Genomic DNA, 72,089 nt, shown 5'->3' on the forward strand with positions numbered 1-72,089 from the left:
TCGATTTCTATCAGTGGAACTCGAGTTCCCTACCAGCGAGTATGCCAGGCAGAGAGTTCAAAAATATTTACGGGCAATTGCCACTGGAATAATTCCCAGTGGAAATCGAGTCTCTGACACTCGATTTCTAACTCAGTGGTATTTTCGTAAATAAGTCGTATACAAATCGAGTTTTTGTAACTCGATTTGTACTACCAGTATTAGAAACTCGATTATTAGAAACTCGATTTCTATCAGTGGAACTCGAGTTCCCTACCAGCGAGTCCGCCAGGCAGAGAGTTCAGTATTATTACCATTATGCCATTTGATTGGAAGTCGACTATTAGAAACTCGATTTCTATCAGTGGAACTCGAGTTCCCTACCAGCGAGTATGCCAGGCAGAGAGTTCAAAAATATTTACGGGCAATTGCCACTGGAATAATTACACTCGATTTCTAACTCAGTGGTATTTTCGTAAATAAGTCGTATACAAATCGAGTTTTTGTAACTCGATTTGCACTAGAAATCGAGTTTTACAGACTCGATTTCTACTGGGTTGTTTTTTTTTCTGTTAGTCTTCCTAGGCAAGCAGCCAAGGCCAAGGCAGGGCCAAGGCACGCAGCCTTGGCATGCCCCGTACTAGAAATTTGTTTTCCTTCCCCCCGTAACACATCACATGGGCAATGTATACAAACATTAATTGAAGAGTACATTGAATGCAAGACATTTGATTAAAATAGTTACTATAGTTGCCCTCTTAGCTACGTACCATACAAATTTAACCGATACATCCGGCATACAATCTGATAACTAGCTATCGTTGCTTCAAACAACGCCCCTGTGGTTGAACTTGCTGAAGTAAGTGCTACTAATGCCAAAGTAGTACGGTTGCTGGCATTATAGGCAAAAGCTGCACAACGCAACTAATGTAACGAGTACAATGGATAGCTACTACTTCAATTACAACAACATTCAGTAATAAACAAAATAACAACTAAGTCGATACAACCCATGTTACATAGTTGCCTAACACTTGTCCATACTGATACAACATGGTCGCGTAGCACTTGTCCATACCGAAGATAACTACAACTCCCACGTACAATGCCATTCCAAAATCGAGCCTCTGCTCGCCTGAAAAACATTAAAATGCAGTTGTTAGTTCCTAAATGCGAAGAACAAAAACCAAATAAGATTCTGAGCATATTACATCAAAACAACAAAGGCACTTGCCTAGTTTGTAGCACTACCGCCTGTCGAAGCCCCACGGGAACCGCTTGTCGAACCCCCAAGGGAATTGGGACATCTTCTGTGATTATGCCCCTCTTCATGACACACTCCGCATCGCTGCCTCGGTTGAATCTCCCTCAACTCCGAATCTGGGTTCCATCCATTTCATTTCTTATTCTTGACTTCACAGGCGACCTTTGGCCCGCGGTCCGCGAACGTCCCTCCATAATGACTCTGACATTGGCACCACAAATTGATGTGAATATGTGTGAATGGCGTTCTCCAAACTGTAACATGGGTCAATATAGCTGGTCGCATTGAGATGCAATTGTTGCAAAACTTTAATTGCATGTGAACAAGGGATCTTAATGTTTTGCCACTTTCCACAACCACATGTTCTAGCAAATACACGCACTTCATGACTGTGGTTTCCCCCTCCACCTTTATGGTCGTTGTACGGGGTAACCACTTGATATACACCAGATTAAATTTATTTGTGTTATAGATCCCGATTGCATAATCACTTCACACCTTACCTTGAGAGCGATCAGAAGTAATTTATTTATGTCGATCATGGAAATATGCAACAAGTTTGCACCAAGTGAACTCAACCATTGCAGCAATGGGCAAACCGCGAGCACCTTTAAGTACCCCATTAAAGCACTCAGAGATATTGGTTGTCATCGCCCCGTAACGTCTTCCACCATCATGTGACTAGGTCCATTTCTCCACATCCTCACTCATTAGATATGTGTATGGCATATAGCGTTCAAGATGGGAATCATCAATTAATCTCGACATCCTTAATAGTTTGCATTATGGACTTAAATTTAGCGTCATGAGTTGCATATCCAGCTTTCAAGGCCAATGCCTTTAGAGTCGGTTCATCAAAGTGTGTGTTGAAGTTGCTAGCAACATGTCGAAGGCAATATCGGTGATGTACCTGTAACTTTCCATCATCACCTAAAGGCCACTCTGCAATGGCGCATTTGATACCTTTATGTCGGTCAGAAATAATGCAAATGCCCTCGTTAGGTATCACATGCCCTATCGAATTCCTGAGACACTCTAAAAACCACCCCCAACTAGCCCCTGACTCCTTGTCCACAACAGCAAAGGCGAGAGGCAAAACCTTTTGGTTAGCATCCGTTGCCATTGCAATCATCAACACCCCTCGATATTTACCATACAAATGAGTCCCATCAATACTGATCATTGGCCTGCAATATCTAAATGTAGCAATGCATGGAGCGAATGCCCAAAATACATAGCACAGTAACGTAGTACCATCTATAGGGCTAGGTATGGTCCAATAGTTGTACTGGGTACCCGAATCCTGATCCAAGTATGCCAACAACAACTTTCGCAACCTTTAGTAAGACTCCTCCCAATCTCCAAATATCTTAGCAATTGTCTTTTGTTTTGCATCTCATACCTTATAGTAAGAGAGCTTATGATTATACTTAGTATCTATGTGGCCCCGGAGCTCATCAATACGAGCAGTGTGATTTTGTCACAATTTCCCCACAATTTCTGATGCAACAAAATTAGAATCTATCATTTTACCGTCTCTTCGCAGGCCAAAGGGTATACAACTGTGTGGACCCACATAAGACGTGACCATCCACAGACCATTTAATTGAGCCTTCATGAATGCCCCAACGTACCGGCGCACAATTTAGTTTTGGTCGACCTCCGGATTATAAAATTTCTATTATCCTTTGCTGCGTATATTATCAATGCACGCTTCACCGCCTCTTTATTTGCAAAAGTCAACCCTTTATTAAAATGCATCCCATCTTCCCAAGTAGAAACAAATGGTATCTGAAGACGTGAAGGATCAACCATATTTTCCCAAGTATTTGCAGAGAATGACTCGGCAGGAGGTGTGTAGGCAGTGGTCGTATTTGTAACATGCTGGACACCAATATCATCGTCCGCATCACCTTCATCATGGCACTCCATATTTTCCTCTTCAAAATTGGAAGCAAGTTCATGGTCATCCACATCCTTCTCAAAGTCGCCTCGCTCAATCCTCTCTTCGTACTCATCCATATCATCGAGATTTTCATCATTATTCGCAAAATGATCTTCGTCCTCCACCCCTAAATATGTCTCTTGAGGTTGAAGTGTTTCACTAGTATTGGCAGCATAATCTTGAGATGGGAATGTGTAACCTCCCATTGTAGTGCATCCATCGTCTAATTGCAAAGATGTAGTTGTTTGTTGCTGCAACTCCTCGACATCAACTTCTGCGAGCGGCTCGGAACTTACATACAACTCAGCAGCATTTACTTGGGGCATTTTATGGATTCTATTAAACATGACATTTACATGTTTATCTTCTTTGATCGCCATGTACTTGTAATTTATCCGCTCATGAAGAACTTCTTGTGGGTAACGATAAATAATATTTATGTCATAACAAGTAGGGCTCAAACTCAGTTCTTTCATTATTTTCATCTTCAAATCATTCAATGTCTTCAACTTACGATGTAGCATCATGTAATAGCATTCGATATTCGGCCCTTGAAATGCGAATCCGTCAATCTGTTCAGGATTGAAAAGGGGACCACCGTAGTATACATTTACGTCAATATTCTTCAGAGATTGTGAACCTATTAGAGTCAAGGGTAATATGTTAATGACATATTTTAACACAATTACAAAACATTTTTATGTACTCAAAGTAGGAAAATTACAACTTCTTACATCCAACACACCCCACATTTGCATATACTCACTCCACATCACATACAAACACACTCAATCATTATTATTTCATACTCAAACAAATAAAAAAACTAAAGACAACACTTACCCCCACTACAAAATTTCAAATCATTCTAACAAAAAGATAATAACAAATATTAAACCAAACAACAACAAAAATAGCCATGATAAAAGCCTAACAATACAAATATATATCTTAAATATTTTTTACTTCTTATAAAAAAAAAATTTTAAAAAAGCCTAGCATATATACACTAACTTGTTACATCATATGCATCTACAAACCCCACATTAACATATGTACTCAATCATTACCATTTGTTTCTAAACAAAAAAAAAAAAAAAAAAATTCATTAATCATACTAAAAAAAAAAAAAAACTAAATGCACAAATATTCAAATCATTCAATAAAAAATATAAAGAAAAATTACAAACCAAACAAAAAAACTAATGATACATACCCATAAAAAACCTAACATTACATATATAACAACTACCCATAAAAAAAACCCTAACATTACATCTATGTAACTAACAACTATTCAAAAAAAAAAACTAACAACTAGAGAGAGTGTATAAAAACCTTACTTGACATGAGAATGTGTAAATGGAGGGTGAGTTTGATTTGAAGTTTTCTATGAGAGTGAGAGAGAGAGAGTGAGAGAGGAAGAGAGAGCTGCTGGGTTTTTAGGTGTGGCAAACGGCAGAACCCAGAAAATAGGTATAGTATGATAAAAAGAAGCTGCCCTAACCACGTGGCAGAAACGGGACCAACCATTAAAAATCGAGTCTCTGGGACTCGATTTTCCTTTATGAAAACCGAGTCTATGAGACTCGATTTCTACTTGGAGTTCCCGTTCATCCAACTGGCAGCATATAATAGTATTTAATTCTTCGCATATAAATCGACTCTCTAAGAGTCGATTTCCAGGTGGCCGCCACATGGAAAAGAGCCACATCAGATCTGATCAACCCACAAAAATCGAGTATCTAAGAGACGATTTATAGGCTTAAAATCGACTCTATAAGAGTCGAGATGTTAGTATTCCATTTACTTCCAAACAAGTGCTTACTAACTATATTCTTCAGGTGTTAGGGCTAATGGGCCATTTTCTCCCATGTTCCGTTGTTTCTAAAGTGAAAGTAAAATATTTTACACGTAAAAGTCAATCTTTTAACTAATTTAGAAAACACTTTTTTTTTTTTAAACAAACACACAAAGGAAAAAAGAAAGGGAATCTAAGTTCTTGTAAGGACACAATTCGAGCTCCTGGCCCACAATCAGAAGGGCAAGGGCTTGAAAGACCTTTTTACAATAAATTTGTAGATGGTGAGCTTGAAATCTAGATTCTAAAGGTGGTTTAAACAACAACAAAAAATGGGTTTTGGGCCCAATGGCACAAATAGGGAGTTGTTTATAAGAATATGAATAAAAATTCCTCCTCGGACACAATCCGAAGATAGTTTATAATACTACTTCTCAAGATAGATTACAATCGTGGACAGTCAGATTTATCATATACTATTCTTTCTTTTCTGTCCAAAGAAAGCCTCCCCTTTTTTCGAAGGTCCCTTCTCTCATTTATACTTCCTCCTTCCTCCCTTTCTCATCTTCCACTTCATAGTTAGAACGCTGATTTAGATACTTGTCCCATCCATTTTCCCTGAAGTCTTCTGGAGATAGGGGCCCAGTTTCAAACCTCATGCTCAGGTCTCGTTTCTCCATTAATACAGTCAGCATATCAGTTGCAGAGTCTTTAATGCAGGGCCGGTGGTAGCAGCTTTATCTTAAATATTCCACCGCCCTTTCTATTATCCTCTACGTGTACTGTGTCTTCCCGAAACCATAGGAATTTCTATAACATGGTCTGGGGATATTAAACCTTCCCTTCTATTTCCTCGGCTTCATTATCCGAGGACACAATATTTCTCGGACATATTTATTCAGACACCATCGCTTTTTTACCTAGTATTTTCTTTATAAGACACATTCACACACCCTTAGATCACTTGATGTCCTCGGATTGAGCTTTTAGCCCAAAAGATATTCTTGGGCCACCCTTCATAAATTACTGGGCCCAATGTCCCTACAGTTCTAATACAAAGACACACCACAACTTAACTCAAAAACTATGGTAAAACGTACTTTATTTGAGATGCCAATTTCCTACCATACCAAAAATTAATATTGACGAAATTTAACTACAAAATTGATTGTAGCATTAAGTTTATTTAGACTATTACTTTACTCAATAAAATAAACATTATCAAATATTTTGAAAATCTAGTCATTGAATTGCATGTTATTTATACTCTTAATACTAATATCAAATTTTGTATCAATCGGATATTATTTACTATATAATCTATAAGTTTATATTTTATGCATAATTTTATACTATAAAAACTTGAAATTTAATTAATTTATTGATGACATAAATATTGATCTTCAATTTTCTAGAAATATTGCAAGTATAGAGAATATAAAAAGAATATATCATCTAATGGTGGATTTGTCAAAATTCACCTCCAATAAAACGATATTGAGTATGGTTGTAACCTAAGGTTACAATCAATTTTGTTACTAAATTTGGTCTAATTAATAACCACATGGGAAGAGGCAAACTCACCCACTATGGATCTTGCACAGTTTTCCTTTTCTTTTTCTTTTTCTTTTTCTTTTTCTAGTATTTTTGTACATGTATTATAAAATGATAGGAATGGTCACATAGGGTCAACAAATTTTTTTTTATTTTTTAAATTTAAGGTTAATTATGTCATTAAATATTGAAAAGAAGCTGTGATTGTTTGATTTTTATTGGAGCATTAATGCTCCTAAAAAACTGAATTGTTAAATATTGATGCTTTTAGGCACTTGTTGACAAAAAACCTATGTTTTAATTATGCCATTATAAAAACAAAAATGAAGAAACTTTAGCGTGTATGACTTGGATGGAAGAATCTTCTCTTTGAAGAGTCCAGACTCTTAAGAGTCTTCCAGCCCAATTCACATCTTCTAGTGATTTAGGCTATTTTTTTTTAGTGAAAACAAAATAAGGAAAATATTTTCCACATGACAGCATGTTTGGGTGGATCAAAAAACACAATTAAACTGAAAATAATTTTCAGTTGACTATAAATGGAGTGTAAATTAATGAATTTACCTTTTGTTTTCCATTCAAATGATTTTACACTCCTCATAAATTTCAGCTAACACAAACACACACATAGAGAGAATTTTCTGCACGAGATTATGTGGATGCCCTAAGAATGTACTATCATACCATCACCACGTCTCAATGACTAAATTTGGCTCATATCTGCCTCCCATTGATTGTATTTGGTTATAGTCAACGTAAAATTTTAAAATAAATTTCATTTAGTGCTTTACAAATTTTGATTTCCAATAGCTTTAACATAAATAAATAAATTAAACACCATCTTTTCCCTCTTAAATTTAATGTTCCCAATTCCATAAAACAATTTCAAGGAAAGTGTTTCCTTGAAAGTCTTTGAAAAGTATCGTTGTTAGTCTAATTTTCTAAAAACTTCAAACTTAAATTATATTTATAAGTTGAAAAGTCATATGAGGGTACAGGTGTGCATGGGTTAAGTTGAGAGAATTTTTCTATTCAACCCACAATGGTCAGGTTGAAAAAAACTCAATCCAACACAGCCTATCATAGGAATTCAACCCAACGCACGTGGATAGGGTTGGACCTATGTGTTGGACGATTTTTTAAAAAAAAAAGATAAGTATAAGAACAACAAATTTATAAGATTATCAACATAAATAACAACAAACTTACTAATCGTACTTAAGCATAGCATCAAATTAATACAAAATTGTTTGATTTGGGTACATACTCATTTCTCAAAACACCACACATTATATAATTTATTTTACACTATATTACATTAAAATATCAATTCTTTTTATTGTTTATCTTTCTTTACTTAGAAAAACTATCATCCACGTTCTTCCTACATTATTGAGATACATAAAAAAAGAATAAAAAACTATAAATACAAAGTAAATAGTGTTAGTGTAAATTTACATAATTACTGTAGTAACTTTGCTAATCCAAACAAAAAATTCATAGGTACTTCTAGAGTATAGTGAAATGATGTTCACTCCTCTTACATTCATAGTAGACTCATCATGAATTTAATGAGTATAAAATGGCAAGGAAGAAACTAAAGGGAAAACATACCATTTCACTTAAGTAACAGTTGCAGCACTTAGTTACATTTTGTGCCAATTGTCATTAGCTCATTGGTTGTAGTTTTGAGAAGTTAGTTATGCATTTTGGGCGCCAATTCTTAGCCCCTGTTTCTTGTGTATATAAAAACTTGTAGATAATTATTTTGATAACTGCTTGTAACAATTTGATGAGTAAATACAGAGTTCATTTTTCTGTCAAAGCCATTTGCAAGCTCTTTGCGTTTTTGTTTTGCATTTTCTGATTTTACAACACATGATAGAATTGGAGATAGAGTAACACTTGAATTTAAGGACATGCTCAATATATGTCAACTGGTAAATCTAAAAATAATAAATGATGGCATAGAGCTAATGTGCCTTAACTAAAGCATAGCAATAATAAATGTTACACTTCAACTTTTAGATATACTCCTCGTGTATATATATATATATGTAGAGAGAGAGAGAGAGAGAGAGAGGTAGATATAGACGAGGAGTATCACATCACTATACTTATCATATACTATATCTAATTGCATTGGAGCAAGCAAAATGGATAGCCTCACCTTTTAATGTTTACAAGGTTAATTTTGATAGTGGTACGCAAAGGGTGTGCTCAGGTGGGTGGACTGGGTGTTGTGATTAGAGATCACCATGGAGATGTAGCTGCTGCATTGTTGCTGCGAGGATGGCATTGTCTTTTGGGTAAAGATTTGGGTCTTCAGCACATAATCATGGAGTGTGATCCTTGTTAATTGTTGCAAGAGAAATCTCCTCCTTGCATAGTCAAGCAATTCTTCTGCAACTTTGTTATTTCCACATTCCCTAATAATCTCAAGATTCTCAAGTGAAAATAAACTACAAGAAAAGATTGAAAAACGTATCTCCTTTGAGCAAACGTTCTAGGTCTTTGAGCCAATCTCCTTCCGTTTGTGATGCCACTTTTTTTTTTCATCCAACAATTAATGGAAACTTATTGACACACTTTTTTTTTTTTTTTAGAATTGACACAAATTAAGTTTTTTTTTTTTTTTTTTTTAATAAGTGTTCAATACCAATCAGTTTTTTTATATAGGCAAAAATTGAATTTCAGATCTCTTATTCAACTATCAGAAACTTTATCAGTTGAGCTAATTGGAACCCACTAAATCGACACAAAGTTAAAGTATAAAGAATAAAATAAACATTTGAAAATATTAAAGACTAGTAAAACAGAGGTAATTAAACTTTTTTCCCCCAAAATTTGAGATGTTTTACTTGATGAGTTAACAAGGCAATTTGGCCTAATCGAGAATGGCCCTTGATAAAAAAAAATTAAAAAAAAAACGATATTGATACCTACCACCAAATTGTCAAAAATATTGCTGGTAGTGAGGCACATAGTAGACATGTTATGGATGTCAGGACTCAGGGATGATTTATAGTAATTTGGAATTTGTCACATGCCCTTTACCTCTTTTCTTCTATTAAAAAATTGTAAACCTTCAAACAGTTTCACTAGCAGCTCCGGTGAGAGGAGATTAGAGAAAATGATGGTGGGCTAATGAAAGGGGGGGAAGAAAGTCAAGGAACCAAAAAGAGAAAGAGAAAGCATATGACTATCTGTCGGCTTTTACGATGCAATTACATATTGTTTCTTCATCAGTAAGTTTATGACCGCCTCATTTGACTAATGCTTAAATATAATTATAATATGATTATATACATTATACAGTATATATCAGCACAAGGAAATATTAGTAGTAGCTTGTAATATTAGCCCATATGGCTTCACATCTCAATGCTATAATATTAGCCGATAGGGCTCTTTCTTAATAATATTGCAGATTAATTATATATATATATATATATATAGAGAGAGAGAGAGAGAGAGAGAGAGAGAGAGAGAGAGAGAGAGAGAGAGAGAAATGGGTTCAAGTTACACATTTTATACTAGATTTCTAAGAAATCTAATGGTTAGAAAATCATTATAATCAATGTCATCTTTAAAATTAATTAATTTTCATATTAGCTAACCTAATTAATTTAATAGAATATTATTTTCTTTCTTTTCTTTTCTACTTTCTTTCTCTCTCCTAATTAATTCATCTCTAACCTTGCACAAATGCCTATTCTCAACCTTCTTAAGTTGCAGATTTTATTTTTCTTGCACAAGAAATATAGCTCCTCTTTTCGTCATTCTTTGTTATTGTTAACTAAGATGTATTAGATGCTTTTAGGAAAATTCTAGTGGTGGACATGTATTTGATGCTTCTAAGAAAATACTAGTGGTGGAGATGTCCACCGTGTTATTTTAGTGGTGGACATGTATTTGTGCATGCTCGTGTTTTTTATTTCTTGACCTTGAGAAAATTCTTCATATGTATGCCAGTCTAATGCCACAATTCTCTCTCTCTCTCTCTCCTTATCAATATTTGTCATCTTGGCAAAATTCTTAGAAGCATCTAATACATCTTAGTTAACAATAACAAAGAATGACAAAAAGAGGAGGCCATCTTTCTTGTGCAAGAAAAATAAAATCTGCAACTTAAGAATGTTGAGAATAGGCACTTGTCCAATATTAGGGATGAATTAATTAGGAGAGAATTAATTTTCTCTTAAATTAAGGATGAATTAAATAGTAGAAAAGAAAATAATATAATATAATATTCTCTTAAATTAATTAGGTTAGCTAATATGGAAAGCAATTAATTTTAAAAATGACATTGATTATAATGATTTTCTAACCATTAGATTTCTTAAAAATCTACGGTGTATAAAAAGTATAACTCTTGTGAAGTTACACCAAGTATAACTTGAACCCTTCTCTTAATTAATTTTCATATTAGTTAACCTAATTAATTTAATAAAATATTATATTATTTTCTTATCTACTTTCTTTCTCTCCCTAATTAATTCATATGTATGCCACAATTCTTCATATGTATGCCACAATTCTCTCTCTCTCTCCTTATCAACATTTGTCATCTTAACAAAATTCTTAAAAGTATCTAATACATCTTAGTTAATTTAATAAAATATTATATTATTTTCTTATCTACTTCCTTTCTCTCTCCTAATTAATTCATTCCTAACCTTACACAAATGTCTATTCTCAACCTTGCATGTTTTATTTTTCTTCCTGCACAAGAAAAAGCCTCCTCTTTTCGTCATTTTTTACGTTAACTAAGATGTATTAGATGCTGCACTGACCCACCACTTCAATGTTATTTGTTATTTTAAGATAGATGCGATAAGGTTCTGTCCAAGTCCAGCGTCATGGAATGAAAATTCTGCCAGCCTCCTTTGTTGAACTAGATCGAACATTTTCACTGAGTCAAATATCTCCAAATCTTCAACTTTATAAACCAAAGTAGCTATTCAAAACACAGCAGATTGAAGAGTCACTTTTCCTTTAGCCTCCTTGAAACAGTTCCGCAACCTATCTCTAATGTCTACTAATCCTCCAAAAGTCCGATACATCTCAGAGAGCTTTATCAAACCACAGTATGCTTTAGAAGAATCAAAGAGGCCCTTCTACCTGGCACCATGGGATCTTATCTTACTCTCTTTAAACTATATCCAAAAGGGCCTTCTTTTTACCAAACCGCCAACAGCAAATGCCCAAGAAGACTTCATCAAAACTCTCTTGGACAGGCTTCAGCATTCCCTCTCTGTTACTCTTGTCCATTTCTACCCACTTGCAGGCCGCCTTGTGACACAAAAAAATGAAAACCCACCTTCAAGCTTGATTTTTGTTGATTGCAGTAATAGCCCTGGAGCTAAATTCATCTATGCAGATCTAGACATGACAATATCTGATATCCTTTCTCCGATTGATGTACCATCAATCGTTCAATCCTTTTTTGATCATGACAGGGCGGTCAACTATGATGGTCATACCATGCCATTGCTATCCATTCAAGTAACAGAACTAAAAGATGGTATCTTTATAGGCTGTTCCATGAACCACTGCATTGGCGATGGAACCTCTTATTGGCATTTCCTTAACACTTGGTCTGAGATCTTTCAGGCACAGGGAAACAACATTTCTATCACACGCCCACCAATCCACAGGCGATGGTTTCCTGATGGTGTTAGTCCGATTATCAACCTCCCTTTCTCACACCAAGATGAGTTCATTTCCAGAGGTGAAGCACCAAAACTTAGAGAAAGAATGTTCCACTTCTCTTCCGAATCCATAGCAAAACTCAAAGCAAAAGCCAATACAGAATCCAATACCAACAAGATCTCTTCCTTTCAGTCCTTGTCTGCACTTGTCTGGAGGTGCATAACGCGTGCGCGTTGTCTACCACATGACCAGATAACACATTGCAATTTGGCCGCCAATAACAGGTCAAGAATGGAGCCATCCTTATCAGATGATTACTTTGGGAACATGGTTTACGTACTGGGAGGAGTAACGACAGCTGGTGAGTTGCTTGAACACAATCTTGGGTGGGCGGCATGGAAGTTGCATGCGACTGTGGTCAACCACACTGATAAAGTTGTGCGTGACTTGGTCGATACCTGGCTGCAGTCTCCAATTATTCCACAACCTGCTCGGGTTTTTGACCCATACGGTGTAATGATGGGGAGTTCACCCAGGTTCAATATGTATGGGAATAAATTTGGAATGGGGAAAGCGGTGGCACTTCGGAGTGGGTATGCAGACAAGCATGATGGGGAAGTGTCATCATACCCGGGTTACGAAGGAGGTGGAAGCATTGATTTGGAGGTGTGCCTTCAGCCAGATTCAATGAGCTCTCTTGAGTCTGATAAGGAGTTCATGGATGCTGTCTCTCTGTCCCACCAGCTGCACTAGTTTCCAATGCTCTACCATCCAGATGACCAAGTCAAATCTTTCTTTTGTGTGGAAGGAAAGCAATGCAAATTTTTTTTTTTTTATAGGATAATGCATATTTGTTAGCGAGTGTCTAAATGTTGCAGTTAATCTGTGCTATGATTCTAATGACTAATTTATTAGTAATATGTGAGCATAATTTACAAAGCATGTGATGTTGTCAAAAACAAACCTAAATAAAAATAGTATGTGATATTCATCTGCGGACCACATCATATATGTCATATAATATGCTACATTCTCATGCAATAGGTGCTATTTTAGCGTAAAATAGCAGCAACTCTTTCAGCAAAAAAAAAAAAAAAAAATAGCAGCAACTCATACCACATGGAAGATTTAAGTACCCCTTTGTCATTGTTGTAGGAAGTAGCAGGGCTTTGATTGTAGAGCTTTAGTAGCAGTTAATTTGTATTATGATTCTTATGACATCAGAAGTGCAGGAAATGAATGGGTATAATGATTTTTTGTTGTGCTATCAGAGATTAATTTGCAAAGTATATGATGTTATTAGAAAGATGCCACAATAAAAGGAGTATGTGATATTCATCTGCAGCCTGTATCAAATATGTTATATGACATGCTACATCCTCATGCAATAGGTATTGTTTGAGTGTAAAATAGTAGCTACTAATATAGCATATGGAAGATTAAAGCTCCACTCTTTAAAAATTAGGCCCTCAGATTAAATCACCCGTAGCACATAAAAGAAGGCTAAAAACAGTAGGCTTATTTGAGAATCTCAAGTGAAACTTAACTTCATACATTTTTTATTTCCAAAACCTGGGTCATGTTACTGCTCACTCATTTATCTTTAACCATTTAGACCCCCTTCTTATGAGCTCTTCCACTCTGAAAATGGCATATAACAAAATATGAACAATTCAGCATAAGCAATAAACGCAGCTTAAGCCCAACCCAGAAAAACGCAGCTGGAACACCAATAAAGGTGGCTACAGACCTGATCTTGGGCTGCGTTCGACGCATGCGGCTGAGGGTCTGGCGCTGTAGCTGCGTTTCAGTGAAATGCAGCTCAAACAGGGTCTTAGGCCGCATTTTTGCAAACGCGGCTGAAAAAAACACGGCCTAAGACCCGCGTGTTTTGTAGTGTCTGTATCATAGCATTGGCTTCTTTTAAGAATTGTGAACTGAATCCTAATTTTTTACATCCTGGATTTTAGAAAATCTTGTTCATATCAACATTGAGCAATTCAAAGTGTATCTTTAACCATGTGGCAGACTAACATAACACAAGCGTTGCGCCTTATACAGTATAGCATCCCCGTTTTGTACTGTTTTTGTTGGTTTGATACTTTTCAAATGGTGATGCATTTTGAGGAGCTTTTTGCTCTTGTACTTAAGCTTAATATGCTCCCACTTGTTGATTTTATACCATCGCATGTTACTTAATTTTCATTGATGCTCAACCAAAGTCTTGTAGTTGGGCGTAGGCCTGTCTTACCATTTCTCCCACTATATGTCTGCTAGCCTTTTTCGTGGTGATTAATATGCCCCAAAATGAACAATCTCTATCACAGCATTTCCTTGTGTTTGTTTTTCAACTAGTGGCCAGACAGGGGATCAAGAACCTATTGCATTAGCTATCATAATCTTGGGTATTGTTGTCACATAATTGAGAAGCAAATATAGTATATAATACAAATACTATCTCCACTTGTAGCAGAGCAATCAAAATGGACACAATGGGTATGTTAAGGTGAATGTGGGTGTGGGAGGGGTGATTAGAGATTACCATGGAAAATGTAGCACATAATTTTGGTAGGTGATACTCGTTTATTGTTGCAGGAGTTTTTGTCACAGGAACCTCTTCTAGTCTCTACTCCTGAGTCTTGAGTGGATCACTTGGTCGATGAACTAAAGCTGATGCATTTGGTTGTTGCTTTTTCAATTTCTGTCCAAAATATCAGTTTCTCGTTGTTGTTATTATTAGGATCTTCGTCACTAAACTTAACTTGATCCCTAAACCGGTACTCATGTTCTCATCTTTTTCATGGTGATCATGACTGAATTGGATAGTTTTAAAGAGTCTTGAACCTAATTGACATTAACCTAAACCTCATAGGTGTTAACTATATTTTATCCTTATCAATATCAATATATATATATATATATATATATATAAAAGCAAAGGCCTTATGTGAGAGTATATGAGGTCCTACCACGTGCCACTTTAATATTGTATTTAATATTTTTTATATTTTTTCATTAAGTTTTTTTAACCGTTATTTAGTAGATTATAGTAACTTATTTTTACTATTATATAAATTTAGCAATTTTTACCTCTTTTTATTAAGTATTTTTTACTGTTACCTAATAGATCATAGTAACTTCTTTTTATTGTCTTGCCACGTGACACTCTAATATTGCATTTAACTTTTTTTACCTTTTTCATTAAGTTTATTTTAACCGTTACCCAATAGATCATAGTAACTTATTTTTACTATTATATAAATTTAGCATTTTTTTTACCTCTTTTTAATATTGCATTTAACATTTTTTACCTTTTTTCATTAAGTTTTTTTAATCTTTACCCAATAGATTATAGTAACTTATTTTTACTATTATATAAATTTAGCAATTTTTACCTCTTTTTATTAAGTATTTTTTACTGTTACCCAATAGATCATAGTTACTTTTTTTACTGGTTTGCCACGTGGCATTTTAATATTACATTTAACTTTTTTTTACCTTTTTTCATTAAGTTTTTTTTAACCGTTATCCGATAGATCATAGTAACTTATTTTTACTATTATATAAATTTAACATTTTTAACCTCTTTTTATTATGTTTTTTTTACTGTTACCCAATATATAATAGTAATTTCTTTTTACTATTATATAAAATATGGGTTGTTCTTGACAATTAAACCCATTAGACCAAAATTAATTCACTATAAAATAAACTACCTTTTAAAAGTAGACCAAACCTTATGAAAAACTCAAGTCTGTTCTTACCTTACATATTATGACCCAAGTTTGACCGTTCTCACGTGTAAATCAAAGCAAAAACTCTTACCCTCTTACAAACTCTCTTCTTCCTCCCCTATGTATAGGTGATACTTCTGGAAAATCTCATCCTCATGAAATCAAGTCTTCATTTTTCCCCAATTTCAATTCAATATGCTTTTGTCTATTAATAATGTTCTATGCAATTTATGCAGACAAATTCTTTGTCATCGACCATGCAACAAAAATATATATAAATCTTAAGATCCCTAAGGTTGCTGAAATAATTGACAAGTGCATATTTCTAAAATTTATAATAAAAAAAAAGTCTAATAAATATCATATACTATCTCACAAAATGCCATCAACTTAATATTTTCTTCAAAAAAATTCAATAATATGAATGGTAAAAAACATGATCCTATACAAGAAATACCAAAAATACATGCAAAAAAATTTCATAGGAGGATTTATCTTTAAATATTATGAAGAAAATAGTAAAGATAAAATGCATTGAATGAGATCCTACGAAACAAGTTTATTAATCATTTCAATTTATACTCATCATTTATGAAAAAAAATAATCATACATCATATTATTTACATTAAAAAAAATAATACATATTAATTTCAAAGTTCATTACAAGATGTGAACTGCTAGGGTATTGCAATAATAAGTAATATTGATACAATAATAGGTTGGTATTACATTTTATGTGTACTTTGTGAAAGGAATGTCAAACCACAAGTAAAATCATTTTGGTATGCAAAATGTGAAACAAAAATAAATCTTTCTGTCCCAAACTTAAAGGCACTTACATTAACTACATACTCTCCAAATATTTATAATATATTTATCTCACTATAACTACTATATATATACAATTGTGAACTACTTCAAATACATGATTCAAATTGAAGTTTTTTATGTAACTATCAAAACAAATTTTGTGATATTAATTGAGATGTCAAGAAAATCCTAATTGAATTTACAAGATATTTTGCTGAAAAATAAACTGAAGTACAACTTATTTAAATTATTGTCAAATATTGATATAGGAGAACGAATTCCACATGATTTGAAAAAAAAAATTAGGAAAAAAATGGATTTCTCTACTTCATTTGAATGAATTCAATCTAAAGGATGGTCTTGAAAATTACATAGTTACTAAGATTTTCAATGCACCTTCAAATGATAAAAATGTATGGAAGAAAAAAAAAAGCACCATTCAATATGTTATATTAATTCTTTTTGCTGCACTATTCCAAAATTAACAAAAATAAAAAATAAAAATATTTACAAAAAACTGTAACATCATTGAAATTTAATATAAATGCAAATACTATGAAAAATCTTAGTGACAAAGTCCAAACTTTGTAAGATCCAATTAAGAATCTTTCAATGCAAATTCATTAGTGATTAACACAAATAATGCAACAAAAGGAAAAAAAAATGATGAAAGCTCAAAAATTAAATAAATATGGACGGACTAAACTTCAAACGTTAAAGATAGAAAAACTGATAATGATAACAAGCATTACCATACCTTAATAACAAAGATTGAAGAAACAAACAAAAAAAAAATTCGTAATGAAGCTTTTTATGACATCATATAATAAAAATCAATAATATAGAATGAATTAATATGTTTTCATCAACTTTTATTATACAGTATTACTCCAAATAGTTTTAATTATTGCTCATTACTTGAACAAAATAATTATAATAGATATATATGAGCAATTTATAATTGTTACTTTTTATGATGAACTCATTACTAACAAAGTTTTATAATAAATATGTTATAATATATGTCTAATATTTTTCAAAAACAAATTTGCATAAAACATTTAAATAGTATCAATGCATCGCACGAGAAACTAGTTATTATTAAGGAAAAAGTTAATGGATATCAATAGAAAAAAATAATTAATTTTTTGACAATTTTTTTTATTTTTCATTAAAAAAATATCAAAATTTTTCTAAACCCCTAGTATTATTTTTTATTTTTTATTTTTTATTTTATTTTTTATTTTTTATTTTTTAAGGAGCTTATAAATTTTGGGCCGAGGAATCTCCAACTGCATAGATAAGCACTATACTACCTCTTCCACCGTATCCAAACAAAGTTAACAACTTTGGTAATGACAGCTGAACGTTATTAACGTGGTCCTATGTCTTATTCTTTTTTTCATAGCTTATTAATGCGGTCCTTGGATTTCGTTTCTGGCACAAAGACTAAGAAGGAAATAATCCAATGAGACTTGTTAGTGGAAAACTGAGATACAGAGTACAGAGAGAGAGAGGGTGATGAAGGGGGATGTAGATAAGTTCTCTTCTTTCAAGAACATCTTAGCCATAATATTGTATAGAGATAAAAGTGTAGCAAAAAAAAAAAATTTTTTTTTTTTTCATAATCACCAAAAGTATTTTTTACAATGAATATATATATATATTTTTTTTTTTTTGAAAACATTACAATGAATAGTTAATTCATTGGATGAATATTTATAATTTATGATATGGTCTCATACTCCCATATTTAGCACCAAAATAAATAAAATAAAATATCTCTTAACTTTGGCTCCATTTATAGGCCTACAGTATATACATCTTATGCTTTCGGCACAACCGCACAAGTGGGCATATTAAATTATATTTCTAATAATGCTTTCACTACCAACGCCAATGGATTCAATTTTTTAATAAATAATTTGATAGTTAAAGAGGGGTTTGAGTTCTAAATGTCTTAGCTAATAAAATTTCTTATTATTGCAATAGGATGCAATAGGATTTAGATAAAGAGCAATATCTAAAAACAGTATTTTGTGTGTGTAGAGATATAAATATTTTTTTTTAAATCAGAATTTAATAATGCTTAGCTGGAAAACATCTGCTAATTCTCAAGTACATAAACGAGAGTAGCTATTCAAAATTCAGGAGTTTGAAGAGTATCAAGTATCAACTAGCACTTTAGCCTCCTTCAAAGTTCAAACAATTCTGAGATCAATTTCTGATGTCTACTAATCCTCCCAAAATCAGATACATCTCAGAGAGCTTTATCAAACCACAGTATGCTTTAGAAGAGTCAAAGAGGCCATTATACCTGACACCATGGGATCTTGCCATGCTCTCTGCAAACTATATCCAGAAGGGCCTTCTTTTTACCAAACCTCCAACAGAAAATTCCCAAGAAGACTTCATCAAAACTCTCTTGGACAGGCTTAAACATTCCCTCTCTGTCATCCTTGTCCATTTCTACCCACTTGCAGGCCGGCTTGTGACACAAAAAAATGAAAACCCATCTTCAAGCTTGATTTTTGTTGACTGCAGCAACAGCCCTGGAGCTAAATTCATCTATGCAGATCTAGACATGACAATATCTGATATTCTCTCTCCGATTGATGTACATCAATCGTTCAATCCTTTTTTGATCATGACAGGGCAGTCAACTATGATGGGCATACCATGCCTTTGCTTTCCATTCAAGTGACAGAACTAAAAGACGGTATCTTTATAGGCTGTTCCATGAACCACTGCCTTGGCGATGGAACCTCTTATTGGCATTTCTTTAACACTTGGTCTGAGATCTTTCAGGCACAGGGAAATAACATTTCTATCACACGCCCACCAATCCACAAGCGATGGTTTCCTGATGGCGTTAATCCAATCATCAATCTCCCTTTCACACACCAAGATGAGTTCATTTCCCGATTTGAAGCACCAAAACTTAGAGAAAGAATGTTCCACTTCTCATCTGAATCCATAGCAAAACTCAAAGCAAAAGCCAATGCAGAATCCAACACCAACAAAATCTCCTCCTTTCAGACCTTGTCTGCACTTGTTTGGAGGTGCATTACGCGTGCGCGTCGTCTGCCATGTGATCAGATAACAAATTGCAATTTGGCCGCCAATAACAGGTCAAGAATGGAGCCATCCTTGTCTAATGATTACTTTGGGAACTCGATTCACGCACTGAGAGGAGTAACCACAGCTGGTGAATTGCTCGAACATAATCTTGGGTGGGCAGCATGGAAGTTGCACGAGGCTGTGGTTAACCACACTGACCAGGTTGTGCGTGACTGGGTTGATACCTGGCTGCAGTCTCCCATTGTTTATCAACTTATTAAGATTTTTAATAAATACAGTGTAATGATGGGTAGTTCACCAAGGTTCAACATGTATGGGAATGAATTTGGAATGGGGAAAGCAGTGGCACTTCGCAGTGGGTATGCAAACAAGTTTGATGGGAAGGTGTCATCATACCCGGGTTATGAAGGAGGAGGAAGCATTGATTTGGAGGTGTGCCTTCAGCCGGATTCAATGAGTGCTCTTGAGTCTGATGAGGAGTTCATGGATGCTGTCTCCTTGCCCCACCAGCTCCACTAGTTTCTGAAGGTCTACCCTGCAGAAGACCAAGCCAAATCTGTCATTTGTGGGGAAAGAAAGCAATAGATATTTGTAAGTGTCTAAGCATTGCAGTTAACCTATGCTTTAATTCTAATGGCATCAAAATGCAAGAATATATTGGTAATATCAGCAATTAATTTGCAAAGCATATGATGTTATTAGAAAAATATCTAAATAAAAAGAGCACTTGATATTCATCTGCAGAACATGTTACATGCTCCTGTTTTGAGTGTAAAATAGCAGTTACATATTGAAGATTTGAGTGAGTTTGACATTGCTATTAATAGGTAGAGCTTTAGTAGCAGAATTTTTGCGATTTTAAATCTTTAACTGAAAAGTTCTTTAGCATTTTGGGTATTTACCAAATTACAGTGAATAGTGATTTAAAATTATGGATTTATAAAACATGAACCATGGGTTGTACATGCCATCTCTTTGTCCCACTAGTTTCCAGAACTCCACCCTGCAGATGACCAAACCAAATCTTTCTCTAGTGAGGAAGAAATAATAGCAGCTACCTAATTATATACCATGTGGAAGATTAAAGCCCCACCTTGTAAAATTAGGCCTTCAACTTATATCAACCGTAGCACAGAAGAAAAATCTGAAAACAACAAGCTTCTTTTGAGAATCTCTAAGTGAAACTTAAACTTCAAACATTCTGGATTTCAATACTTGGGTCACGTCGCCACTCACACACTTATCTTTAACCAATTAGACTCCCTTCTTATGAGCTCTTCCACTCTGAAATTGGCGTATAATAAAATATGAATATTTCAGCATTAGCAATAAACATACTCCATTTCTATCTTGTTCTGTATCATACAACAGGAAAAAAGAGAAGGAACAACTGGCTTCTTTTTTAAGAATTGTGAAGTGAATCCTAATTTCTTACATTATGGATTTTAGTAATCTTGTTCACATTAACATTCGGCAATTCAAAGTGTCTTTAACCATGTAGACCCTTCACACAAACTTTCCCACTTTGAAAATGGAATATAACAACATATAATAGCAGACTAACATAACATAAGCGCCTTATACAGTGTAGAATCCCCATTCTCTATATACGAGGTAATGAAGAATACAACATGTCAATTTAGTTTTTAATAACCAATCACTCCAAAATCCTAAGCTACTAAAAAATCATGCAACAATTATTGACTTGACGTAGTAATAATCACAATGCACCCAATTTGTGCTATCCCGTGGCATAAATAGCTATAGAGTAGGCAGTCGAGCCAACCTCAACCAAATTGAGTTGCTTATCAAAAAAGGATCTCGTTAACGGGTGTCTTAAGGGCATTTATTAATAAGAAAGTTTTTATATCATTTTAATTGGAAATATTTTTTTTTTTTTAAATGTTAGCTTCTTTTTCCATAATGGGTGCCCTCAGAGCATCTATTAATTTTTCCCATCAAAAATGGCCACAGGAATAATTTCATTATACATGGGATCACCCAAAAACCCAACTGCATCAACTATCATAATCATTGTAAAGCAGATGCGTTTGGTTGCTGCCTTCTCAATTTCTTTCCAAGATCTTGGTTTCTTGGAATTTTACCATGATGTGAGAGAAAAGGTAAGAAAGTAAAAAGTTAAATAAATTAATTAATTAAAAAAAATCCTTGAGGTCGGTAAGATTGAGATTCATGTTCCGTTATTTCTAAAGTAAAGGAAAAATATTTTACATGTAAAAGTCAATCTTTTAACTAATTTCGAAAAGCATTTTTTTTTTTTTAACAAACAAACAAAGGAAAAAGGAAAGGGAATCTAAACTCTAACACAAAAAAAACACCACAACTCAACTTAAAAACTATGGTAAAACATACTTTATTTGAGATGTCAGTTTCCTATCATACCAAAAATTAATAATGACGAAATTTAATTATAAAATTGGTTGTAGCATTAGGTTTATTTAGGTTACAACTTTACTCAATAAAATAAACATTATCATATATTTTGAAAATCTAGTCATTGAATTGCATGTTATTTATACTCTTAATACTAATATCAAATTTTGTGTCAATCGAATATTATTTACTATATGATCTGTAAGGACACAATTTGAGCCCGAACCCACAGTCAGAAGGAGGTGGGCCTGAAAGGCCTTTTACAATAAAATTTGTAGAGAGTGGGCTTGGAATCTAGGTTTTAGTGATGTTAGATAACAAAAATGATAGGCTTTTTCACAATGATACACAAAAGAAACTGTTTATATAAAAGAAAATTTTCCTCGAACATGAGCCGAGGATCGTTTATATTATCTCTTCCTCAGATAGATTACAACTATGGATCATGAGGTATACAGTGTTGTTTTTCTCTTTTTCTTTTCTCCTCTTTTTCTTTTCTCCTCCTTTTCTCAAGGTCCCTCCTTCCTTTTTATATCCCCTCCTTCTTCTCCTCTTCATCCTCCACGTAAGGGTTAGATTGTTTAGTTTAGATACTTGTCTCATCCACTTCCCTGAAGTCTCTGAAAACAGGAGCAAGGCTAAACAGTAGTGCTCAGGATTTACTTCCCCATTAATGCGGCCAAAATAGCAGTTTGCAGAGCATTCAATGCGGGGCGGTGGTAACAACTTTATCTTAGATATTCCACCGTCCTCTTTCTCATCTTCCCCATTTACCATGCTTACCCTTATCTATAGGATTTTCTAGCATATTGTCTGTAGACGTTTAACCAGCCCTTCTTCTACCTCGGCTCTACATAGTCAAGGACATAACCTTCCTTAGGCTATCTTATTGGACATACTTGTTTAGGTGTAACCTCCTTACTTATTAGTGTTGCTTTATGAGTTGACATTCTTACATCCTCAGACCATACAGTGTCATCGGATTGGGCCTTTAGCCCAAAAAATACTCTTGGGCCATCCCCACACATATTCTTGGGCCTAATGACCCTACATGATCTATTAGTTTATATTTTATACATAATTTTAAACTGCAAAAACTTGAAATTTAAATAATTTATTGATGACATAACTATTGATCTTCAATTTTCTAGAAATTTTGTAAGTATAGAGAATATATGAAGAATATATCATCTAATGGTGAATTTGTCAAAATTCACCTTCAATAAAAAGATATTGAGTAAGGCTGTAACCTAAGGTTACAACCAATTTTGTAACTAAATTTGGTCTAATTAATAACCACATGGGAAGAGGCAAACTCACCCGCTATGGATCTTGCTCAGCTTTCCTTTTTTTTTCTTTTCTTTTTTTCTAGTATTTTTGTACATGTATTATAAAATGATAGGAATGGTCACATAGGGTCAACAAATTTTTTTTTTTAATTTAAGGTTAATTATGTCATTAAATATTGAAAAGAAGCTGTGATTGTTTGATTTTTATTAGAGCATTAATACTCCTAAAAAACTGAATTGTTAAATATTGATGCTTTTAGGCACTTGTTGACAAAAAACCTATGTTTTAATTATGCCATTATAAAAATAAAAATGAAGAAACTTTAGCGTGTAGACTTGGATGGAAGAATCTTCTCCTTGAAGAGTCAAGCACTCTTGAGAGTCTTGCAGCCCAATTCTCATCTTTTAGTGATTTAGGCTATGTTTTTTTGAGTAAAAACAAAATAAGGAAAATATTTTAGGCGAAAATGCACTTTTGTTCCCTATATTTTGAGTCAATTCTCATTTTGGTCCCAAAATTGATTTCTTTGCTAATGTCATCCCTAAAAAAAGAAAATCGTTTTCAAAATAGTCATTTCCGTCAGGCTAGAAACGGAGAAATCCTACGTGTCTAACGGAATGCCCTGTTTGCTGATGTGGCTATTAAATATTATTATAAAAGATTATTTGGCATTTTTAAATGCCATGTCAGCATTTTAATTTTTTTAAACGAAGCCACGTCAAAAAATTTATATAAAAAAGAAATTAATTTTTTTAAAAAAAACCTTAAATCTAATTTAAATAAAAAAAACAATTGTTTCTCAAAAAACAAAAAAAACAACAACTTGGTGTTCTTCGTGTTCTTCCCCATCAAACCCAAGAAGAACTCAAACCCAGATTCCCAGAAAACAAACCCAGCAACCAAACAAACACAGACCTAGATCGGTAGAACCACAATAGCACACCACAACAGAAACAAAAACCCAAACCAACAGCACACCACATGGCAAACCCACAAATCTGACCACCACTTTCACCGTCGCCCAACAACCAGAACCCCAAACCACAGCAGCAAAAAAAAAAAAAAAAATCAACCACAACAAGAAATCACCACTTCCTCCTCCACCACTTCTCAAGAAATCACCACCATCCACAGCAAGGGAAAAAAAAACCAAATCAACCAAATCGGACCACGACTCCTACGATCCACGCTTCGAGCCATGAACAATCAGACCCACGCTTCGATCCACCATTCGATCCACACTCACGACTCCTTCGATCCACGCAGACCCACGAAGAGAGAACAGAGAAAAGAGGGAGAGAAGAACAAGCCTTGGCGACGTTGGGTGCTGGGTTGGTGGGTTTGGGTCTCGGCGAGAACAAAGAACAGAGGGAGAGAAGAGAGAACAAAGAAAAGAAGTGAGAGAGGAGAGAGAATAATAAGCCTGAAATGAAATAACTCCTTTGTTGTGGGATGATAGGTGTTGGTTTGTGTTTGTTGTTTGGTTGCTGGGTTTGTTTTCTTGGAATCTGGGTTTGAGTTCTTCCTAGGTTTGATGGGGAAAAACACGAAGAACACCTTAGTTGTTTTTTTAATTTTTAATTTTTTTGAGAAACAAGTTGTTTTTTTAATTAAATTAGATTTAAGGTTTTTTTTTAATTTAATTTCTTTTTTATACAAATTTTCTGACGTGGCTTTGTTTAAAAAAATTAAAATGCTGACATGGCATTTAAAAATGCCAAATAATCTTTTTAATAATATTTTAATAGCCATGTCAGCGTCACATCATCAAACAGGGCATTCCGTTAGACACGTAGGATTTCTCCATTTCTAACTTGACGGAAATGACCATTTTAAAAACAATTTTCTTTTTTTAGGGATGACATTAGCAAAGAAATCAATTTTAGGACCAAAATGGGAATTGACCCAAAATGTAGGGACCAAAATGGTTTTCTTTTTCTAGTGATTTAGGCTATGTTTTTTTGAATGAAAACAAAATAAGGAAAATATTTTCCACACGACAGCATGTTTGGGTGGACCAAAAAACACAATTAAACTAAAAATAATTTTCAGTTGACTATAAATGGAGTGTAAATTAATGAATTTACCTTTTGTTTTCCATTCAAATGATTTTACACTCCTCATAAATTTCAGCTAACCCAAACACACACATAGAGAGAATTTTCTGCACGAGATTATGTGGATGCCCTAAGAATGTACTATCATACCATCACCACGTCGCAATGACTAAATTTGGCTCATATCTGCCTCCCATTGATTGTATTTGGTTATACTCAATGTAAAATTTTAAAATACATTTCTTTTAGTGCTTTACAAATTTTGATTTCCAATAGCTTTAACATAAATATATAAATTAAACACCATCTTTTCCCTCTTAAATTTAATGTTCCCAATTCCATAAAAACAATTTCAAGGAAAGTTTTTCCTTGAAAGTCTTTGAAAAGTATTGTTGTTAGTTTAATTTTCTAAAAACTTCAAACTTAAATTATATTTATAAGTTGAAAATTCATATAAAAGTAGGGGTGTGCATGGGTTAAGTTGAGAGGATTTTTCAATTCAACCCACAATGGTCGGGTTGAAAAAAACTCAATCCAACACAACCTATCATAGAGATTCAACCCAACTCACGTGGATCAGGTTGGACCTATGTGTTGGACAATTTTTAGAAAAAAAAGATAAGTATAAGAACAACAAATTTATAAGATTATCAACTTAAATAACAACAAACTTACAAATCGTACTTAAGCATAGCATCAAATTAATACAAAACTATTTGATTCAGGTACATACTCATTTCTCAAAACACCACACATTATATAATTTATTTTACACTATATTACATTAAAATATCAATTTTCTTGATTTTTTTAATTATTTATCTTTCTTTACTCATAACAACTATCATCCACTTTCTTCCTACATTATCGAGATACGTTAAAAAAGAATAAAAAACTAACAAAAAAAGTAAATAATTTCAGTGTAAATTTACATGGTTACTTTAGTAACTTTGCTAATCTAAACAAAAAACTCATAGGTACTTCTAGAGTATAGTGAAATGATGCTCACTCCTCTCACATTCATAGTAAACTTATCATGAATTTAATGAGTGGACTCTACTATGAATGTGAGAGGAAGAAACATCATTTCACTATACTCCGGGAGTACCTAAGAATTACTCAATTTACGCAGTTTTAACTTGACTGATATGAATGATTTAAAGATTTGATTATGTAAAATTGATATATATTTTTATTTTTCATTGTCTAGTGCAAATGCTCTAATATTTTGAATTTAATATGAGATGGAGATCGAAGTCCCTGTTGGTAACCCGTTTTGGTCACTCGCCTAACAGCCCTTATATGCCCAAATCAAAGTTCAAAAACACAAATTCTATTTTTCTAGACTTTTGCAACTATACAGATATTGTATGCACGACAGCCAAGGCCAAATTAAAGCAAGGTCAAGCTAAACTAAACCCAAGACAAAGGTAGCCACATATACGGTAGGCTTTGCTTGATGCCCAAGTTTAGCCCCCTAACATGGGGACAAAAACCAAGAACACTTGTATGCATAATGCATGGTTAAGGGCCAAAATCAATGCTCTACAGAAACACACGTGTCATGACCCAACGCAAGTTTAATAAATTGTACTATATAATATTGTCATGTAACTCATTAATCAAATTTAATCAATAATATTATAGTCCCTTTTGGAATCCCATTTTGGTCCCTCCCCTAAACAAAACTAAAATGTCTAAATCCAAAGTTTAAAAAACACAATTTTAGACCTTGGCAGCTACACATATATTTTATGCAAGACAAACGAGATCCAATTCAAGCAAGTGCAAAGCAAAACCCAAGCAAAGCCATTAAGAACAAAAGAAAAAGAACACATGAAACAATGGCATATTTTGAGTATACACTGTAAGTCTGTAACTGTATGCATGGTTAGAGGACACAATCAAAAGTACATTTTATGACCAGGATTTTATTTTTAAAGAACTAAAGGCATGCGGTATGCATGTTATCATACTATTTCAAAATTATTTTTGTGGGGTAGAAGAGTCAGGGTATGTTTGTGAGCCTTGGGCTTGGTCCGAGGATATTAACTCGTCTGAGGAGGTCTTGGTGATAATAACTATATTGAATATAAAAGCCCACAAGCAAGTTATTACAAGAGAAGTTGGTGGAAATGATCCAAGGAGGGAGATGTCCTCGGCTCTATGAAGTAAAGGTTGTATCATACACCCTGATCAGGGGGCGGCACCACGTTCAGTCCAAGTGTTCCCAGGATCACCCTGACCTGAAGAAAATATATATAATAATAATTTAAAATTTTTTATTTATCTACCCTTAAAATATAATTAGGAACACCCTTAAGTTAGATACTCACATACAACTTCCCCCCCCCCCCTCTCTCTCTCCAAAATCTAGGCCCCTATCATCAAAATTTCATCAAATCAGCCCAAAGAGATGACAATAGTCAACAACCCGTAACAAGAAAAACCTTTAAATAGAAAAAAAATTTGGTTTAAACAAAAAAAATACATAATATAATCATACCACAAATCTAAAATAACAAAACAGAAATCACAAATTTCCAATTTTACCCATTTAAATTTCTCTCCCTCAATTTCACTCTCTCAACTCTTATTCTTCCTCCAACAACTGTTGTTTTTTACCTGAATCCTTTATGCTTTTTCAATTCTTCTTGCCTAGACTGTCATACTGTTATGGTTGATGATGTCTACTATTTGAACAACAAAAATCCTCCTCTATTTTTTTCTTCTTTGGCTTAGATTTCTCCACTAGTTTGCTGAAATCCTCCTTTCTTTATTTTCTTTCTTCTACTTCAATTTCTCCACCAGCCCACTGTCTCTTTGTTTTCTCAAGAGGTTTTTTTACTTTCCTTATATCTACTTTTAAGTTTTGGTCAAAAATGTCAGACACACATGTCTTTTGTCTAAGAGTCCATCTACTCTACACGTGGGATTCACTTCTCTACATCTTTCTTTTTCCAACCTTTTATCTATTTTGTTTTTCATATTAATGAGCTGTGATAGAAATCAAAATGTATCTTGTGCAATATATTATTAAGTTAGAGTTACGTTTGAGATTCGCTTATTTTATTAAAATTAAATTTTTTTTATTAAAAGTATTGTAAATAAAAGTAAAAGTTAGTTAAAAATAGTACAGTGAGACCCATGAATAGTACAAAAAAGTGCAAAAAAAACCCTTGAATAATAGCAAAAATAAGCTAAATAGTAAAATAAGCTAGCAAAATTAAATCATGCCAAACACACACTATATATATGAATTTATGGCTTAAAAATAGATTATATGAATTTACATTTTTTTAAAGCTCTTAAATAAATAAAAAAGTGGGGTTCTAATTTATAAACAAATTAAATATAATACATATAAAGTGATAACTCTAAAAGGTACATTAGGATTGATTGGTACCCAAATATATCATTTTTTTTCTTCTTAACTAAACTTAAATGACCTTAGTATGAAATTGACGATTTTGTTTCGGGCCCCTTAAGCTCAAATCCTGGGTTTGTCTCTACCAGGAACACTCTAAGAAACATTCTTGGTGCCGCCACTGACCCTGATGTATGTAAGGAAATTCTAGAGGGTCTGATGAGGGAGGATATGTTCCATATGGGTACAGGAAGAAGGAGTGAGTAAGAAATATCTTAGAGAAAACTGCTACCACCGCATTAAAGACTCTACACCTACCTCTCTAGCCACATTAATGGGGAAATGACCTCTGAACAGTGGGGGGCAATGTTACAGCTAATATTTGAGGGCTTCAAGAAGATAGTGAATGTGACAAATACCTGGATTGGTGATCTAGTCCATACGTGAAAAATAGTGGGAAGAATGAAGAGAATATAAATGGAAAATGGTGGCATTCAAGAAGGGGAGATCGGAAAAAGAAAGAGAAAAACATTGTATACACCACTTTCAAATATAATTTATTGTGGAAAGAATAAGGGGGAATATAATTTATCATCGGCTAACGTTCGAGGAGAGTTTTTGTCATAAAACCATTTCATTGTGCATGTATTGACGATCTAGCCCACCATACTTGTTATCTAATATCCATAAAACTTAGGTTTCAAGCTCACACTCTATAAATTTCATTGTATAAGGCTATTTGGGCCTGCACCTTACACACGGTTGGGTCGAGATGCAAATTGTGTTCTTACAATTTTTATACATGAAAAAATAAATTTGAATCATAGAACATTATATATTTTTTAAATATTGAAAATTGAACATGAAATAAACTCTATTTCTATGATACATATGGAGTTTTTTCCCCTCCCTCTCTGCACCCCCATTGTTGTGTTTTCTTTGACTTTGTTAACCAATATGTTTATTAACATAGTATTTTCCATATGGTTATATATATATATATATATATATATATATATATAAAAGAGAAATGATATGTCCACAACATTTTTACAACATTTTTACAACAAATCCTAAGTGGCAAGTTATTACTGGTTGTTATTGTTGGGACAAAAAAGTAATCTTAGTGTTAGATTCAAATTTGAACCTATAACAACTAACCACCTATGATTTGTTGTAAAATTGTTATAAAAATATTGTGGACGTAGCAACTCTTTATATATAAATCTGAAACAACTAGTGATTTTTAAAGAAATTAAAAAATTATGCCTCCTTTCTAAATAAATCGTAAAGCATTGATGTTGACTTAAATTAAATAAAAGCCAATCCATCTATGTCCATGTCAGCCTTTTACGATCACAGCCAATCAAACTCAACCGCAAGGCAACAACTCATTCTCTTGGCTCCACAAAAGGGTACAAAAAATCCATGTCTCACCCATCATTGCACCACTAAAATTCCGCCACATAAGCACCACCTCTTCCCGATCCAACCCATCTAACATTTCGCCACGTGTACTCAAACTCTGTGCACCCACAAAAACACAACAAAATCAACGGCTCACAAGCAAAGAAAACATGCACTTTTGGTACCACATGGTCGCAACAAAAATAAACCTCGTATAGTAGCTTCACAGACACGCTTTCATCGTAAACAAACTCATAAACCCCTCCACACCCCATTTCTGGTTCCTCCTAAACCTTAAAACCCTATATCTCTCTCTCTCTCTCTCAGAGTTTCTCTCCAAATTCATTTTCGATGGGAGATCCAATTCCTAGTACTCAGAAACTGAAACCCACGACGTCGTTTTCACTCCCACCAGGTTGTCGATTCCACCCATCTCAACACGAACTCGTCTCTTTCTACCTCGCGAACAAAAACCGTGACCCGGACCCGAACCCGGATGAGAATTTTTCCAACGGCTACGATTTGATCGGGGAGCTGAACCTTTTCGATTACGACCCATTTGAGTTACCGGACGATACGTGCTTTTCGTACGGTTTCGGAGGAAGGAAAAGGCACTGGTACTGTTACTGTTGCTCGAGTAGCGGTAGAATTAGGAGCAGAAGGAAAACGAAGAATGGGTATTGGAAGAGAAACGGAAAGGTGAGAGACGTGGTGGGACCATGTGGGAGGGTCCAGGTGGGGTCCAGAAAGAGCTTCGTTTTCTATTTGGGGAATTCACCTGAGACTGCGTTCAGGACCAGTTGGGTTTTGTATGAGTATGCTCTTCTTGATCATCCTAAGGTAAAAAAAAAAACAATCTTTGTTTTCTTAATTTATAGAATTTGATATTGCTAAATTTGGTATTTGATGATAATTATAGTAATCTGGTGTGAAAGTTCGGTTTTTGTTTTTTGGTTTATTTGTTTTTGTGGATAAGTGGTGGATGCTGGAATTGTTGAGTTTGGGTTTATGAAAAGTGACTTGTTGAAAAGGTTTACAGGTTTGTTTTCATGTTGTCATTATTCCTTAAAGCGAAAGTACAAAATAAGTGCTACTATTCTATTCCATAATTGATAATAAGAGAAAGCTATATGCTTTGTGTAGGGTCATGATGTAATACCATTGTTTGGTTTCTTTTAATGGCTATTTGCTTACTGTTTTTTCATTAGGATAATAAAAAAGGATCATAGATAAGGTGCTCTCAAAATCATGAAACAGTTTATGGTGGATAATTTGGACAATTTAGAAATCAGGGAGAACTGGTTAATCACTTATTTATGTGCCTCTGTTTTCTTTAGTGAAATAATTCATTCACTTTGTTTAGTCCCCCTTAACAATAATTATCTCATGCATACAATATATGCATCCGCCTTGTCGCACTGTGTGGACTCCACAACCATGTGAGACCTACACGCTTTGAGAGGAATGATGTATATATGGGATGCATGAGATACCTTCACTGAGCCATGTAGACAAGTCCCTAAACCTAGCAACATATGAAATCTAACTTCAAACATTCACCAACAATTTTCTGCTCTGTTTGGGTGATGCATATTTATTAGAAGAGAGCATTTTTATTCTGTTCTGTCTCTGCTTATTCTTTAAATCCTGTAACTTTATATTTATTTGCAACCTCTGTGGAACTTGTTTGTTTAACATTGACCAGGTAAGGAATAGTGTTGGTAATTTCTTGATTGACCTATCTGGGAACATTTTGATCAATGTATGGCCTTGAATATATATGTCATGAAGTATTGATCAATGAATGGCTTTAACTTATTCAGTCTGCCAATCAGTGAGGCATTGTTTGTTTTTGTGTTTCCCATGTAGTGATTTAATTATTATTTGTTCTCATCTGTGGATAATGATGGTTTTCTTCTTTTTTAGATTGAGTTTTGCAAAATCAAGGTGGACAGAAGTGGGGGTTAGTGTTATTGGTTTTTCTTTTGTTTCTTGTTAGACCTTATGTGTTTATCCATCTGCAGGCTTCTTTTGTTGTGTGTCGAGTATTCTCTAAATCTCGTGCTGGAAATAGCATATCAGACAATGGGTTAAGTTCTTGTGCTGAAGAGAGTATTTCGGCAGTGCGTCACATTGGCACTCAGCATGATGGGTACTTAACATCTGATACTGTTGAAGCTAAAATTCAAGGTGATAACTCTGTTGATGGAAATAATGAGATACCAAGATATCCAAAGCAGTTGGGTAGTAAGTTAGAGGATCAGATCATGACTGGGCCTGTTTCTGTTGCCAGTCTTCCATTTCCTTCGGTCATGCAGCCAAGGGAGCTGGTAACATATCTAAACATGACTCATATCCATATGCTCTGTATATAATATTTGGTGCTAAAGCATATCTTCAGTTCACTATGTAATGGTTTATTTTACTAATGTTTCCTTGGCATTTTGATATTTTATGTTGGATTCTATGTTCATTGGCTGCACATATACCTTACACTTTAGGATTATGTTTTTTTTTTAGCCATGTTTACTGCATAATTTCAAGAATTTCTTCCACATTACATTTCCCACAATTTTACCCTTGCCACCAATTACCAGCTATTCCTTTAGCAACTTCCTGCAAGTTTGTTCAGAGCTAAAAGTTACCTTTATTTCTAAATTTCTTCAAATTTTGTTTGAGGACCTTTATTATTTGCATCACCACATTTGGTGACAACTTTTCAAAACGACAACTTGTTAACATGATGACAGAAATATATTTTCTTGCCATCCCACATTCTATTGATATTTATGTGATGATTGTGCGTGAAAAGCGAGGTGTAGTCAACTATATAAGTTTTAGATACTTCCACAGATAGAGGCAGCATGTCGGGCCTGCCTGATTTTTTAACATGGGATTTGAAGTTTGAACTATGTTTTTGGTAACCTTTGGTATTTTTTCCTTAGTCCACCTTTGTTTCTTTTTGCATTTGTTACTCATAAAATTTTCTAGTGAATCCTTTGTTGTCTAGAGTGGGCCAAAAGACAATGACAACAACAACAATTTAGCCTTAGTCCTAAAATGTTGGGCTTGGCTATGGATCTTTAGCAAATCAATCGGGGTCAGCCACATGTATTCTTTTCCACTAGTCTATCATATCCAAAGTCATACTCTATGTTACCTCCTTAATAGACATGCCGTTTTTTTCTACTCATATTAATTTTATTTTAGGCTCTCCTCTACATTTTTGCCTTCCCTCGACTCGAATTAGCTTAGTTTTCCTCATTGGTTCATTAATTGCTCTTCTTTGCACATGATCAAACCATCTCAAGCGACTCTCCCTTATCTTTTGATCCATAAGGGGCCACTCATCTCAAGCAACCCTCTGTCAACTTTAAGCTAATTTCCCCATTTATCTATCTTAACATTTCCATTTCAACTACTCTCATTTTGTCGGCATGTTTCTTAACAGCCCATCATTTAGATGCATCGAGAATAGTTGGTCTTATAGCAATCTTATAAAATATACCCTTTAACTTAATAGTTATTCTACTATCACAAAATACTATTGATGTGCTTCTCCACTTCATCCATCTTGCTCCTTTTCTATGATTCACGTCATTTTAATCTTTCCATCCTTGTGATCCACAGTATCAGAAGCTCATTGTTTGGTATCTTTTGACCATCATGTATTACAACCCTTTCATCTTTGTTTCTACTTTTACTAAACCAAGACTGTTTCTTTTGGTTGAAAACATTTTCCTGAATGTATTTTCCCACTTTTTTGTGTGTGTGGGTAAACCTATGGCATTCATTCAAAGACTAAGGAACAGCAAATGTATCAGGACAAAGCCTGTTAAAGTACAGCTCAGCAAAGACAGAAAAAACTAGTAATTTCATTCCTCGTCTTATTTCTTCTAGGTAGGCATTTTTAATTCCTCTTTAATCTAACAGCTGCTTGAACCTTTTCATGCCACCACAAAGTCTCCATAGTCAGTCACGCACATCATTTAATTCTCCAAATACTTCTTTATCACTTTTTTAACACAACTGGCAATTTCATTCCACATCTTATTAATATTTTTGTCTTGATCCAACTTGCCTTTGGTTATTTTATCTTTGAAAACATCTTGTTTTCTCTCCCTTCAAATGTCACCACCTAATTCTTAGGCTTTTCTGTCTAATATCTCTTTTCCATCTTCAAATACATATCTAGTATCACCAACTTATGTTTAGTGGTTAAGGTCCCACTTGGTATCACCTTACAAATTACAATCTTGATTACATCTACTATCAACTTTTCAAGTAACGGTGAAATATATTTTACTAATGTGTGCTCCACTTTTGAAGGTGAAGTGCGTAAAAAACAGTGGTAATTTGAGATTTCTACTGAGCCACTTGTAAAAAAAATCTATGTAGTTGTACCAAAAAAGAAGTTGGTATATATAAGATTTATTTAGTTTTTTGGCATGTTAAGTTCACATTCTTTTATAAATACAATTGTTTTTCATTTCATGTTGGTTATATCCCTTTTTGTGTTGTGGTTGGTGTGCAGGTGAGCTCAACTGGGCTTCCTGGAAGTGGTTCGATGTTTGTTGAAGGTTTGACTGACCAGCAATTATCTTCCATTTTAGAGGAAGGTTTCATTGAGTTGAATGATCTCATGGACTGAAAATTCATTAGAGACATTGAAGCAGTTGGTTTTAAAGATATATGTGAATACTAATCCTGATGCTCAGGCTATTGCTGGAATCACTTGTTTCAGTACAGGTTTATGTACCCCAGAAAAAAAAAAATGAGAAGCATTTTAAATATTGAAAGCCTCTTGAGAAACATTAGATGAAGTTGACATGTGTCAGTTTTGAAGTTGAGAGAGATGTCACGGCTGGGTCGCTTTGCATTGTAAGGTAGTTACTATGTTATTGACTTGTAATTTCTTTTTTCCCATCCCATTTGAATAAACATTCAGCAATTTTTTGTTTTTGTTTTTTCTTTTGGTCTGGCATGCAGATTTGTTCTTTTGCCTGATAGAAGGCTATTTTTCTCCAGAGGACTACTGAAAAAGATTATTATGTATATATATTTGACGATGGAAATCCGACGTACGTGGGTTATATAAGTATCAGCTGCTACACTTGGCTTGATCATGCTGTGCTTGTTCCTGTGATGCTGGAGTGGAGTTCGTTTTCACTCCAATTGCTTTCGTGGCAAAATTAAAAGTTTCCACTACCTCTCCAAAGCCTTCCTGTTGCAAGGCCTCTTTTCCTTTAGCTTGTCTTTTTTTCAACTATTGCCAAAGAGATTGAGCTATTATAAATCGTGTGCTTTCTAGTGCTACCGTTCTTGTTTCATCTTGCATAGCTTTATGAAACTGTTATGTTACTAAATGATGAACTTGATTGCATAATTGACTGTGGTATGTTTGGGATCACGCAACTGTGTATGATATGGTTCATTGTTTCTAAGTTGACTAGGAGTGAATGGAATAATGCTTTATAATATGTGATGCTAGAGGAGTATTATCTTTAATAGAAATTGTGAAACTGGCTTATTTGATTTGCTTGATGCAGTGTCTTGGTATGAGATTTGTGTATTGTACCACTCAATTGGTTGTCTCTAATGCTTGGAAGTTTTGTGAGAGAGGAGAGTAGAGGGAAGGAGGGTAGTGGAGAAGAGTGTAGAGAGAAATGGTTATCCTCTACCTTGTTTTGATGTTTTAAAAATTAAGGGAGAAAAGAATAATTAGTCTTTTCATTTGTAATTTTGTTAATATAGTAAAGGCAAATTTGATAATTCATTTGGTCAAGTATTTCTATGCTCCACTCTACTTCCAAATCTTGCCAATTTTGGGGAATTAAAAATGAGGGGATAGATCCAAATTCCTCACCCTCCTTCCATAAAAAAACATTCAAATAAGGTAATTTAATTTCCCTCTCTCTCTCTACTTTACTCCCCTTCCTTTTACCAACATCCAAACATAGCATAAGTGCTGTGTGTAGAGCTTTCGCAAAGGTTAAATGGTAATAGTTGCAACCTGAATTCTGGACCCTTTTTTTTGTTAACATCTGAAATTTGCAAGAGATAATTTGGTTCTTGGTATGTTATGATGTTTTCTATTGTTGGGAAGTATGCTCACGAACATTTGGCTTCTTGTCTGGTTGAAGTGGTAGAGAAATTTAATGCAGTAACTTCATCAGGAATGTCTAGCAACAATGTATTTGGTAGTCTTTTTGGGAACTCACAGGAAAGTATTAGTTGACTCAACGTTTCACGACTAGCAATACTTACTATTTAGTAGTCTGTTTTTAGAAAGTCTTGGGAAATTAGTTTTGTCCATGACAATTCATTGTACCTTTTAGTGTTAGTGTTTTTAATAAAGACATTTTAGGGTTTAAATATTTTCTCCCCTTATTATCGAATTATTAAAAAAAAAGGAATGTCTATCTGTCTAACATTTAATGTGTACACTTCTAGGACTCTTGTGTTCTTCTTCTTTATGTGACATTGAGAAGATTGTTGTAGAGATGTCACTTCTGCTGTTGCGGTTAATGTGATCATAAATCAAATGCTCCCAAAATTTGTCTTGTATTGGGAGATTAAAGTTTATGCTACATGCTTTAAGATGAATGTGATATGCGAAAAACTCATTTTCGTCCCTATATTTTTACGTGATTCTCATTGGGATCCCTAACTTTTTTTTCCACCGCTTTTACTTCCTATCCTACAAAACACGTCTTATTTTTGACCTTGCCGTTATATCAAAAACAGAAATTACACATGTGGCAAACGGCATAAGTTAAAAATATTAAAATAATGTCAACATAAACCACGTGACTTTCCACTTCAGCATCTAAATTTAAAAAAAATTAAAATTAAAAATCAAAACCAAAAATTACATTAATTAATATCTAAATGTGTCTTGAACAAGAATAATAAAAATACAAACCCAGATCTAAGAACACAAAATTATAATCCAAAAATCACAAATCCAGAAACACAAACACAAACCTAGCAACAAATCTTCCTTGTCAACCAAACACAAAAGCAACAAACACAAATCCAGCAATTGATTTTTCTTGTCAACCAAACACAAACCCAAACATCAATAAGAAATGGGTACGAGGAGTTGACTATAATAGATTTCTTAAAACCATCTTCTCTGAAGACCCGATGTCACGACCCAAATCCATGAAACATGAATTTAAATGCATGACTAACTTGCTAACTTTACCTAACTCAATAAAAATAATTTATTTAAACATAGTTCAATAAACCCCAAATAAACAATGCTACTGATAAATCTCTTACAATAACTAAAATCCACAATTTATAATAATCTCCAAAATACTGTGAAGTCTAAAGCAGAAATGCAAAAATAACTAATAATCTTTTCAAAACTCCACAAATTGGAAACAATCTCCACTATATAAAACATGAATTACCAAAACAAGGTAACTAAAATTCTATGAGTCTTCAAGTAATACTGAAGTCGCCTACAACTTCCACACTCTACCTTGCACCTTACCAAGTGATCCAAGGGTTCTATATTCTCAACTACACTTTAATCTGAAAATAGTAATGGATGGGGTGAGCCACACATCTAGTAAGTAATTATACAGAATATACAACAAAATAGAGTCAAGCAAAGCACGAGTATTTTGATTTTTCACAAACTCATTCAATTATATCAAAATAATTATTCCAAAACATATAATAAATCACTTAATACATATATAATCACATCTCACAATCATTAGAAAGCACATGCATAAAATTGATCAGAGCACGGTGTCACATATAAACATCACATATTCTCACATACAATCTTGTGAGCGGATACCAACATCTAACCCCTGCTGGTGAGGGATCAACACTTACTCTCACATACAATCTTGTGAGTGGATTTACACAAATATCTGATCAATTCTAAAAAACACTTATTTTGAGTCACATATCACAAAAGCAAAGTTTATACAAAATATAATAATTTACTTGATATTAACAATTATTCCAAATATAGAGGCATATCAAAGATCACAATATCGAATAGAACATAAATCAAAGAATGCTTGACTCTCTTGGGGAATGAATAGAAACTGAGGAGTCAAATAAATATTTTTACAATTGTCGAGGAAGTCTGAAAATTCAATTTGTTAAAAGAAACATTTTAAATACCATTTGGAGAAAAGGAATATGACTTTGAAATCACTTGGTTTTAACAAATTTAAAGAACAAGAACATTTTTAGAAAACTTACTTTGAAACTCAATTATTTTATGAAAATAGTTTAGTTTAGAACTCATCTTTTAAATGAGATTCGGACGTTTAAAACGTTATTTAGAATTCAAAGTTTCTCTTTAAAACATTATTTAAAAGTCAAAATTTCTCTTTCAATGGTGTAAAAATGCTTTTTGATAAACTTTTAAAAATGTAAGCTTAACAAAATATAACTTTTGAAAATCTTTAACTTCTAAGAACCTAATGAACAAAACTTGTGCATATTATGCATAATTACTTACAACATTTGAATCACTCTGAAAGTCCAGCTGAAACACCCTCCAAATAGTCTCAAAATACTCTTAATAGGACCTATCATCAATCATGGAAATTACCTAATATTCTCCACAAAATATAAAACTTATCGAATTATACAAACTAACTCACTAGGAAAATACTTTGCTGAATTAATAACACTTTTAACACTAAATTAAAGTTTCTCTAACCAATAATATTCCCTTGCATTAATTGAAACTCATATTGCCATGAGGAAGGCAGTAGCCAAAAATATCATTGACCTAGAATTTAATATAAAACCCCAATGAAAATGTAAGAGCCATATACATGAATAGAGATTTGTAATTCATGGCTTGTTGTAGAGACACATAGTGGGCAACCTAGGATTTAATTATATAACTCTGCTGAACACGTGAAGGCCATCTCCATGAATAATATCTTGATCCATGACTTAATTCATGGATTACACACGGTGGCCCAAAACTAAGATTATATATATATATATATATCCCAACGAAACAACTTAAAGCCATCCTATGATATATGTATATACATCCAAAGAAAACGATAAAGTTGTCCTAATATATATATAACCCCAAACGTTAAAGCCATATTCATATTTAAGATTGAAATTCCTAGATTTTGTTCTAAATGCTAACCGTGGGCAGCCTAGTGAAATCATGTACTGCTAGCAATTTAATCTAATGTATATATCACCTCATGTTAAACCCAAAGTCCTCAAATTCAATGGGTACCCAATATAAATTACAACACTACCATAAACATAAGAGTATAACCATCATATCTTTATTTGAATAACACTAATATATAAACATCTTTCCATTGTAATTGAATTGACATGACTTAATCTTACCACGTTGTCAAAACCATAAATATATACCAAGGTTTATAAAAAGTATAGTAATATTAAGATGGGGTTTTTACCTTGATTTTGTAGTCAAACCTTGTGCCCCTAACAATTTTGCCTCCTTCTTCTATCACGCCACCTTTCTCTCTTCCTCTCAAATTTTCTTTGGCATCCACCTTTTACTAACAAACCCTTCTAATGAAAACCCTAATTTATCTTTTCCTCCACCTTATATTTTAATGCATCAGAGATGTGGGCTTGGTGGGATAGTAGGTTGGAGTTTAAAACCCACTTAAGCTTATCTCTTTAGTCTCCAATAAGCCCATAAAACATCTTCCTCTTTTTTTTTTCTTTTTTTTTTTTAATTGCCGCACCAAATTGTATGCACTAAAACTTTAATTTTCTCACCTATTTGTAGCACCACAAAATTGTCTACTCCTATCTTATGGTGCACACACATATAGTACCTGAACTATATATTAAAAAAATGACAAGATATGGTGATAATCATAAAAACAAAATTGGGGTATTACACCCGAACTAACCCTAAAATGACAACGCTCTCGAACTAAACCCGGACCCAAACCCAAACCCGGATCCGGACTCGGACTCGGACTCCATCGCGATTTGGAGTTTCGACGGATTGATCAATACGATCGCATCGAAATCGGAGTCGGTGATCCAGACCTACTGGCGCGATATAGAGAATTCGGGTTCAGGTTGAAGAAAGAAACGTCGGTGATCCGAGAAGTCACGTCGCGCGCCATCATGGATTTCCCGGCTTCGCTTGACGCCGGGGCTTCCATCCCTCAGGAATTGCTCGAGTCGGTTGGTCAAGCCATTGACGATATCGGCTCTTCCGTATGGAAATTGACGACGAAGATCATCACTCACGGCGTGGACAAGCTCTTCGTAGCCGCCGCCGCCGGCTTTGATTCTGATCCCAATAACGGTAGGTGATTGAATAGTAGTAGTTAGGTTTGGATTTGGGTTTGTGTTTGGAATTGGGTTTTTTGGGTTTTCTAAAGATGGATTGCAGGTTTTCTTGAAGATGGATTGCTGAGTTTGTGTCTGTATTCTTACTGATGTTTGGGTTTGTGTTTGTTGTTTTTGTGTTTGGTTGATAAGAAAAATCAGTTGCTGGGTTTTTGTTTGTTGCTTTTGTGTTTGATTGACAAGGAAGATCTAATGCTGGGTTTGTGTTTGTATTTCTGAATTTGTGATTTTTGGATTTTAATTTTGTGCTCTTAGATCTGAGTTTGTGTTTTTGTTGTTCTTGTTCAAGATACACTTAGATTTTAATTAATGTAATTTTTTGTTTTTATTTCTTTTTTTAATTTAGATGCTGACGTGGAAAGCCACGTTGTTTATGTTGACATTATTTTAATATTTTTAACTTCTGCTGTTTGTCACATATGCAATTTCCGTTTATGATGTAACGGCAGGGACAAAAACGAGATGCATTTTTTAGGATAAGAAGTAAAAGCGGTAGAAAAAAAAAGTTAAGAACACAAGTGAGATTCACGTAAAAATGTAGAGACGAAAATGAGTTTTTCGCCATATATATATATATATATATATATATATATAAAATCTGACGCTAATGCCTACAATTTTTGACTTGTGATTTGTTTATGTTTGGCTCCTAGAGCCCCTCTTTTCTAGCATTAGGTGCACCTTCAAGGCTAGCATAGCCTTACTAGTTACTATAGGACAAGGAGCATGCTTGGCGTGTCCAAATTTACCCAGGAAAAAAATAAAAAATAAAAGAGACTATTCTTGAATGGTGGTTGATGAAATGTTTGTCTCAAGGCTCTTAACTTTTTCAAATACCGATTGTGTGAACTTATTGTCAATGGAATAAGTTTTTCCCAGATGGGAAATAAGGGAGGCCCCTACGATTAAGTTTCCTGTCCATTTCAATCTTCCCCCTTCTGTTAATTTGGTGGCTTTTGAAGGTACCTTCAAAGCAATGATGTTTTTATTATTTGGTGAATAGATTTGGGCCTCCTTGGCTGCTATGCTTGACCTTCGTAGCACCACGTTTTGGTTCGTCGTGTATGTAATGATAATCCAAAAAGACCACGGGGTTGTTTGGTAAGTTCTGTAATTGCAACTAATGAAGCAATGAATATGATTTTGCGTGGTATGTTGGATGAACTTTTAAAAGCTGACAAGTAGTACTCGTACATTGAATTATTTTTTGAAAATTTTTAGTTCCCAATTATAAAAAGTTGTGATTATTAAATAAACATTTCTATATTTACCGCTTGTCCTGTTTGACTCTATCTGGGTACACTTTCCCTTTGCTTTTCTCTCATGCGTGAAGTAGTGTCTTATTAATGTCCCGGTAGGCTGGTTCCTTTAAAGAAACTAGAAAGTTCAACCTTTTTGCTCTTTTGCAGTAGAGACAGAGTTTTGAGTGTATTTAACTATTTTTGTTTTGATTCCTACCGGAAGTTGTGTTTCACTATACTTAGTGAAAAGTAACGTGGTAAAAGTTTGGCAAAATTTGTGTTTATAGACTTTTTGATAGTCTTGACTCTTTGTAGTTTTTATCATTTATATGTGATTATAATTTTTTTAACATTAAATCTTCTTTGTAACCCTTTCATGTGTATGCTTTAAATAAGTACATATTAGTTGTCATGTGCATGATCATTACCGTAGATGCAACCACCACCTCTCTCATATGCTCACACATCCTAATACAAGTGGGTCACATTTCAATCTCTCCAATGTTGTAGGCCCAATATTGTGATTTCGTTTTGCTATTTGGAGTAAGGACATAATTTTTGAAGTATAAAAATCTTGTAGTTATTATCCCTTTTTATACTAAAACTCGATTGATTTCTTAACCTAATAATATAAAACAATAATTATAAAGGAGACATCATAGGTTAAAACTCTATTATATATATCAAAAAAATAAAAAATAAAATGTTGTGATTCCTAGAGGTGGTTGTGGTTTCTATGAGGCAATCTTGACCCCTCCCAAAGTTTTTATCATTCTGTATGTAATTATAATTCTTTTACCATTAAACCTTCCTTGTCACCCTTTCATGTGTATGGCTTTAAATAAGTACTTACTAGTTGTCATGTGCATGATCATTATCATAGATGCAACCACCACCACCTCTCCAATATGCGCTCACCCCCTATAATACAAGTGGGTCATTTAAATCCCTGCAATTTTGCAGGCCAGGTGAGAAGTCATGAGTTTTGCTCCCTTGGAATCAATTCATTTAATCACTACACCACCCAACTTTAAAAAAAAAAATTAAAAAATTAAAAAAGATATAAGAATAAAAGGCCACCTCATCCCCTTGTATGAGTGGCTCACTCTTTTTTGTCAAGACAGCCCACTACCTTGCTATGTTTACCAATGGTTATAGGTATTTTTCTCTAATACAAGAGTCAAATATGCAAAATTGTTTTCAACTTGGTAAATGATTGATCTTAAATGTATGACAGAGCACCTAAAGGAGTTCATATTTTTTATATGCTGAGCTGTGGCCTTTTCCTTGGGCTAAAACATAGGTTTGTCTAATTTTCTTCCTTGTCAAAAGCAAGAAATAAATTTCTAATATTCTCTTTGGTGGAGCGTGGAGGAATCATCACCCTTATCTTAATGGTACTATAATAGTTAAAAAAAAGTTGTACGCTATGGTTATATAAGCTATCCATATGGGTGAATGGGAGTTCATTTTTGTGGCCTAAAATTAACACATAGAATACAAAGATATATATAACTTGCACAAAGCAACCACCTTGGAAAGGTGAGTGAGAGAGGAGGGAAAAAAGAAAAGAGAGAGGAATACGATCAGAATATAAATGATATAAAAGGCCCACGATTGAGATATGAGCGGAAATGGACGGAAAAGAAAGTTAGGGGGGGGCACAATCTGAGAGGAGAGAGATACCAAATAAGACTTTAGGTCTATCTATTCACACCTCTTTCAAGCAAAGTTATAGTAATGTCAGCCTATTTGTACTACCAACACACACATATACAGAGGAAAACTCCAATCATATAATAAAAACCATGACCACCAAGTCACCAACCATACCCAATTTTTGATAAACCAATCCCTCAATTGCAACCGACAGATATAATTAAGTAACCCATTGGTTTTTCAATTTTGGGTACATTGACTCTTATATGAACCTATTACCCACAAGATTTAGTCTTTGCACCCCATGTGATGGCAACTAAAGTCCCAACCACAAATTTTTTGCACAAGCACCCAGATTTTTGGGTGTTGAAGAGGATCCAAAGGTCATTAAGTAATGGGACCTAAAATAATAACTAAATCCATGCCACATATACCATTTTATACCGGTACTAATTTGTTTTTTTATTTATAGAAATTACATAAAAAGAACCAAAATTTATACCATATTCCAAATTAAGTCAAATGTTCTAAACTTTTTCAATTAAATCCCAAATTTATGAAATCGTTTCAATTTAATTCCATTTTTGTTATTTCTTTATGTTATACTGGATTGTAACCTAAGGCTTTTACCATCTTTGCTAGTTTTTAGTTTTTATGTATAGTTTTTTAAAATCTGAAATTTTTTTCCACTTATTTAAAGTACATTTATATTTTAGTAAATAGTGGTCAGTAAAAAGTTAAACGAGTTAATATCAAACTCAAACTTAGCCGGAAAAAAAAACTAGAAATCATTAATGAAATTTAAAATTTCACCTTGAATTTTTTTTCATAAATCAATTTAGCAATTGTTAAACCGAAAGGAGAGAGAGAGAGAGAAAAGAATTGCTAGGAAATTAAACCGGTTACTTAGATAAAATATAACGTTTTATCAATTATTTTTTCCTTTTTTTTTTTACTCTATTATGGTACATAACAACAAAAATAAATAATAGAGATAGATAAAGACTTAAAAGAGAATCCATTTTATAAATTTTTAAAGGCACAATCAAGGCATGATGTTGGTTATATAACATGGATGGAGATACTCTTCATATGGTTAAGTTTGCTGTGACTCATGATATAATGTTGTTATCTTCGTCTTAATAAAGGTTGTCATCTTCTTATAAATAAATAAAATTCATAAGCTTTTAGGAACTGACCAAAAAGAAAATGTGATCTACCATAAGAAAGGGGATAAAGAATTAGGACATTTTTATAATTTCTATTTTTGTTTTGGATCACAACTAAAACACAGCTAAAATTAACAAGTCTCACAAGAGGGAGTCTTCAAAAAAGGAGGGAGACAGGGAAGGGGGGGCAAAGGCAAAGGAGAGAAAGAGCAGTAAAGGAGGCAGGCAAGCAGGACAGGGCAGTAGGACAGGTGCTTGGCGTGATGGAGAGATGCATACACAGCTTAACATGCCATAACAACAAAGTTTAAACAACCCAACAAAACAATATCATCATCATTCATCAAAACTAACAACAACAAAAAGATAGAGAGAGAAAGATAGAGACTAATTTAGAGAGAGAGAGAAAGAGTGGGGCTTCAACTTTGCATTGGGAGCCGAGTCAAAAAAATTGGTTATTATGCTATTTTTAATTTTAATTTATTATTATGGTTTTCAAATAGAAAGAAAGAAAAAAAAAATCACGAGGAAAGACAGGGGGACCTTAAGCACATTTGGTAAGCAGCCAAATAGTAGTGCATCTTTGCCCCTACCCAGTTGTTTTTTGCCTTTTATTTTATTCAAATATTTATTATTATGACTAGTATTACTCTCTCTTTCTCTCTCTTTTGGGTTATCTTGTAAATTAAATTAAAAAAAAAAGATTATTGTCCTCTTTAATCTCTCACCTTTTTTTTATTTAATTTTTTTTTTCTTCTCCACTTTTTTACACTTCATTTTCTCTATCTCATTACTCAAATCCTCTACCTAAAGGCTCTCTCTCTATCTCTCTTTTTCTCTCATTTGCTTCTTGGGGTTTGGGTTTCTCGCCTCTCTCTTTGGAAAAGTCCAAGCCAGCCGAACAAGAACACAGCTTTTTCTCTCATCTATCTTCTAACTGGGCTAGTTTCTTTGTTTTCTGGCCAAGGTTATTTCATATAGATCAGCCTCTTCTATTTTCATCTCCTGGGTAAGCTTTTTTTTTTTTTTTTTTTTTTGTTTCCTGCAACTTTATTTATTTTATTGATCAGTTGACAAGATCGGATTTTGATTGTCATGTTTTATTTATATGTTATTTTTATTTTCTGGGTTTCTTTTGTAAAGCAAAATTTAGCTGAAAAAAAATATGGGTCTTTATTTTTTGAAGCTTTTAATGCTATTTAACTAGGAGGGGTTCCGTGTTTCAAAGTCTGCTAATTGAGTTTGGGTTTTTATCTGCTATTTGATTTGTAAAATCATTTTTGATGAAGCTGGTTTTGAATAATATTTAGCTTATATTTGACCCCGTCAGTGCTGAACCGATCTAAAAAGTTTTCATTTAAAAAAAAAAATAATAATATTTCTATATGGGATTGATTCAGTGTTTATGTGTTTGCCTTATAGAAAGAAACAAAAAAAAGATAGTAAATTTAAGTTTTCTGGGAATGCTTTTTGGTGTGTCTGTTTTGCCTTTGAAATCATGTAGCTTTGACTTGGTGGTTCTGTAGCATTAGTTTTTGCTTGCCTTGTTGGTGTTTGATTATATGTGATTGTGATTGCTTTGAATTTCTTTGGTGGGGGTTCTATGTAGTATGGATGCTTCGTGTTTATTTACTTTGTAGGCTGAGGTTTGGGTGGTGGAGATTGTGATTTTTACAGGAATGCTTGTATCCCTTGTGTGTCTTAAGGTTATGATGTGTGGTTGGCGTAATTTCGTGTCTCACATTGAGCTTAATTTTCGTCCATATATACAAAATGGTAAAGAATATGTCAATTTGTTATTCATTTACTGTTAGCAGGTCGAAATAGCATATGGGTTGATTTGCTATTGCCTTTGCTTTTGTAACTTTTGCTTTGATTGTCATTGCTATTCATCTACTACCATTGGTGTTCTAGTGGTATTTGTTACCCTTCTATGTTTCATGTAGACATGATATTATGAGCTTACAGTCGTTATCGGTTTTTTGACATATAGAATAGCAACTGATGTTTGGATGATTTTACACCCATTGTGAGTTGAATAGTATGAAACATCAATTATTAATGTTACTTTTGAGTTTGTAGATGGTTTGCCTCCCCTTTTTTTGTCCTGAATCTTGTTTCGTTGCTGAAGCTTCTTGACATCTAACCATCTGAGAAACTTGATAAGGCCATCATTTCTGTGTTCATAATGTAATGTAAGGATTGTACCTGTATTTTTGTTCCTATTGACACTAAATAGAGATAAATAGCTTTTGGGTTCTCAAGTGTCAAGAAACTTCATCAATGCAGCCAAAATTTTCACCTAGTCAAAACGCAAAAGTGAGAACCAATAATTCGTACTTGACTCTGATGCATGTTATATGCCCCAAACTTCCATTGATATATATGGCTTAAAGCAACTAAAGTTTTAGAATATTGTACTTTTATAAAACACATAAGAGTTGAAATGGCAAGCAGTGTATCAAGTAACTAAATGCAGAAAAAATATTTAAGGTTTCATTGAATGGAAATGTTAGCAAATTAACTATGCCATACATAAAACCACAGTGCATGACTACTTAGTAATCACTCTACCAACATCCCACGCTAACCTGTCAAAATATAACTAAATGAAAATGAGATAATTACTTGTTCATAACAACATCATTGATCTAATCTTAATTTCCACCTTGTGTTTAGGTCAAGTTGGCATTTGGACACATTCTAATGCAAATACATAAGTATGATAATTTAACCACCACCACCACCCACCCCACTACCATCAACAGCAGCAGCAAAGGGAGTTAAAGATGGATCTTTTTTTCTTTTTGGGAAGGCGAAAAGAATAAGAAAAACAAGGCATTACTAACAGGCATCAGAATTACCTTGTCATCAGCAACTTCATTTAGTCACCCTAACTTTGAACACCAACATAATGCATACACAATAGACTGTTCTATTGGTAGATTAGTTTGGAGCTCTCTTAACTTTCTAATCCAATGTCTTTGTTGCTTTGTTGTCTCAGGTGTACCAAAAGTGTACTTGACTTACAGTTTCTATTGGAATTTTTTTTCCAGACTTTTATCTTATCTTTATAACGAAGCTGTTGAGGATCCATAGCTGACATAAAATTTCGGGACTAAGGCTCGACTGCTGTTATTGTTGTTGTTTCTAAGGAAGCTGTTATTAGCCCCAATGCAAGGGCAGAGGGGTAGAATTGGTTCCTTGACTGAGACTTTGGAATTTGACCATGGATCTACATCGAGTAATGCTGCTATAGAGCAGCAGATTTGCTGGAATAATATGCGAAATCCTGCAGCAAATCTAATACCAGATTGTATTCTATCACCCGGTGATATGAACATCACATATTTGAATTCTATGAACCATGAACGGCCGATGTCTAGCGGATGGAGCTTAGGTGAACCTAGTTCTGGCAATGCCCAGAGTGAGGTCAGTCATGAAGAGCGGAAAGCAGAACTTGGATGGCCTTCTTCTGGAAGTGGTTGTGCTGGGGCTGGTTCAAGGTTAGAAGAACGTAGCTGTGAACCAACTCATATATTTGAAAATGTCAATATGAACCCACTGTTTTTGCAAAGTTCCAATTCTGATGTGCATACCCAGAATCTCAACCTAAACACAGGTTTTGTGGGTAATGGTGATGATAATAGTCAAGTCTTGGAATGTCCTAATATGCACAAGTCTAGTGGATCAGAAAATCAGTGGATCCCACCTCCTAGTGGTTCTGATAATCATGTACTCCATTCCAGAAGTGGTGGATTTCTAGTGGAACAGAATGATGGCAGACCAGGTTGTTCAATGGAGGGTCGCCGTGTGTCCTGTAAAAGAAAAGCTCTTGATGGAACTGTTGGACAGTCTTCTGTATCTGGAAGTCCTAGCTACTTTCAGAGGGCAGAAAATAGTGCATGGTCTGCTGTTCCTGCTCGTTTTAATGGGAGTAGCAGTTTAGGTGTATCTGCTCCATCAGAACCGGTGAACCCAAGACTCAGGCTAGGTGCAAGAGACATTGCTCCTGACAGCATTCCTGATTTAAGAGTGGCAGGAAGCTCCCAAAGAAATTCCCGTGCAAGGATAACTCCTCCCAATCAACAAGATTCTATTGCCCCTACTTTATTCCCAACAGAGAGTGCTGTTAGGCATTCTAGTATTTCATCTTCCCAGCTGCCACCGAGGCTTCTTCCGGTTGATTATTCTTTGGACTTGAGGTCAGCACCTGCTGCAGATAATATGATTCCTCACAGTCAGCCAGTTTTTATCCATGTTCCTGCATTGCCACGAAATGTTCAAGCATTTAGGTGGAATGGAGGATCTAGCTCAGGAATTGGCAGTTCATCAAGCTCTGTTGTTTCTGGAGACCGAGATGCTGGACCTCGTGAAGAAATGGGCTCAAGAAGCTTGTCAAGAAACCTTTTAGAAAATCCTATGTTTGTGCCTGCTACTGAAGTCAGAAATTTTGTTAGAAATCCAGCAAATAGAAGTTCAGCTGGTGTAAATTTAAGTATTCCAGGAAATATTGCTTCTACTTCTCGGACTGGTGGCCCCAGTTCAGGTGTCCATCCATTGTCTGCTCCTACCCTAGTTCCTCAACAGAATCCTCCACAATTTCCTCGAAGATTGTCTGATTATGTCCGCCGATCATTGTCTTCTTCTGCTGGGTCTGAGTCTGGAGGCAACAGCAGTAATTATTCTCTGTTGCGTTCAGGCCCTCCTGTTTCCTCACAAGAAATGGTTTTTTCATCTGGACCTGGCAGTCAGGGTCATCATCAGTCACACCCAAGGTCAGCATTGTGGATGGAGAGACATGGCGAAGCTGGACTTGGAATCCCCTATTTATTACGAGGTTCAGCTGCTGCCGGTGAAGGAAGTGGCAGGCTTGTATCTGAGGTCTGTTCTAGAGCTCTGGTTTGCTATGATGTTTTCTTTTTAAATTCAAATATGTTGACTCTATTTTTTTGGGGGAGTTTACATAGACTCAACCATATGCATACCTTGATGTCCAGCAAAAATTTCTGTATTCTAAAACTATATTTCATTGGTTTCCCAACATATGATGTCTATGTTACTTTAATACTCATTTGCAATATCCAAGTCATCTTGACAAAAAAGTGACCTTCTAAAGCTTACTTTGTTATTTTGTCTGTAGCAGATTCGCAATGTCTTGGGTCTCATGCGTAGGGGTGAGAACTTGCGATTTGAGGTTAGATTTTGAATTATTTTCTTATCTTGTTTATGATTTAAGAATGGTGGCATATGACTACTTTTCTGACACATGCTTCCACTTTTTTTTCAGGATGTCATGATACTAGACCAGTCAGTGTTTTTTGGGGTGGCGGATATTCATGATCGACATAGGGATATGCGGCTGGATGTTGATAACATGTCTTATGAGGTAAATTTTACAAAAAATTGATCTAGACATTTTGGTTATTATTATTATTTTTTGTTTTTTTTTTTAAAAATCCTTATTCTTGTAATATGGTTTGTATTGGAATTATAGGAGTTATTGGCTCTGGAAGAGCGCATTGGAAATGTTAGCACGGGATTGAGTGAAGAAACAATATTAAATCATTTGAGACAGCGAAAGTATTCTATTGCAATAGGGTCTCCACTTGAGAGAGAACCCTGCTGTGTCTGTCAGGTAAGTGTGACCAACTTGACTCATGTTGGGGGTGTAGGTATTGGTTTTCTTCTCTTTGCCTAAATTATTGTGTATTATGATGTGCAGGAGGAATACAATGATGGAGATAATCTTGGGACACTGGAATGTGGGCATGATTTTCATGCCGACTGTATAAAACAATGGCTGACGCACAAGAATTTGTGCCCCATATGTAAAACAACAGCGCTGGCGAAGAGAGATGACCATTAATTTTCTGGCCATTAAATTCCTCATATTGGAAAGAGGGCTAGCCATGAAATTGCTTTGGTTGTTCAGGGTTAGTGATCCAACACAACACTGCTTATTACTGGCTACACCTTTCTTTCTTGTTCTTCAATGTGAAGCTGGCCATGGCACCATCTCAACCTAGAGCCAGAGCAAAATTTTCAATTTTTAATTCTATTCAAGCCAGCATCTCCTTGTGGAGGCGGTGGATTTGGGACTTGGGAAAGCATAACAAAGTTTTAAACTTTCCATTTATCAACAAATGATTAATTTTCAATGTTTATTAAACATTCAGCTTATTGCCTTTTGGCATTACAGATGTAGATGATTATATCAGATTTTGATTTCTCTTTCAATTAAGAACGATTACCAATCTTGCAGATGTCTGATTTGGATGTCACCATTCTGCAGAGCTTGATTGATGAACAAGCTAACTATTCATTCAAAACTCTCTCCCATCAATACAACACTGGGATATTATTTACTTACACTCCCACCTTAATTGCCTGGAGAATTTGCTATTAGCCAATTCTCACCGAAAATGGTAGCCTATAATCTATATGCCACATTTCGCTTAGTAGGTATTTCTTTTATGGGAGCCATTGGGTTTTGGGAGAGATCTTTCATTATAGAGATGATAGAGAAAAAGAAAGAATTGGTCTGTATGTGGTCTCGTAGCTCACAAGTAGTCTATAGGCGTGTGGTCTATCCCCTATAGACCAGTCAATGTATAAGATAATTCTTCCTTGTCTAGGGTGCTGTTGATGATGCCTTAAGTATAAAACAATTATGCACTACTTGCAACTTCCACAATTTGTTTTAAAAACTGATATAAACAAAGAACTGGAAAAGAGATTGGTAATCGGTTTTTTGGGTTTTTTGGTTTGATCAGGATTGGAAAAGAGATTGGTAATTGGTTTTTTGGTTTGATCAGGATTAGATCGATGATGTAATAATTAATATGAATAAATTAAATATTTTTATGTGAATTTTTATTTTTCATAACTTATAATTTGCTACGTTTGTAATTTTATTTTTATAAATAATAGTCTAATTGTTTAACTTTAACAATTTATTTATTATAAAACAGTAAAACTCAAATGTTATAATAACAAGACAATTCATAAACTTACTAACATTTCACTTCCCAGCCACACAGCTTACATCGGTTTACTCTTTCTTTTTTTTTACCCAAAAATTCTACATGTTACCACTTACTTCCATTACATCAATCAGTACTCTAAAGTCTTATCATATTTAAAGTTTCAACCTTTCAAAGTTCAAACTCTTTTCATTTTTCAGTTTTCTTTCCTTAGCATGGCACAAGCACACGGGGAGATATTCTCTCAGACTCACTCTCTCCCTCGAGTCTTCAATCTTTCTCAAGACAAGTTCTTCTTCAACATCTAATTTCAGGCTCAAAGCATGCACAGATTTTTCATACATTTGATCCAACACATAAGTATATCTTTCATTTTATTTTCACCAACACATCTAAGATTTTCCTCAAATCTCATTTTAGTGCAGATTTAAGAAGTTTGGCAAATTTGGTTCTAGTTTTTTTCCCCTTCAATTACAAGAACCGGTTTAACAGCACCGGTTCCCAGTTTTTCCGGTTGAACCTACGGTTTCCAGTTTTTCTTGCCTTTTCTTCAATTTTCAGTTTTTGATGATAACTATACCAAATTAAGGTTCGGTTCCCAGTTGAACCATCCGGTCCAATATGGTTTTTAAAACCATAGTCTCTTGCATTTATCTCTATAAAGCAACATAACCTTCTCATACTTTTGATGATGACAATCTTCTCTTTTATGATCAAAAGTTGAATTCATTACTCTAATGAGCCCAATGAATTGTAACAGTATCGAAAAATAAAATTATTTACTTTGGAGGCCCACATTGGAAGCCCACTTTCCTGACTGTTTTAAACATTTTGCACCCCTGGTTCTAATGATAAATTTTCAGTTAAAGTCGCATATTACCTAGATTGAGGTAATTGTTTCTCCAACTATATGGAGCTAGTCATGAGGAATTGATTGAAAATCTGAGAGATTGATAATCTTTTTGTGGAAATTTGCTTAGGAGATTCTTCCTGCTAATGCAAATTTGCATATTCAGATTGCCTTGGTGGACTTGTGTACTGAGTTTTGCTGAATCTAATGTCCATGTTTTCTTTGAATGCACCTTCTCTTAGCAAGCCTAAACATGTTCCATTTGGCCCCTCCATTATTTTCCTTCTCAATGGGCCAAGTTGATCCTTAACCTGACACAACCGCCCAATTCGGATGCAGAGCAAGCCATGGACTTCACTCTTTTTGCTGCTATCATCTGTGATCATATTGTGAAAGTGGAAATATATTTGAATTCCAGACCAGCAAGGTAAGTCCTCTAGAACATGCAATAATATCAACAACAAATGGTCCCCTTCAATGGGTAAATTTATCGCATCGAGTAATGTTAGAGACACACCCAAATTCACACTTTGCTTATGTGTCAACTTATGATTGGATTTTAACACTTTCACAAGTCCAGTATATATACTTAAGAAGACTAAAATTTAATCAAGAGGTGACACATAAGCAGAGTGTGGGTTGAGGGCGAGTCCTAGCATTATTATAAGGCATTTATTAGTGAGTCTGGTGTTGTCCTGATAGTTACATGCAGTGATAAAGAAGGAAAATTCACATATATTTGGACTGATATCATTGATCTAAGTGAGGCCTTATGGGTTAAGTAAAGGCTTCTTTATTTGCTAATCAGTTGATCTATATATTTCTAATTCTATCTTGGAAGGTGGTTTGAGAACGTGTTGAAGCCTCTTCGCATTTCACCATGGACGATCACGACTATCATAAAGGATAAAGTTGCTACTAAAAATCTCGTTTTGTGGTTGGTCTGTTTATGTTATTAGTGGCCCATAATCTTGTTTGTTGCTGGGCTTTTGATTATACTAGTAATAGTATGTCTTGTCTTATTCCCATCTCACGTTATGGTCTCGGTCCATTTGGCAAACAATTGAGTTGGTTAAGGGCCCCGTCTCTTTTGTCTTCTTTTATTTGGGTCGTTTAAAACATGTAATTTAATGTCCTTAATAAAAAATAAATCAAAAGGTTCCTTTTATATATTTTTTTAATGCAATATAAAATAAAAATTTTACTATAGCCTAATTTAAGTATATGTACGTGAAACTCATTCTTAGGTAGTTATTTTTGCACATGTTTTTTATTTATTATATCTTGATACGGATGACGTAGTATTATTTGATATAAAATATATTTTTTCTCTGAAAACTTGAACTCTGATCTTTGCACCTCACAGTCCACAAACACTTAAGGCACATTTGATAGACTGTAACAATAATTACATAGAAATATAAATATATATTACAAAGAATACAAGATATTGTAATGTACATACTCTTATTAGAGCATTTTTATCAAGAATGCTATAAAATATAGAATTTAACATTTCAAAAAATTACTTTATTTATTTATACACATAATATCAAAGGTTCTCTTATTTGACAATTTCATTTAAATATTCTTTTTTAACGTTTTTTTTATTCTTTCTTTTATGTTTTTAATTAACTACCATGTACCCCTTAGTTATAAAGTTTTGTTTTTTTTTTTCCCTTCAACAACCAACTGCCCCCCAAATACTTGCAGCGGCCTCAAAACCTTCTGGCACCTTCTTGATTAAATCAATTGCACTATCAAGTTGTCCTGCTCGACCCACCATGTCAACCATGCAGAAGTAATGCTCCACTCCAGGCTCAACCCTGTGATCTTTAATAATTGAATTGAGAAAACCAAGACCCTCTTTAATTAACCCACAATGACTAGAAGCAGATAACACCGAAATAGCTGTCATGGCTCCACTCCATGTTTCACTAAACAAATAATTTCTTGCTACAGTCAGCTGCTATCTCTATAGTAAGGTCTCAAAATTAATAGCATCTAATACCTTCAATGTAATGTATTTTTTTAGAGAAGTGCTACGTTCATAATATTTTTACAATATTTTTATAACAAATCATAGGTGGTTAGTTGTTATTAGTTCAAATTTGAACCTAACACTAAGATTACTTTTTTGCCCCAACAATAACAACCAGTAACATCTTGCTATTTAAAATTTGTTATAAAAATATTGTAAAAATATTATGAACATATCATTTCTCATTTTTTTTAAATTAGACGTTAAAAAATAACATTTATAACATTTGACACATAATGCACTTATTATTAAAGTGTGCAAGAAAAGTGCCGGCGGTGGTGGTGAAATGAAAAGGTGCTAACCGAAGCATATGCGAACACGTCACTGAAATCAGACCTCGGGATTTGTAGTTTAATAAATGAAATCTACGTTGCAATAGCAGGCTAAGATGATGTTTGGTTGGATAAGACGGTGAATGACATGATACCTTTGACTTTTGTCACCTTCCTTAAAATTGCAAAAAGACAATTTAGTAATCATCAAAATTATTACTAGTAATAGTAAAAAAAAATTTTAAAATAAAAATAAAAACAAAAACATTTTTCTAGAAGGACGATTAGGCGGGAGAGTAATCAAACATGGGTTAGCAAAAAGCCAATGCTTTTTAGCTTTGAGACACTGTGACTGTGAGTGACGTTGTTTCCGTTATAAAAAATTCAAAAAAAATTCAAAAAAAAAAAAAACATCCTTAATCTTAAACCTTCTTAAACTTAAGCCCACTTTTTATTACTCCAAAGTTTCAAAACAACACGTAAAATTGAGAAAAGAGAAAGTGTGATTCTTCTTCTTCTTCTTCTTCTTCTTCTTCCATGGCGGATCTGTACGGAACAAAAGTTACATCTTCTTCGGTTGCTCCGGAATCCGAAGATATATCTACTTTTCTTAACCAGTTCTTGCACCACAATTCTTCTTCTTCTGCTTCTTCTTCTTCTTGCATGGCTTATAAATCAAAATACATGTATTCACAGCCATCGCATGCACAATCAATGTTTTTGAGAGCTGCAGGATCGGAGAATCGGTCCGAGTCGGAGTGCCGAGTAGTTAGAGATGGAAACTCGGGTGTCGCTATTGAATCTTCGTACGGTCTCGTTTTCTCAGATCCTGGTGCTGACATGAAAGAGAGTAACGAGAACACGACGGAGAATAATCTCGGCGACTTCAGTTGCGACAGCGAGGTACTTTTGAAACTTTCAATTCTTTCTTTTTTTCCCGAATTCTGTTTGGTTGCTGAGAAAATTGGCGGAGAAAGAAACAGAAATTGAAATTTTTTTTTTTTGAAGGGTAAAGTAGTAATTAGATTCCTCTGGCTCCAACAAGTAGTAAACATTTCAATATGTAGCTTTTGTGTGCTAACTATTAATTGAGAAAATTAGTTTGTCTTTGTACATATACACGAATAGTTGAGATTGTGCACATTAAAATGGTTAAAATTACTACTTTTTTTTTTCTTCAATAATTCAATAGTTACAATAATGGAAGACTGGGGATTTGAATCATGTACGTCTTGTTTGAAGTACCATCAGTGCCAATTGAGCTGCAAACTCTTAGCATAAACAGTTAAAATTATGAAATGATTGGTTGGGATCATTGAATTTCAAATCCAAAAAAATGTCATTAAGGTACCATAGAATTATTCAAAATGTCAATGTGGGGTCTCCCATTTTAAAGCAAAACTACCAAATAGACAAACTTTCTAAATTTTGTTTGTTTTTCTTGTTTAATGTGGAAAATTTTGAGTTAGCGGATTTTTGTTGTTTGACTTGGAAGGGTCCCGAGGGGTCAGAGGTGCCAGAAAAACCAGTCCCACCTCGTTCTTCATCAAAGAGGAGCAGAGCTGCAGAGGTTCATAATTTGTCAGAAAAGGTTGCCTCTCAATGCTACAATCTTTTGTGTGTATGGGTGTGCTTGTGTTTATTTTAGAAATAGTGAATTATGATTTTTGAGTTGTGTTGATTTGGTTGATTGGCGTGGGCAGAGGAGGAGGAGTAGGATCAATGAGAAAATGAAAGCTTTACAGAATCTAATTCCAAATTCTAACAAGGTACACTTTACTCTTTTTCTTTCATTCTTTACCCCTGAATTTGAACTTGATCTTTGAAATGATTGCTTTGATGATTACTTCTCTTTTGTTGATTTTTACTTTTTCTGGATAGACTGATAAGGCTTCTATGCTAGATGAAGTGATCGAATATTTGAAGCAGCTTCAGCTTCAAGTTCAGGTGAGTTTTCTCTTTAAGTCAGTGCTGTTTTGGGTCTATGTTTATGTACTTGCAGCTGACCAGACATGTAATTCAGCCTGATAGGTAAAGAGTAATGCTAATGATACTATAAATTTACTACATAAGCTTTACAACCAAATTTACCACATAAATTTTATAGACTTATGTGTCACTTGTAAAAAAAAAAAATTCAAAAATTTATTTATTTATTTATTTTTATACATGATAGAAATTCTACTCTAACTTAATCTAAATGTATATGTGTGTGAGTCTCCCTTCTGGAGACTTGAACCCTAATTCTTGCCCCTCATACCCCACAGACACTTATAATTGTGGAGTAATTATCGCATAAAGGGTATGCGGTGGTAGCATTTATTTTTAATGTTGTTGAAGTGGACATCAATCACATTTATTGTTACGTCAATTTGTAAGCCTTTTGCAATCAAATTAGTAAAAACGTTGCAGCTTAATGGCTAAATACATGCGTCTCGTAGTCACATGACCATTTAATAGTCATATGATATGATTCACTCAATAGCCCTACTTGTTAAGGCTCTTTCTCTCTCAAAACAGGAGAAGATGGTCTATTAGGGACAAAACTTATTTTAAAAACAGAAGGAAAGAAAAGAAGACAGGCAAAATGAATTTTTTTTTGGAATGATAAGATGATGCGTGTTAGAGTTTAAATATATGATTTCTAAACAACTTAACTCTTTGGAACAACTGGTAATTTATCAATACGAAATAAGAAGGAAACTTTGATGCCTCAATTAAGATCTTTTTTAAAACAAAATAAGTAGCAGATAGATGCGGATTAAATTACACCAACAAGAGAAATTGATCATGGATGGATCTGTAACAAAAATGAACAATTGAAAGTAAAAACCAAGCTAAAAATAAAAGAAAAAAAATTAAGTAGACTGTTTACAATTACCAAAATAAAATTATAGTGTAGATAACCAGAATCAAATCATCACTCATGTCTACACAAAACTTTCCATGTTGATCATCTGAAAAGAAAAGAGAAAAAATTAAGGCACTTTAAAAGTAGCCATTTTGTATTAGAAAACATCCATTGAAACCTTTCTCAAGAACAGGAGATGCTTGCCCTGTCCTAACAGCTTAGCTATTAGCAAGGAGATGTTCACCAGGAAAACATATCATATATGATATACTAAAATATCTGTATAAATGTCATATAGGGTTATTGAGAAATAGCCTCTTTACTATGTCGTGAATTTTATTTGTGTTTCAACCTTTAGAGACGCAAGTAAAAAAAAATAAAAAATAAAAAGAGAGAAAAGCTTGAATATTTGGGAGCATGGCATGATAAAAGGGTATGTGGCTATGTGCAACTCCAATTAGAAGAAAAAGAAAAAAAAAGAAAAAAGAGAGAGGTAAGTTGGGGTGAAGTTTAGTTGATACTACATAACTTGAACTTGGTATCACTAGTATTCTATAGCAAGAAGAAAGAACTTTATCAACACTGTGAGTTGTAACCATGTTAAGACCACAAATTGCATTCCCATTGAAGATTGTACCTTATTTTCTTTTTGGATTACTATTACTTTGTTATTCAAATACTACCAAGGAATGGTACAAATGATTGAGAAAAGAGTTTGGGGAACAACACAATTTAACGTTTAAATCATTTTGTAATGTGATTAAGCTTTTATTTTTGGACTGAAAATTTGACACTCAGTTTCTTTCCATGTATTACTTGGCCGGTTAACTTTATGATCACTCTGATCAAAGGTATATATAAGCCAAATTTTCTGAAAACAGTTGAAGCATGGTTTTAAAATCACCACGTTATATCTCTTCCTGAGTGGTATCTCACTGACAGCTCGGTGCCTCTTTATATGATTGGGACTGGGTCATTTTCAATTGGAATCACCATTCACAGATCATGCTATTATTAGGCTTCTTTTTTTTCTTTTTAGCTTATATCTACTATATTCTGCTTATCCACAGTAATTTCTTTGAACTTTGTAGAAGTTTTCCCCGTGTTCCTGCGAGCAAAGCACTATATCCAAAGGGGTTGACATTGTTATCTAGCTAAATTCCTAGATTTTACTGCTAGTTACTACTGACAAGCTGCAGTTGACTACTCTAAATTTTGCTCACTATTCAGCCTGATTTATTATTTTGTGTAACATGTTACACATAATACTAACTCATTCAGCTTTTATTGGAACTATACAATGCCTTTTCACTCTTTGACCTTCCTTTATCCTTGTTTTACCAAATAGAAAATGCAGAAAAATTGGAAACTGTAATAATTTTATAGCGATCCTCAATACACTTCTTCATTGTGATTGGTCTTACAGATGTTATCAATGAGAAATGGATTGAGTTTGCACCCAATGTGCTTACCAGGAGTACTGCAGCCAATTCAGTTGCCTCAGCCAGGAATGAGCTTTGACGAGAGAAATGGATGTCTGAATTCGAGCAGAGGCATGGGGACATTTTTTGGGAACGAGGAAAGCTTGAGGCAATCTGCTTCTAATCGTCCCAACCAATACACTCTCTCCAATCAGCCATTTGTCATACCTACAGCAACAAACCTCACCATTTCAGAAACCTCAATTGGTTCAATCAACCCGTTGGTACTTCAATCCAATCAATCGATTGATGAACCAGCTCAGGCACTCTATCATACCTTAAATCTTCCATCTTCCCAGGTAACTCTAGTATGAACATGTAACTAAGTTATCTGAATTTTGGTATTAATTCTGTCTTTCTTTTTATATTATTTCCTTCCTTTTTGGAAATTTGAAGGAAATCAGAACTGATGGCACACTTCAGCTACAATCAGATACCAGCCACACTAGAAAGATCTCTTTGTTAGATGTGCCTTAGCCAAGACTCTTAAGATATGCCCTCCACCTTAAACATTTTCTTTTGGCAAATACCAAAGAAACTGCATATGATACTGAACATGGCTGACACTCGTGGGTTACTTTACAAGTTGTAACAACACAATTGTGGGATCAAAACTGTTGATACCCCTTGTGTAAGATTTTTTCATCTTTTTTGTTTTTTGGTGCTTATTGTTACATAAAGGCTTCACATTTTTCTTTTTTAAGTTTTATCATGGATGGACTGACATTGCTAGCCTATGTTTAAAAAAAAATTATGTGTTAGAATATTCAGTAAATGAAATGGAGGCACGGTAAACTGTTAACACAGTATCAGCTTGGTTTTGATAGTTTTGGATTTTCTGTTTCCATTTTTTTTTAACATCAGGGTATTGCTTGTCCTGGAGTTAATAGAACAAAACTACTTATATTTATTCCTAACTTGTTTTTTACAACAACAGATTGTTTCGATTCTTTAGAATGACTGAATGGCAAAATATTTTCTGGATTGTGACTTTCTTAGGGCAAAGTTGGGTCATAAACCTTCGTACTTGTAGAGGAGTATCATGGCAGGTTGGCAGCTCAACCAACTGTTTTTCTTCTTCTTCTTTTTTGCATATATTATATATATTTATGAATATATTCATGCTATTATTTCAGAAAAGCTATACATGTGACCTTTTTTATGAGAATCATATATGTGGCTGCTTAAAAGTATACTTCAGCCACAATTATCATTAAAAATAAATCTGGATTATATCTTGCAATCAACCTCCAGAGTTTTTATACTTTGAGTAAGACCTCATTGTTTTGATCATATGAATTTCAATATTTAAAATTTCCAAAGGATCAATGACTATCAATATCTTCTGCACCATTATGACAATGTCCTTAACACTCTAATTACTCTTGAAACTTGCTAGATTGCCTAGGAGACGTTTTTCTAAAAACACGTGTGATGTACATGTGTAGTTATTGCAAAAGCCACACTATTCATTGTGTAACTGTAACCATGCTCCTAAAGGACAGCAATATGTTCTCAAGATGGGTTTTCTACCCCTTTAAAAATAATCATTGTGCTTCCCCACTCTCTCTTACTCCACAAATTGGTTGGCGTTGTCCAATATTTGACTTTTTTGTTAAGTGAAGTCACAATTTCGAACTTTGAAATCATTGTGTTTTTCTTTAATTTTAGTATGTGTGTGATAATCTATATGAAATAAACAATACTCTTTTACTCAAACCAATCACTTTCCCAGTTAAATTATTGTGAAGATTTCAAATTCAAGGTCTATTTTCCAATTTATCACTCAACTTGATCTTACACGATAAACTTGGAAAAATACAAGGTTAATATTAATTAGGAGCTTTACAAACCCAACTTGAATTCAATGAAATCGTCCAAACAAATTATTGAGAGAAAACCCATACAACTTTGAGACACTTTTTTCAATCGGTTTCAATAACCATAGTAGAAGGAAGAAGTAGAAGAAATCGCACCCAAAACCTTCTCTCTCTCTCTCTCTCTCTCTCTCTCGTTTTCTTAGTCTTTATGTATACATCTAGTGCGCAGTAGGCTTGAGAATATGGGCCATAAGTAAGTAAAAGAAGTCTTATAGGCCATACCATCAAGGCCCAACCAGGCACACCATAATTTAACTATGGTCTATTAGCGAACAACATATATACGACCAATTAGGGCATTGATGATGGTATATCTATAGAGCCTATGTTTGGTTGGGTGAAAAGGAGATGATGGAAAATTGTGTAAAAAAGGGAGAGGAAAATATAATTTTCTATCGTTTTGTAAGAGTGAAAATTGAGAAGAAAAAAACTGAGATAATGGGGTGGATGTAGTTTTTCACTCGGGTCCGACATTTTTTTTTCTTCCAAATTTGGTAAAAAATAAGAGATAACCACAATTTTTTTCTTCTAAATTTGGTAGAAAATAGGAGGTAAAAATGGTAATGAGGAGGAAAGCACAAAGTTGCCTTTACTTTTCCATCCTTTTACTTTTAATAATAAGGACATAATAATAATTTTACTTTTTATCTTTCTACTTTTCTATCCTCTTTATCAAACACATAGGGTAAAAATCACAAATATGCTAAGAGCGTTGGCATTTTTTGGTGTTTTTAATAAAGAAGTCCAAGTTTCAAATTTCTCTACCCAACCATGATTTATTATTATTATTATTATTATTATTTAAAAAAATACACATTTTTTATCCTCCTATATTCAGATCCTCCCAACCAAACAAAGCCTTAGAGATTTATTTGCTTCAAATTCTAAAAGCCAGTCTATTTTTTTTAGTATAAGCTTTTGTGGAAAGGGAGTTGGAATCTCTAAGGAATAAGGACCAAAACTACCAAATGCCAAGATATTGTAACCCCCTCAAGAAGAAAAATTATCTTATAAGACGGTTTTTTGAGACATTTCTCTCACATCATGCGTAAATCTCACACATATAGATCTCACATATTGTGAGAGGAACATCTCATGAGATATCATCTTTCTCAAAAGGATAAGAGACTAATTGAATCATATCTCTCTCATGAAGTTTAGAAGGCACTTAATTAGTCTAGGAGACTCTCGAACCATTTTGATAAGGGCACACATTGGCCAATGATTCTTTTAGCAGCAAGTGTTAGTTACAAATACTGATGATATGTTCATGCAACACATAAGAACAATAGGTCAAACTTTAGATTCTTTAGAAAGTTTGAATAGCAAAACAAAATAGGACTGGAAAAGTTTTAGAAACTGAAACTACTTTTCATGTTTTAGAGTGATCAGAAAGAGTAAATGGTGAGGCTAGTAAGTACCTTGGGGACTAAGTAAGTCTCTCTTTTAAATGAACTGGAAACATTATGGTTTGATATGGCCGAGCATTTCAGTGGGACTCAGATTACTTTTGATGTGTGATATATAACAGCCATATCATGGCTTGTGCTATTCTGTAGTTGACGCGTTTATGTTTCTTGGTTGAAATTGGAAGCTGACCTTTTCTATCACACAACTTTACCTAAATTCACACAAACACCACTTTGAATTGAAGAAAACTAATTAATAAATTCAATTTGATATATTGAGATTGAGTGTAATAACAAATATCGAGGGATATTGCATCATTCAATAGGTTTTTTTAATGACTAAGATTGAAAGTAAAAAATGTTACATTTTTTCTAATCTATTTTTTACTTTGTAAGAACGCTAGTTATTGCATTGGATCTAAATTTATTTTGAGGCTTGATCCCTAAGAATATGGTCATTATCATAATAAATGAGTAAAACCAAGGTCTTTATTTTTATTTTTTCCTTATGAGAATCAAGTAAAAGGGAATATTGCCATGACCTCACCCGAGGGTTTTGTTATTACACTCAGTTCCTCTTTAGTTTAGAATAAAACACTCACCTTCCCTACAATACTAATTATTTACACTAATCTCCCTTGAATGACTGAATAAAGGTTTCAACAATCCCAAAAAAAAACCTCAATTTACTATTAAAAGGGAGCGTAGATGACAGTTTAAATCAAGAGTGAAAAAGTTATTCAAGATTATTAATAATTTTCTTTCCTGTTTTTTTTTTTAGAGAGTTTCAACTTATGGCGTCTACTCCTGATGATAACTCTTTATCATCAGATCAAGACACCAATTAGTTTTGGGTATAGGAGGGGATTGAACCCCAGATCTTTTATACAACCATCAGAGATTTTACAAGTTGAGCTAACTGGAACCTACAATTTTCTTTCTTATTCATTTAGGAGAGGTTAGGAGTACAAATTGCCTATTTCATTTTTGGTGTTCCATTTTATACCCTACTAATCACAATTTGACATGTATTCATTTTACATTCAAGAAAAAAAAAAAACAAAATTAAAAATAAAAAAACCAGACATATGACACACTATAATGAATAGAGTATAAAATAAAACATAGAAAAGTAAGATAAAAGATTCCTATTCTTTACATTTTAAGAAAGACAAGTGTTTTATTTTAAACTAGACGGAATGGAGTGTAATAACAGAAAATTGGAGGGGAGGTCAGCACAATTTTATGTAAAAACTAAGAAGATGATGTGCAAAGAGCCAAGGACCCCGGCTTGAGAAATCTTTTCCGATACGCGGTTACTTTCCGTTTTTGTTTGGAAGCCAAATGTCGGCACTGTCTGATGATTGTACTTCACTCTTTTATTGGTGTGAACCGAATCATATATGCATATCTATTTCTCAGTTCTAACCTACCCCTACCCACCACTTCTCAGTTCTCACACCTTTTTTCCAACTCTATATAACACTCTTCATTGCCCTCCTGAATCTTACTCTTGAAACAGAGACACCCATGTAGAGAAAAGCAATACAACAGTTTAGAGAGAACCAAATTGTGGGGTCTTTTACAATTCATGTAGTTTTATGTGTGTTGTGGTAGTGGTCAAGAAATGTTACACAAAAGCCGGCCTAGATAATTCAAGCTATAATTCTAGTGTGATGGAAGAAGAGAAGGAAGTATTGGTGGGTCAGAAGCGAAATAGAAGAAGTGGAAAGGCTGAAGGTGGTGGTGGTGGTGGTGGTGAATCGATGCATGAGACACGCATAAGGACGGAGAGACAAAGGAGGAAAAAGATGAGTAACATGTTCTCTAGTCTTCATGCTTTGCTTCCTCAACTTCCTGACAAGGTAAACATGTATCATCTGTTGAAGATTTCTGTATTGGAAATTTTAGTGAAAAAATTGAAGAGATAAACATTATATCTAATTATATATTTACTTGATTCGGTAATTTACTTACATTCACAAAAACAAGTGATTTGATCATTCCATTATTGGCTACATTTTTTTTATAAAAATGTAGCACTGCATATGAATTTATTTGGGACTTTTTATGATTTCATGAATATGAACATACTTTTAATGATATGGAGTTTTTTTATCCAATGACTCTCATTCATCACGAACAAATTTTAAAGATGCATAGCCAAAAAATGCAACCTTTTTTTATCTCATGAAATACAATAGATTTAAATTTCACACTGAGTATTACCATTTGATGTCTTTAACCTTTATAAGTTGCAATCATGTGCAGGTAGACAAGTCCACCATTGTTAATGAGGCAGTGAAATATATCAAGACCCTTGAACACACTCTCCAAACATTGCAAAAGCAAAGGATTGAAAAGCTCCAAAATGGAATGATAGTTGAATATGAGGCACCATTAATGATTACATCACAAGCAGAACAACTCAAATTAAAGGAAGAATTTTTAGCTAACAAGGAATCATCAAAGAACTTCTCAATGTCAGCAAAAACCTGTCAATCACTTCTGATTCCTCCTTGCTTTCAGATATGGTCTTCACCAAATGTTGTGTTGAATTTGTGTGGATCAGATGATGCTCAAATCAGTGTTTGTTCCCTGAGAAAGCCAGGGCTATTGGCCACCATCTTTAAAATACTAGAGAAGCATAATTTGGACGTGGTGTCTGCTCACATTTCCTCGGATAATTGTCGTAGTCTGTACATGATCCATGCCCACGTAAGTGAAAGAAACCTGAACTCTAAACCTTATTGATTCAATGAAAGTAAGACTTTTAATAAATAAGGCCATTCAAATGTAATTTTAGTTGCATAACTTATTTAACGAGTCACGTAACTTATTTAATAAGTTGTATGTCTTATTTAAATAGTACACATAGATTATCTTATGAGTCGTCATATAATGGGTTGGAAGATATTCCTCCAAATTTGTTTGGAAGAAAACTTTGTCATTTTAAAAAGTTGTACATTTTCTTTTAAAGTAAAAATAAATTCATTGAACCAAAACAATAAATATCGTCATAACTAGGAGTTTTTATTCTTAATAATAGGAGATGAGAGATTTAAACCTTGGATGTTTTTATTGGAAACATCAAATAATATCTATCATTAGAGTTAAGGCTCTTGACATTTTTTCCCCTTTTGGGGGGGAGTGAATTTTGTAATTAACTTGTTAAGGGTTAGTTAAAAATGTATTGCATAATGTGGCAGATTAATTTATAATTAAGCTTTTTCATCAATTAAGTTGAATTAGTCAAATTCACAATAATGTAACAATGTTCATAGCATCTTTTTCTTTAAGCATCCCAAGAAATCTTAACTCCAAGGCTGACCGTCCAATTCTCGTGCACCCTAATTCATGGAAGAAAGAAGAATCCTAGACCCAAATGATCAAAAGATATATATTATACTTCGATATTTTTGAAATTTGCTTTTACTGTCCTGTCCCTCATTTTTCATTTCTTTTATTAGGATGAAAATGCTTGTAAATTTATTATATATGCAAAACATATATAAAGATTAAATTCTTACTTATTGGAGCTTTTGTGATCAGGCTGGTGGAGCTTCTGATGAATATTCAGAGGCATTCTCGGTGGAGGAAATGTTCAAACTTGCAGTAGGCGAAATGAACCTGTGGCTCTTGTCACGTTGATGCAAGAATGTTATCAGTACTACGTAGTCCAGAGTCTACATCTTTTTTGGGCACTTAATGGAACGAATTGGGACGCATATACTCACAGACTCACAGTTTTATTAAAAATATATATAAAATTGAAAATATTTAACTATTTATAGTTCTTTATCGTCACACCATGACATTAATCGATTTTTTTGTGTAAGCAAGAATTGAAGTTCAATTCTTTTATTCAATTATCAGAGACTTTGCAAGATATTTTAACTCATGTTATTTGAAATATTCTAACATTAATTTGTTCATTTTAATGGTTGCCACACTAATTTGAGTGTTTTTTTCAATCTTCTAATTAAAAATAGTACCAAATGGGTGAACCATTGATGGGTTTGGATCATCAAATTAGGACCATTACTAGTTTCCCATCCAGAACTATCCTCGGCTAATCATGTTTATTCTTCTGAAAAAAACAACAAAAAAAGCTATTCATATTTATTGCTAGGAGAGTATCCTAAGAAAACTGAGAGTATCCTAAGAAAAATTTGTCTTTAAAGTCCAAAGATACAAATTTCCGCTTCTTTTCTTTTAAGAAAAGTTATTTCATTAAATGGAAAAGGACTGAACAATTAACAAAAGTCCAAGAAATGTCCAGAATTATAAAAGGCACTCCAACAACAACTGAAAAACGAAGCAGCAGGTACCATTTTCATAACCAACAAAACCAATAAAAGAATCTCAGGCATTTTTTCTTCCCCAAACTTCTGGACAGATTAATTAATGCCATAATAAAAGGTCCAGCATTTTAAGTAGGGCCTGGGCCTTTAATTTCTTCTTGTTAGTTTTGGGTCTGTGCTGCTGGTAATTAAGTGGCCCACACTGTACAAAATAATTTTTGTCTCTTCCTTTGTTGCAATATAATGAGGAAATGCCGAAGTGATGCCTTGGAGGTGTGTGCTCAATCCACAAAGGAAGAACAATGAGTGAAGGATGTAATATATTCTGTTTGATTGATGCATGATACAAGTAGGGTTAATTGATTGATTAATGTGAAAATGATGTTTTAATTACAAAAATAAAAGTATGGTACGATTAACGGGTGCTAAATACCAATGAGGTATTTTAGACAAATTTTGATACCACTTTTATTGAAAATAGAAAAAATTGTCAAAAAATTAATTCTTTTTTTCTCATAAAATATTTCCCAAAATGATTTATTTTATTCCCCATAAAATATTTTTTAAAATGATTTACTAACAATTTCTCTTAACGTATGTATTAACTTTTAATCACATTGTGCTTCTCCTTTACTATTATAACATTATGTTTTTTTTTTGAGAAACCGGCCAATGAGGCCATTTTTATTGGAATGCTTGAAAGTCAGCCAAATAACAATTATAAAGGTCTTATGGGACAGACTCCATCTAGACTAGAAAAGGTGAAAACAATCTAGCTCTTTTAGCAAAAGCATCTGCTAACGCGTTACTTTGCCTACAAATATGAGAGAAAGAAAAATTCTGAAAATAGCTAACATAAGAACAAATGTCTCGAATAATGTAACCAAAAGAAGAGTACATGGATGTCTGGTTCCGGATGGCTTTGATGGATGTCTCTTAGTCTCCTTCAAAGACAAAGTTAAGGAAGCCCACTTCAAGTGCAAACTGAACTGCATGCCTGGCTGCCATAGTCTCAAGGATCACCACAGATTATGTTAATATATTAATATTAGCATATTCCTAATATAATAGTATGAAAAAAAATTCTGAAAAAGAATGATAACAAACGCTTATAATAATGTTAATAATTATGAAAAAAGTATAAAATATATTAGTATATTCCTAACATTATTCAAAGAAGAACCATCTTTATTTTTTATTAATCAAACGGTGCTTCTCATTTTCTGCCAAACCAAACCATCAATTGGGCGTGAAAAATGATGACAAACGCTTACAACGACTTTGGATTAGGACAACAAACTACCAAGTTCCACTATGACAATTTGTGTCCATATGAGTATGACCGGGTTGTCATTGTATGATATAATGAATCATCACCCACATGACAAAATTACAAAACTCGACATTTGATGGGGAAGTAAACTATCAACTCCAAAATATTATAATAATATTAAATATATTTTAACAAAACAAAAGAAAAAAAGAGCTTGGCGTGCAAAAATTGCATTGAAAGTCAATTTTGTTTTGCTTTTGCATTATGATAAAGATTAGGTTTAAATCAGTTTAGAGAAATTATCTCCAATTTACTATATAATAATTTATAAGACTATTTATATATATTTGTATTGTTTAGATAATTCACACGACTTATTAAAAAAATCATGCGAAGAAAAATATAAAAACAAAAACAAAAGACAACATGAAAATTACTAAGAAATAAACTATCAACCCTAAAATAATAATATAATAATGATATCTTTTAACAAAAAAAAAAAAAGAGCTTTCCTATTCAAAATTGCATTGAAAGTTAATTTTGCTTGCTTTTGCATTATAATAAAAAATAACTTCAAACTAGTTTAGAAAAATTCCTCCAATTTATTACGTGATAATTTATAAAACTATTTATTTGTATTATTTTAATAAATTACATAATTTATTTTAAAAAAATTATGCGAATAAAACCATACAAAAGAAAAATACAAAAATAAAAACAAAAGGCAACAAGAAACATGGAAATTAGTCAATTACTAAGATTTTTTTTTTTCCCTTTTTACTAAAAGTCAAAAGTTTCTTAAAATGAAACCAAACAGTGTCTAACTTCATGTTTTTTCTGGAAGCCTTCATTGAAATTGAAGTTGGCTGCATTGCCATTTTCATGTTTTAAAGTAGGCAGCTGAAGTGAACATCATGAGAAGTGTCAATACCAATACCCATGCCAAAATTTCATGAATTTATATTATCCAATTTAATGATGATGACCTGGAAATTGGGACCATTTTTGCCGACTCTTAAGTTTCTTTCAGGGCCGTATCCAATGGCCCATAAAAGCCTAGCTTGATGTTAAACCCTATTGGAAAAATAAGGCTTTTATATATGAAATTATATCCATGGTAAAGAACCCAACAAGAAGATTTTAACTCTAACTCCTTTTTTTAGTATTTATCCATGGTAATCAATTCCTCTTTTACCAAATAAAGAAAACAAAACATTAAAAAATAAAAGGATGAGTTAACCAATGCAGAGGATTTGTTAGTGGACTATTTTTAAAAAGTTTTTATAGAAAAAAAAATAAAATTGATGTTTTAACTTTTGAAAACTTTTTTTTTTTTATAACAAACGAGAGTATTCAGACTTTTTCAAATATTTGACTATTTTTTCAAGTGTATGTTGTCTCTCGTTTTGCACGCACCAAATTATTACAAAAAGAAATTCTATGAAGGTGGTCCCCAAAATGCAAGCAAGAAGTTTCAAACACTAAACCAATCTCAAGATTAACAACTTTTTCTATTTCCCAGAAACATAACATAAAAAATTTTCTAAACTTTCTTTTATTTTTTTAAAATTATTCATTAACAAATGCCTTAAAATCTATACTGACGAAGAAAAATAAAAGGCATTTTATATATCATATTACAAATCTGAATTGGAATAAAACCAAAAAGACTGATTCGTACCGAGCACTTCATTAAAAGCAAGCATAAAAAAACAACAATCCAAACTTAAGGTCCACCACCATAGTCAAACAACACTATCTCCAAAGTCCAAACGCACGAGAAAAAAAGGATTTATTAATGGTGAATTAGCAATTATTGTAACATTATTCTCACATAATGCTGCCATCACCCAGACACCACTATCCTTTTTAATTATTCCCTCCATTCATTATTAAAATCTTAACTATATCACAACTCACATGAATTGCAAGAGAACAAACAAAACCGACTAAAAACAATGACAAAATCGCATCCCAAAACCCAGCCACACACGATACATCACAATAACCCACAATATGAACATATCATAATGACAAAATTAATACAACCTTACACTACACATAGATCCGATCGTTAAATTTGACTATATTCTCATTTAATAATAATGTCTCATGGTACCCAAAAAAAAAAACAAAAACAAAAACAAAAACCTTGGTAATAACAAACTTGGTTTTATTAAATAGTGTGCCTTTTAAGTTTTTAACTTTCTTTTCTTAAGATTATTTAGATTATTTGCTTATTTATAACTTTTACTTAAATTACTTAAATTCTTGATGTCTCCATTATAAGCCGTGTTGTGGCCATTGTTCAAAAAATGTGTTAGCCACGTCTACATTTCGACTCCAAAATCACTTACCAAGTTGCAATTGAGACTTATTTTAATCACTTATATACAGGGGCGAATCTAGAATTTCAAGCTAGGGACCGAAGTATAAGAAAAAAAAAACCAAATATGTATTCATATAATATTAACAAACTATCAACTAAGATAAATACACAAAATTATTGTTTCTTAATACATTAAGATGTAATCATCTACCAACAATGACAGAAAAACATAATAATGTTGTTTATTAAAAGCATCAGCTATTGCAAAAAAATATATATATATTCACAAACCAAAATTTGTTTTTGCTACTTTAATATAACATTTAAAATGTCTTGTATAGTAGTGTTTTTGGTATTTGGTGTTCTAAATATTAAATATTTAGCATTTAGAACATCTGATACTAGTATTCTATACTGGGCTGATTAGGATTTTTTTTTTTTAAATTTTGTTTTTGTTAAGTTTTTTAATTGAGTAATTACTAGTGGGGTCAGGCTAATAAAAATTGAGGAGGTCTAAGTTTTTGGAATAGGGAGACACAACTCTAGAAAAAAAAAATAACCAATAATTTTTTTTCTTTCTTTGGACTAGGGGGGCTCAACTTTTTTTTTTTTTCTTTGAGCCAAGAGGGGCTTGAGCCCCCCATTGGGCCTGTCTGTGCTTATATACCCAAGATTCATCTAATAAATACTCGATATGAGACTTAATACACACCGACACAACACATACTCATACAATTTAATATGTTCAAATTCTTTTTCAATTTGTGGTATCACAATATATAAATAGCATCATAGCCAACCTAGTAATGCCATGTGGTTCAAGGCACTACAGCGCAATGTGAGACTTAATGAGAACATTAGGGATTTAAGTGAAGGGATAGTAATATCTCGTATTATGTTGATTGAATTGGATAAATGCGTATTGTATGCGTACATATCCCTTACATTAGGTGTTCAATAGGGTGAACTAGAATGTGTAAGAGCATTCACATTTGTAGTGATTAAAATTTTAGCTTTTAGCTACTCAAAAAGTTATTTTTATTTATTTTAACATGTCACTTTACAATACACCCTACATCTTATACTCTATTTTTTTACTATTTTGTTTAAAATATGCTTTCATTAATTTATTTTAACATGTCACTTTACAATACACCCTACATCTTATACTCTATTTTTTTACTATTTTGTTTAAAATATGCTTTCATTAAACTTTTTTTTTTTATGAAAAATGAGTGAATGTTTTATTAAATGATGAGAGAGTGAGAGTTGCATACAAAATTGATGCTTATTTTTTAAGTAGTTGCTATTTAGAGCATTCTCATCAGGTGTGTCAAATGCCAAATATTTGGCATTTGACACACTACACACCATTATTCAAACCTCATGAGGTGTTCCAAATGCGTCAAAATTTTGCAACATGCTACAGTACATACATCAATGCCAAAAATATTTTGGCTTATTTAATTACTTCTCTCTCTCCTCCCATTAGATATCTCTCTCTCTCTCTCTCTCCGTCTGCAACACATCTCTCTCTCTCTCTCTGTCTGGTTCTCTCATCGCCGATCTTGCCACACCACTGACCACCACACCACGCCACACCGATCTCATCATGCCACTGACCACCACCACGCCACGCCGGTTTGTTT

The 72,089-nt window shown here is 33.7% G+C and overlaps 5 protein-coding genes and 1 pseudogene across 7 annotated transcripts; all 6 read left to right on the forward strand.

The window, feature by feature from the left end:
* The first annotated feature begins 11,517 nt into the window (after positions 1-11,517).
* LOC142614542 (uncharacterized) lies at positions 11,518-13,200 on the forward strand. The gene has a single exon (XM_075787078.1). It carries the CDS (start codon positions 11,578-11,580, stop codon positions 12,949-12,951), a length of 1,374 nt encoding a protein of 457 aa, XP_075643193.1. The 5' UTR covers positions 11,518-11,577; the 3' UTR covers positions 12,952-13,200.
* A 5,717-nt stretch (positions 13,201-18,917) lies between these two features.
* LOC142622345 (putative acetyltransferase At3g50280) lies at positions 18,918-20,571 on the forward strand (annotated as a pseudogene).
* Positions 20,572-30,572: 10,001 nt separating this feature from the next.
* On the forward strand, positions 30,573-35,749 carry LOC142622513 (NAC domain-containing protein 71-like). Of its 2 annotated transcripts, none has more exons than XM_075795995.1 (4): positions 30,573-31,179; positions 32,364-32,669; positions 34,874-35,225; positions 35,329-35,749. In XM_075795995.1, the coding sequence occupies exons 1-3, from the start codon at positions 30,691-30,693 to the stop codon at positions 34,988-34,990; spliced, it is 912 nt and encodes a 303-aa protein (XP_075652110.1). In that variant the 5' UTR covers positions 30,573-30,690; the 3' UTR covers positions 34,991-35,225; positions 35,329-35,749. The 2 variants fall into 2 exon arrangements, with proteins under 2 accessions (XP_075652110.1, XP_075652111.1); XM_075795996.1 differs by having other exon boundaries at positions 34,874-35,220.
* A 9,758-nt stretch (positions 35,750-45,507) lies between these two features.
* Positions 45,508-51,024, forward strand: LOC142612053 (putative E3 ubiquitin-protein ligase RHG1A). Of its 2 annotated transcripts, none has more exons than XM_075784187.1 (6): positions 45,508-45,773; positions 47,769-49,648; positions 49,908-49,961; positions 50,055-50,153; positions 50,262-50,402; positions 50,490-51,024. In XM_075784187.1, the coding sequence occupies exons 2-6, from the start codon at positions 47,939-47,941 to the stop codon at positions 50,631-50,633; spliced, it is 2,148 nt and encodes a 715-aa protein (XP_075640302.1). In that variant the 5' UTR covers positions 45,508-45,773; positions 47,769-47,938; the 3' UTR covers positions 50,634-51,024. The 2 variants fall into 2 exon arrangements, with proteins under 2 accessions (XP_075640302.1, XP_075640305.1); XM_075784190.1 differs by having other exon boundaries at positions 49,911-49,961.
* Positions 51,025-55,343: 4,319 nt separating this feature from the next.
* LOC142616634 (uncharacterized) lies at positions 55,344-60,014 on the forward strand. The gene is made up of 6 exons (XM_075789448.1): positions 55,344-55,816; positions 56,409-56,504; positions 56,617-56,682; positions 56,795-56,860; positions 59,191-59,544; positions 59,642-60,014. Exons 1-6 carry the CDS (start codon positions 55,451-55,453, stop codon positions 59,720-59,722), a joined length of 1,029 nt encoding a protein of 342 aa, XP_075645563.1. The 5' UTR covers positions 55,344-55,450; the 3' UTR covers positions 59,723-60,014.
* Positions 60,015-64,060: 4,046 nt separating this feature from the next.
* Positions 64,061-66,441, forward strand: LOC142616640 (transcription factor bHLH95-like). The gene is made up of 3 exons (XM_075789454.1): positions 64,061-64,399; positions 64,806-65,252; positions 66,087-66,441. The coding sequence occupies exons 1-3, from the start codon at positions 64,136-64,138 to the stop codon at positions 66,183-66,185; spliced, it is 810 nt and encodes a 269-aa protein (XP_075645569.1). The 5' UTR covers positions 64,061-64,135; the 3' UTR covers positions 66,186-66,441.
* Positions 66,442-72,089: the final 5,648 nt, after the last annotated feature.

The sequence above is a fragment of the Castanea sativa genome, chromosome 1 (genome assembly GCF_040712315.1).
Source record: "Castanea sativa cultivar Marrone di Chiusa Pesio chromosome 1, ASM4071231v1".
In the NCBI taxonomy this organism is placed as follows: Eukaryota; Viridiplantae; Streptophyta; class Magnoliopsida; order Fagales; family Fagaceae; genus Castanea; species Castanea sativa.

What these genes read in the sequence shown, in the direction of transcription:
- LOC142614542 (XM_075787078.1), top strand. Translation starts at nt 11,578, where the DNA reads ATGTCTACTAATCCTCCAAAAGTCCGATACATCTCAGAGAGCTTTATC.
- LOC142622513 (XM_075795995.1), top strand. Translation starts at nt 30,691, where the DNA reads ATGGGAGATCCAATTCCTAGTACTCAGAAACTGAAACCCACGACGTCG. An exon ending in CTCTTCTTGATCATCCTAAG is followed by an intron (nt 31,180 to 32,363) that starts GTAAAAAAAAAA and finishes ATCCATCTGCAG; the next exon opens with GCTTCTTTTGTTGTGTGTCG. An exon ending in TCATGCAGCCAAGGGAGCTG is followed by an intron (nt 32,670 to 34,873) that starts GTAACATATCTA and finishes GTTGGTGTGCAG; the next exon opens with GTGAGCTCAACTGGGCTTCC.
- LOC142612053 (XM_075784187.1), top strand. Translation starts at nt 47,939, where the DNA reads ATGCAAGGGCAGAGGGGTAGAATTGGTTCCTTGACTGAGACTTTGGAA. An exon ending in GTGGCAGGCTTGTATCTGAG is followed by an intron (nt 49,649 to 49,907) that starts GTCTGTTCTAGA and finishes TTTTGTCTGTAG; the next exon opens with CAGATTCGCAATGTCTTGGG. An exon ending in TTGATAACATGTCTTATGAG is followed by an intron (nt 50,154 to 50,261) that starts GTAAATTTTACA and finishes TTGGAATTATAG; the next exon opens with GAGTTATTGGCTCTGGAAGA.
- LOC142616634 (XM_075789448.1), top strand. Translation starts at nt 55,451, where the DNA reads ATGGCGGATCTGTACGGAACAAAAGTTACATCTTCTTCGGTTGCTCCG. An exon ending in TTCATAATTTGTCAGAAAAG is followed by an intron (nt 56,505 to 56,616) that starts GTTGCCTCTCAA and finishes TGGCGTGGGCAG; the next exon opens with AGGAGGAGGAGTAGGATCAA. An exon ending in TAATTCCAAATTCTAACAAG is followed by an intron (nt 56,683 to 56,794) that starts GTACACTTTACT and finishes TTTTCTGGATAG; the next exon opens with ACTGATAAGGCTTCTATGCT.
- LOC142616640 (XM_075789454.1), top strand. Translation starts at nt 64,136, where the DNA reads ATGTGTGTTGTGGTAGTGGTCAAGAAATGTTACACAAAAGCCGGCCTA. An exon ending in TTCCTCAACTTCCTGACAAG is followed by an intron (nt 64,400 to 64,805) that starts GTAAACATGTAT and finishes AATCATGTGCAG; the next exon opens with GTAGACAAGTCCACCATTGT. An exon ending in TGTACATGATCCATGCCCAC is followed by an intron (nt 65,253 to 66,086) that starts GTAAGTGAAAGA and finishes TTTTGTGATCAG; the next exon opens with GCTGGTGGAGCTTCTGATGA.